Source organism: Neoarius graeffei, chromosome 10, assembly GCF_027579695.1.
Source record: "Neoarius graeffei isolate fNeoGra1 chromosome 10, fNeoGra1.pri, whole genome shotgun sequence".
Lineage (NCBI taxonomy): Eukaryota > Metazoa > Chordata > Actinopteri > Siluriformes > Ariidae > Neoarius > Neoarius graeffei.
Genome location: NC_083578.1, coordinates 8597114 through 8663959, shown reverse-complemented (window position 1 = coordinate 8663959; position 66846 = coordinate 8597114). Strand labels below are relative to the sequence as shown.

The 66846-nt window shown below is 42.1% G+C and overlaps 1 protein-coding gene across 1 annotated transcript; it reads left to right on the top strand.

The window, feature by feature from the left end:
* Nucleotides 1-6452: 6452 nt before the first annotated feature.
* On the top strand, nt 6453-56571 carry nr6a1a (nuclear receptor subfamily 6, group A, member 1a). The gene is made up of 9 exons (XM_060930670.1): nt 6453-6545; nt 21335-21565; nt 35216-35271; nt 38145-38311; nt 38864-39073; nt 48459-48713; nt 53110-53231; nt 54168-54320; nt 56271-56571. Exons 1-9 carry the CDS (start codon nt 6503-6505, stop codon nt 56405-56407), a joined length of 1374 nt encoding a protein of 457 aa, XP_060786653.1. The 5' UTR covers nt 6453-6502; the 3' UTR covers nt 56408-56571.
* Nucleotides 56572-66846: the final 10275 nt, after the last annotated feature.

Below are 66846 nucleotides of genomic sequence, written 5' to 3'. Positions count from 1 at the left end.
TTACAAGATAAAATGCTTACTGACTGAGTGGTCGGGTTGGACGGGAAAATATTTGGCTCTTGGTCATTTGTACGGACCTCGCTGCACAAGTAGCATGATATTTCAAAACAAGAAGATAAAGTAGACATTTACTTAAAAAATAAATATACATCGAATCAGCTACTTAATAAACGGAGTGTGACAATGGAGTTGGTGAGTGTTTTATGGCCCTTTTCCACTACCCTTTTCCAGCTCACTTCAGCTCGCTTCAGCTCACTTCAGCCCGACACGGCTCGCGTTTCGACTACCAAAAAACAGCACGACTCAGCTCGCTTCAGCCCTGCTTAGCCCCTAAAACTCGCACTGTTTTGGAGTGGGGCTGAAGCGAGCCAAACCGAGCTGAGTGAGGCTGGGGGCGTGAGGAGACACTCCCCTGTGCACTGATTGATGAGGAGGAGTGTCCTCACATGCCCACACACGCGAGCACGCTGGGATATGTAAACACCTCAAACCCGGAAGAAGGAGAATTACGAGAATTATGAAGCCTTATGCGCCTCGCCTCATCTATACGCTCTTGCCAGTATCTGTTGGCGTTGTCGGTGACAACAAGCCACAGAACCAAGACCAGCAACACTAACGACTCCATGTCCTCCATGTTTATTGTTTACTATCCGGGTCGTGAGACTACCGCTTAAAAGATCACTGATGTCACTGTTTGCGCTGCTTAACGACATCACGTGACGTCCACCCACTTTCGCTAACTCCACCCAATGTGTCCACCCACTTCCAGCCAGCACGGTTCAGCGCGGTTGTAGTCGAAATGCAACTTCAATAGCCCCGCTCAGCTCGACTCAGCACGGCACGGCTCAGCCCGACTCAGCCGCGTTGGTAGTGGAAAAGCGGCAATAGTACTCTCAGTACTTTCAGAGAAGTGTATTATGAGGTCACATTTCAGTATTGATGCATCACCATATCTAAGTGTGTTACGGAGTCATGCTTAGTCACGCGGCAACTCCTGAAACATTTCCAAACTCTTTTCCGCACAGTACAACAACTTCTGCTTCTGTCTCGCTAACTGAAACACTCCGATCCTACATTCGTTTTGTTCGGCGTGTTCACAAACAAAGTGAATCCTTTTCAGACGATTTCCAGGTTTTAGGATTGACAGTTTTGTTTTTTATACCCACGCTCCGAAGGAGGGGGTTGTACTGATTTACTTCTGTCCGTCTGTATCGCCATCTGTCCGAAACACCCTTTTTCTCAGCAACCACAAATCATAGCCACTTGATATTTGGTCATACATGTCAACCTTTGGTCAATCAAACCTGCATAACCACCCTCCAAAATCCGTATTTCCCTTATAAAATCCGTATAAGATGCAAATTAAAATAATTTACCTAAAATTTGAATGATAATTACACAATGATGTATCCAAGTTACTTTTTATTCAATATTAATAACAATAAACCTTCAGAATGAATACAAAGCTCCAATGTTCGACAAAAACACAAAGTGTCACTCTAATGTTCTGAATTGTACTCCATGACAGCTTTTTTAGCGCTCTGCACCAATACCTCACGAGGCTGCATGTCACAGCAAGTGTCTGTGTTGATCTTGCCGGAGTGCCCATTCAGAATCTTTTCAGTCGCTAGTGAAAGTCGCTCAGGTGGAAATACGCGTTTCAAACAAAATGTTACTTCCCGGTTGGCGGGATTCTTGCAATGCGGTGTGCGCATGATCAAAAGTGGAACGAAGTCTCGCTACCACAAGATAACACGCGATTTCATAAGACTCTTTACTGGCTGTCTGTGCTTTCTGTGGTGTACAGTCTCATCCCATCTCATTATCTCTAGCCGCTTTATCCTGTTCTACAGGGTCGCAGGCAAGCTGGAGCCTATCCCAGCTGACTACGGGCGAAAGGCGGGGTACACCCTGGACAAGTCGCCAGGTCATCACAGGGCTGACACATAGACACAGACAACCATTCACACTCACATTCACACCTACGGTCAATTTAGAGTCACCAGTTAACCTAACCTGCATGTCTTTGGACTGTGGGGGAAACCGGAGCACCCAGAGGAAACCCACAGGGAGAACATGCAAACTCCACACAGAAAGGCCCTCGCCGGCCACGGGGCTCGAACCCGGACCTTCTTGCTGTGAGGCGACAGCGCTAACCACTACACCACCGTGCCGCCATGGTGTACAGTATGTTTGTAAATGTTATGTGCTCTTTTATCATCGTGGGAATTGATTATAGTTCTAAATAAATATTGAAGTTTTTTTTAAAGAATCCGTATAACTTTATTTATACTCCCGTATACTACTTTTATTGAATCAAATCCGTATAAAATACGGACATTCTGTATAGGTTGACATGTATATTTGGTACAGAGCTTCAGCTTGGGGTTCCATACCGTGTATACTGTTTTCAGGTCTGTCACACATCAACATCCTGTTTACCGACTGAATGTATTTACGAAGCATACAGGGTGGATTTTGACGCAATTTCAAGAAGCAAAATGCTATTTCAGAATGACAGTTTCCCAGGATGCTGTTTGAAATCCCTGGGGAGAGACGCTGCGCTTTACTTACTTGTTTCAGGGTTCATTATTTGTTGAAGTCAACATTCATAATAAGTGTCCTGTTCCTTCGATCGCTTGCGTTTTGATATAAGCACGAGCGGGGGGGGGGATACGTACGTGAGCAGTCGCTCACAGTTGATCTTGTTTTTTCTTTTAATGCATTAAACATCTTTTTGTGATCGACTTTAATATCAGGACAGAGATGTGCTGACTTGACACGCAATATATATTGTTTATGCTTGTTTCTGTTTATCGATCGGTTGTTGTAGAAACCACCGACTTTTTTGTCTGAAGTCGCATGAGATAAAAACATTTATTCGATCCACATTCACTGGATATGAGCAATCATGCGCTCTGATTGGCTACTCTAATCAGATACTAGGATATCAGCTCGTGCACCATGAGTAGGGCAAAACAAAATGGCGGAGCGTGTTGCTGAACCAACCGAGGATGAAGTAAAAACTCTACTCGAAAACTAAACCCCAAAAAAGTGTGATCAAGTGTTTAAAAGAAACAGAAATGGCTAAAAGAATATAGTTTTTTGTTTTTGTTTTCCCCCCCAATATCTCCTGTTCCACACTCCAACCCAGTCGGTGGCAGTAATGCACCTTTAAAGTGCCATTCCACCATTGGATGTATTCTTTGGCATAAAATACAATATATTTTATGACAACATGACTAGACAGAGAAATCTTTTAGCTTCAAAATGATATATCAAACATAATTTTTTGACAACGACAAGTATATTAATTTTGCTACCAAAGTCACCTACCCTTTTAATTTCCGCGCGGTAGTGAAACGTGATGTCATCGGCAGGTTCCCCTTCTTGTGTACCACGTGTCGGTCTATTTTTAGACCAGGAAACCCCCAAAGTGAGGGAGTCATTTCTCCTCGTATATGGGGGCCAAAAAAATTGCGAAGAATTTTGAGTTAATCTTTCAGTTAGCTAGATTTATTGGTATTAGCTAGATTTATTGGTATTATTTTTATCGCGTTCTATCCGCCATTGCTGATAATATGTGCCACGTCACACGTCACGTGGTACACAAGAAGGGGAACCTGCCGATGACATCATGCGCGGAAATTAAAAGGGTAGGTGACTTTGGTCGCAAAATTAATATACTTGTCGTCAAAAAATTATGTTTGATATATCATTTTGAAGCTAAAAGATTTCTCTATCTAGTGATACCATTTATATATGTTGTCAAAATATATTGTATTTTATGCCAAAGAATACATCCAGTGGTGGAATGGCACTTTAAGTTGGTCTGCCAACTGCCAAAAAAAAATCCTAAAAAGAAAAGGGGAAAAAAACAAAACAAAAAAAATGCAAAAAAAAACAGCAACAAAATATGAAATAAAAGTATTTGATGGTAAGTACATATCTATTTTTTTTTCAAGAATTATTATTATCGCATTTTTCACAAGTTGCTCCTGTCATTTTGCTTACATTCTAAGTGGAAATGTTTTTTTCTTTTAAGATATTTTTTGGGGCTTTTTCCACCTTTATTGGATAGGACAGTGTAGAGATAGGAAATGAGCGGGAGAGAGACTGGGAGGGATCGGGAAACGACCTCAGGTTGGAATCGAACCCGGGTCGCCGGATTTATGGTATGGCGCTTTATCCACCTGAGCCATGACACCCCTGGAAATGGTTTTGTCGGACCTTTTGTATAAAGTTTTTATTGACCGAATTTGCAAAAAAAAAAGCTCAGTTTCTCAAAATCCAGTGCATGTGGATAGAATAAAACAATTATTCCACTCAATCTCGTCGTACACGGATTACAGGTAGTCGTCGACTTGCGACCGATCGACTTTTCGACCGTCTGGGTATGACTGGCAAGTGTTTCCCAGCTGAGCTAGCTGAGCGTACGACAGTTTCCGCCCCAGCTCCAGGTACATTCGCAGTCTCTCTCGCGCTCCCTCGCGCACTCCATCATACACTTTCCGCCCCAGCTCCTGGTTTATGAAACGAGCAAATCTTCCCGCCAGCCCGAGCGCTGCAACAGCTGATGATGACGTAGACGACCCACAGCCAAGCACCAGTGATGCCAGCGGTCACTAAATTTTGTATTTTGCTATGTTTAACATTTGTATTTTGGTATGTTTCAAACTAAAATGTCTTCTATTTTTCACACCTGTATTTTGTATTTTTTGTTTTGCGCATATTAAACTAATTGTACTGTACGCAGTGTAGTATGCAGTGTTTGACTTAAAACAAATAATGAGCCAAGGTAATGAAATAAGAAAATGTCGATAAAATAAGACTTTAAGATGATTACAATATCATTACACATCACAATATACTTGCGTTCATTTAACACAGGCCGACTTACGACCAGATCGGTTTACGACCGGTCAGTCGTAACCAAACGCAGTTGTAAGTCAACGACTACCTGTATAGTGCTATCAGCTCATGTGCGACTCGATTTCGTGGAATAACTGTTAAATAGATCTTTTCCTGGTGTTTTTTTATTATATATGCATGCAAGGATGTGCAAAGAGATTTTCATACAAAGATTTTGTAATAAATTTTCACTACTGGCTGTGTGATTGATTAATATTGTCTCATCTCATTATCTGTAGCTGCTTTATCCTGTTCTACAGGGTCGCAGGCAAGCTGGAGCCTATCCCAGCTGACTACGGGCGAAAGGCGGGGTACACCCTGGACGAGTCGCCAGGTCATCACAGGGCTGACACATAGACACAGACAACCATTCACACTCACATTCACACCTACGGTCAATTTAGAGTCACCAGTTAACCTAACCTGCATGTCTTTGGACTGTGGGGGAAACCGGAGCACCCGGAGGAAACCCACGCGGACAACATGCAAACTCTGCACAGAAAGGCCCTCGCCGGCCACGGGGCTCGAACCCGGACCTTCTTGCTGTGAGGCGACGGCGCTAACCACTACACCACCGTGCCGGCACGCCCTGATTAATATTGTGACAGCGTGATATTTTTTTGACCCGGTCATTAACGTTTTTGAACATTTCAGTTCAGTGTGAGCTTATCTGTATTCGTCGTGTGTATGTGACTGTTTGTTTTTGCGTCAGGGGAAACTCGGGCACAGCTTGCTCAAACGTCCCGAGCTCTTGGCGGTAATTAAAGGCGCTCAGCTTGGGTGTCAGGAGGAGCTGGAGGGCCAAGCTCAGGCACGAGTGGACAGCTGCAGCAGAAACTTGAACCTCTGCTGCCTTCGTTCATACTCGACTCTTACTACACCCCCCCTCCTCTCTTCCCACCCCTCGCTCCCTTCTTCTCCACCTCTACATGACAAAGTCCAGCTCAGCTCCTCTCCTCCTCCTCCTCCTCTCTCTGACTCTCCTGTTGCATTTGAATGTGAAAAGCTTCTTATGTGTGGCTGCCTAGCAGTGGGAAAGAGGAGGAGGAGGAGGAGGACGGGGGGGGGGTCATAAGCAAGATGTGGCCCTTCTAGCATGGGGCTAACGCTAAGACATGAGTCTGGTGTTGTTATAATTCTGATGACGCAGGCAGTGAAGTGGTTGAGGGTTTAGCAGAGGGGTCCTTGGTCATTTTGCATGAAGGATTCACCTCTGCCTGGGTGCGCACTTTGAGAGAGAAGAGGGAGGAGGCCTGTATTGTTCCGCAAAAGGGAAGGGAAGGGTGGATGGGGGAGAGAGAGAGAGAGAAAAAAATAGGGCTATCAGTTCCACTCAGATAACCCCCCACAACGTCATTGGCCCTCTGGCCATGCCGTGACCCCTGGGGCCTGAACTCAGCAGTCATGTGATCAGGCTGTAAGTGACCAGCAGGCTCGAACAGGAGGAGGAGGATCAGAGCCAGAAGGAGCTGAAAGGAAAGGAGAGGACAGCAGGACAGAGAGAGAGAAAGACCAGAAGGACCGAGAAGGAGAGAGAGATAGAGAGAGAGAGCGTCATGAGGCCTAAGTCCTTCCCGATGAGGATACACTTATGACTGAATGGCAGGAGAGACATGAGATGGATTCATGGGAAGGTGAGTGAAATGGAAAGAATGAGAGAGAGAGAGAGAGAGAGAGAGAGAGAGTGAGCTGGGCTGTTGCTCTTGTTTTTCTTGTTAAGGCTGGATGTGGTGCTGGGGACGTGGACATGTGTCCTAGGTTTAAAGAAAGTATTAGAACGGCAAATACTGTGTGTAGAAATAATCTTTGAATTCTGTCCATCTTAAGAAGTGCAAGTGTGTGACGGTTCATTAAAGGTGCGATAAGAAGATTTCTGTTCTCTTAATATCGCACTGAATACATGATGTAGTAACACTAAGTATTAATGCTTGGATAATTAATTGGTGTTGGAGTCATGGTGAGCTAGTGCAGGCCCGTGAGTGTGTGTGTGTGTGTGTGTGTGGAGGGGGGGGGGGGGGGGGGGGGTATTACATAACAGAGGAAGTGTAAACAGCTGGCTCTGCAGTGACGATTTCGAGAACTGAGAAAACCTCCACTGTGGATGAGCTTTAATGTTAATAATGTGAAGGTTCGAGTGTTTTTGGTTGGGCATGTTTCATCATGCATGATGTTGGGTGTTTATTTATGTGTGTGCGCGTGCGTGCGTGTTAGCTGTGTGGTATGCAGGCTGCATCCCATCTGGAAAAGGTTTTCAGTGCAGCTTTGTTCACGCAATGAGGAATGAGGAGCGGGGGTCAGCAGGACCTGGTGCTCATCTGGCTTAAAAAAAAACCCAACACGCACGCGCACGCACGCACGCACGCGCACAGACCCCCCCCCCCTCCTACTGTAGCCCAAACTTCACCCCTCATTCCTCATGGGTTTTATCGCTTTGACTTCAGTTCCTCCTCAGCTGATCATAAAACCAAACCAGCGTCGTAACATTTGCTCAGCTCAAGAACACCACCGCACAAAAAAAAAAAAACCTCCACGGATATCGTGTGTGTGTGTGTGGGGGGGGAAGAAATCTCAACAAGGAGCTGATTGTTAGTCAATAAAAACGCACGCTTGATGAAATTATTGATCTATCGAAACGTTTTCTCATCCCATCGTCGCCAGCCTTATCGTGAGATCTTTGAAGATTCCAGCCGTCCATGTTTTTTTTTTCCCGTATCTTTTCCTCAACGTTTCAAACGAACGATTCGTTAACGATTCATTAACCTCCTCCGAGTCGTTCGCTCTGTCTGATATGATATTAGCTTCCCGAAGCGTGAATGTTAGTTATTTTTATGCTAATCCACCCGCGTGCTTCTCGGCAGCTTCTTTACAGGGATTCGATGTGATGTCGTCACGTCGCGATGCGAGGTGTGAAGTGTGCTCCCTCGATCGTTTTGTTTTGTTTTTCTTTCATCCATTTGGTGGAATTGTAATGCAGCCCCACACACACACACACACACTGTGAGGTTTAGCCGTATCCAGGTGCCGTTAGTTAGCACGTAAGGGAATGTCGCAGAATTGTGGATTGTATCTTTAATTTTTTTTTTTTTTTGCGGATGGATCTAAATAAAGCTGGCTCAGTTTAAAGGTTTAAATGTGAAAGGCTTCAGTTAAAATGGCGTCAGTCACAGTTGAATATGGCTGAGGGTGGTATGTGAAAACACCATTGTGTGTGTGTGTGTGTGTGTGTGTGTGTGTGTTTCAAAAGCTTCTACTGTACAAAGCCCCACCTCCGCTGCTAATCCTATTGAGCGCGCGGTCCCTGCCCTGCTCCTCTGTTATTGTTACCAACAGGAGGGAGGGGTTGAAGATCTCTCAGGGTCACCCCCTCATCCTTTACCTCCTCTCTGACTCTCTCTTTTTTCCCCCGATGTCACCACCATTTCTCTCTCTCTGCGCTTCCTTTTTTCTATCTTTCCATTTCTCTCTCATCAGTCACTCCTCCGGGCAGGAAGTCACCTCTCAGCGGCATCTGTGGGTGGACTGGGTGGTGAGGGGGTGCTGTGTAGGCTGGTGTGTGTGTGTGTGTGTGTGTGTGTGTGCATACTTATGGGGGAAGGGACTCAAACTTGTGTGTGGATCAATAGCTGTAGAGGAGGTCTGTAAAACAAGATTGAAGTGAGATAGCAAACCCATGCACACTGATGGCTCTTTATACATTTATTCTCTCTCACACACACACACACACACACACACACACACACACACACACACACACACACGTCATCTATCCCTGTTGAACTGAAAAGTCACTGTTTTGACATCATCAGGATCGATTGATCGCGTCTCAGGGCTTCGAACCTCTGGAGCTCAGATTGCCTTTGAAGACGTTTCTAACATGTAACATCTCACGCACACAATTTAGAACGAAAGGTTTGCAGACGTCCTTCAGTTTATAGCGATGATCCTGCACCAGGAAACGCTGCCTCCGTTTTAGGGAAATGATAGATACGATTTTAATTATTGGCACCCTTGGGGATTTTTCTATTCTTCTGTTTTATAATCGCAAAAAAACAAAGTACTTTTAGTTCATGGACATGGATTATTATTCTATCCACATTCACTGGACATGAGCAATCACGCGCTCTGATTGGCTGCTCTCATCAGATACTAGGATATCGGCTCATATACCGTGAGGAGAGAAAAACAAAATGGCGGTGCGTGTTGCTGAACCAGCCGAGGATGAAATAAAAAACTCGACTTGAAAGCAAAACCCCCAAAAATGCCCAAAAATATGGAATAAAAGTATTTGGTGGTAAGAATGTATCCTTTTTTTTCAATAATAATAATTATTATTATTGAAAATTTTACAAATTGCTCCTGTCATTTCGCCGGTTTGTTTACATTCTAAGTGGAAATTTTGTCGAACGTTTTGCATAAAGTTTTTTTTTATTTACTGAATTTGCAAAAAAAAAAAAATGCTCGGTTTCTCAAAATCCAGTGAATGTGGAGAGAATGAAACAGTTATTCCACTCAATCTCGTCGTACATGGATTATAGCCAATGACTCGATTTTGTTTAATAATTATTAATTATTCACTCTGTACTTGAGCTGCTGTAACATCTGAATTTCCCCCCCATAGTGATGAATAAAGGAATATCTGAATATTTTGATATCTACTTATTCTGGGTTTAAAATTATTCTGATCTTGACCTCCTCGGCTCCATTTGGAGCGCTGTGGTCACATGGTTTGAAACGGATAAACAGACACCGACACGCCTCATGTGTTTGTACAAACTCCGAGCTCGAACTCAAAATGGTACGTTATTACACAGCTTATGGCTGCAATAACAATTTAACTGGTAGTCGTCCATCATTTCATTCTTTTCCAAGTGATAAAAGACTTCAGGAGGTAAGAAATTATTAAATTTACAAACGAATTTGCCTTGTTTGGTCGTTGTGTGCACTGTAGCATTGAAACCTGCGTTGACCACACTCTGAGAGAGGATTTGTGATGGTAATCGTGGACGTTTGTCATTTTATCAAGGTTTTTTTTTTTGGTCCAAGTTGTATCACTTTTCGGCCATACTAGAAGAGCTATTAGCGACCGCCATTTGGGATTTGTGTTTACTCATTTCAGATCACGTGATCTCGAGTTTGAGGAGCTCTATAGGCATTGATGCAATAAGAATAATAAATTGGTGATTAAGGGCGAGATGATGATGATGATATGGCAAAAATATCACGATACTCAGGCATTTTTAAAATATCTGATATGTCTCTCAATAAATACAGTAATACAGCTGTGTTTATTTAAAAAAAAAGTTTTTTTTTTTTTTTGTTTATTCCCTTCAAAAATAACACTGAAACAGAGGGGAAGGATCTATTTAAAAAAATAAATAAATAAATAATAATAATAATAACATAATTTTAATACCAGATCGGCTGCTTCTAGTCAGTTTGTAATTCAATTTATTATTAAAAAAACCCCAAACAAACCTTTTTTACAATGTCCACAATATCTCAGAAAAGCATATTGCGACGTAATTTATCACAATATCAATATTGTATCATCGTATCGCCCAGCCCTGTTAGTTTAGTTTTCTATTTAACAGTTATTCCATGAAATCGAGTCGTACATGAGCTGATCACTATAATCCGTATATGACTAGATTGAGTGGAATAACGGTTTTATTCTCTCCACATTCACTGGATTTCGAGAAACAGAGCATTTTTATTTTCATTTTTAGCAAATTCGATAAATAAAAACTTTATACAAAAAAAAGTCCGACAAAGTCATTTCCGTTCAGAATTTAAACAATCCGGCAAAATGACAGGAGCAATTTGTGAAAAATGCAATAATAATAAATTCTTGGGAAAAAAAAAAGATACGTTCTTACCATGGAATACTTTCATTCCGTTTTTTGTTGTTGTGTTTTTATGGTTTTGTTTTCGAGTCGAGTTTTTATTTCGTCCTCAGTTGGTTCAGCAACACGCTCCACCATTTTGTTTTTCTCTACTCACAGTATATGAGCTGATAGCCTAGTATCTGATTAGAGTAGCCAATCAGAGCGCCCGATTGCTCATATCCAGTGAATGTGGATAGAATAATAACATATATTTATTTTTCTAGCTCAAACAGTGTGTGTTTTTTATGCTTATTTTTTGTGAGAAATGAGCGCAGGATGCATCGAAAAGCATCAGATTTGAGTTGGTTAGTTGTACAGCATGACTAAAGTAAGCCAGTGATGGCTATAAGAAGTAAGACAGTAAACAGTAGCTATAGTGATCTCCAATATTATGTTAATAATAATAACAATAATAATGGGAGTAAAATTGCCAATTTTCCCAGACCATTTTAACTCAAAAAAATCTTTCCAGGGATTTAATTTTCCTCCTTATTACATCCCAAAGTGCCGTAATTGTGTATTAAAATCACACACACACAAGGCATTTCACACCAACCTTCCAAAAACTTGGAATTGTGCTTGTTTGTGGAAAACATCCTGACTTTGGCCTTCATATACACTGTAAACCCGAATAAGTTGAGTTTACTTAAAAAAAATTGAGGAAAGTGGTTGCCTTAAAAAAAATAAGTAATTATTAATGATTGAATTGAGTACCTTAAACTTACCAGAAGATTGTAAGTTTAAGGTACTCAATTCAATCATTAATAATTACTTATTTTTTTTAGGCAACCACTTTCCTCAATTTTTTTAAGTAAACTCAACTTATTCGGGTTTACAGTGTAACTCTCTCTCTCTCTCTCTCTCTCTCTCTCTCTCTCTCCTCTTTAGTAAAAAAAATAAAATACATCTGAGATTCCAAGGCCTTAGATCAAAGTACGTGGTAGTATGGCGTAGCTCGTGTTAGAGATAAGAAAGAGAGGACGGTCTGGAGGATTAAAGCCGAGGTTATCTCGCTGACAGCTGATCAATAGAGTCGAGGGCGATCTTGTGATGTTTGCACATAACTCACATATTGATCGTCATTATAATAGCTACAGAAAGTCCAAACGGGCAGAAATCACCCTCAATAGGAACTGGGAACGACTTCTTAGTCGAAAGACCCCTTGTGGTTTCCCTCTCGGCCTTGACGCTTTTCATGCTGCCTTGTTAAGCTAAACTGCTACATTAAGCTAACGTTAAGTGTGGAGTTTTACAGCTGTTCACTTTTACCAAAACCCACGCAATACGCATTTTTGTGTAAATAAGAGAGCAGGCTTTTCAAACAATCAGGTCAGGTGATGACCCAGACCCACTTACAGTGCTGTGAAAAAGTATTCCCCCCCTTTCCCCCTATTAGCACGTTAATGTCTCTAATACAAAGCAGAGAATGACAACTAACCTGAAAAAAGGAAAAAAAAAAATCCTGAACAGGAAACTTGATGTAAAGCTGGAAGTTTCCAGAACTCGGACTGCATTTAAAGATTTATCGTTAATCCTATTTAGGATGTGTAACATCCATCTAATAAATTAATAAACACACGCAATGGGACAAAAGCTTAACCCGTGAACACTTGTTCATTTCAAAAAAATATACATATATCGATATAATCCAACTATTCAACTTTAAACTATTTCTCCATGGCCTATTCCAAAGATTTAAAAGCGTTCACTCTGGAAAGCATGCGGCAAATGAAGGAATCTTGGGGGGGCGCAAATACTTTTATTACAGCACTGTATTCAAACACAGAGGTTGCTGAATGACCAAAAAAAAGCAGCTTACTTCTTCATTAACAAATGCTAATGAGAGAAGCTGAGACGGCTTCAGGACTCGGAGGGGGAGGAAGCGGACGGCTTTCTTATGCAATCCTCCGATTCATTCACGCTTCAGCTTGGGGTCAGTGTGGGAAAAACATAAAGACTGTACCTTCAAGGGTACGCTTAAAGCTTTTAAAGGGAATTACGCTCCAATGATGAACCTTAAATCATTTTCTGAAAGGCGTTTCCACATTTCCAGGTGAAAGAAGTTCTATCGATTTATATTATCACCCTTTTTTTCCTGGAGAACGAGTGGAAAAGTACAGCAGCGTTGGAATGATCCATCCTCATCCTCAAATCTAAACTAGTTTAATTCTAACGGAATAAAAAAGCAGCTCTTCTTACTCCTTCTATCTCTCTGAACCCATCCTCCATTTTCTATCCACACTCCTTCATCCAGTCTTCCCATCCTCCGAAACGAACGCGCATTAGCATAAACCTCCCCCCTTCAGTAATAACAATGGTATCTTCCTCCTCCTCGGAGCTCTTAGTATTAGTATTATTAGTATGATATATTTAAATTTTAATTTCTACACTTTCTGAATTGCTAGCATCACGGATACACTTTTAAACTTTTTTTTAATATTACACCTAGAGCGTACCTTTAACATGATTTAAAGTACAGAGTCGTGATGTTGGTAGTAAATTTAGTAAATATTTAACGACGCATGTTTTAATAAGAGCACTCCAGTAACAGTTCTGATTATTGCCTTCATTTATTTATACCCAAAAAATTGTCCAGAAATGATGTGTTTTGATATTCGTACAATTAAGCAGCTCAAGTGAAAGCTTGAAGTAGTTTTATTCCACTTTATGATTATAAATAAACCCAAAACAGGTATTTTCTTCCACTGCGAATGCACCTTTAAGCCTGTATTATTTATATAATTAAAATAAAAGAGCAAAGAAAAATGTAGTGACTTGAATCGAATCGACTGCAACTTCATGGTCAGCGTGTAAATATAATAATACAGTAAATATAATCACGTGCATCTGTTAAACAGCTCCTGATTTATTTACTGCAATAAATCGAGGTGTACGGTAATGAAGACTGTAGTCAGATAAGGAGCGACGGCTGAGCTCGTGACGTTAATTAACACGCATTTGCTTTTTAGTTGAAGGCAAAATTTAATTCTTCCTGTAATCAAAAATGCACAAATAAATGTCGTTTTATTGGTCAAAAGTGTGTTATAAACTGTAGTGTGTGTGTGTGTCGGAAACATGAACATCTGTCGTGAAGCAGCGGTGTGTAAAAAGAGCTGATCTGGCAACTCGTGCTCCTGCTGAAGTTTGGAATGAAACCAGGCCTGACCTCCAGCTAACAATGCACAATTTAATAGAGCCAATAGGGGGTCTGAGCAATCTGTGTGTGTGTGTGTGTGTGTGTGTGTGTGTGGGGAGGGAGGGATATACAGCCCAAGGCAAAGGGTTCAAGATGAGGCTGAATGCTGCTTTTTGCTTTCCCCCTCCCTTCCTGGTGTAAAACCTGCTGTTTGTGTGTGTGTGTGTGTGTGTGTGTGTGTGTGTGTGTGTGTGGTGGGGGTTTCTGTTTGCAAAATAAATAAAATAACAACAACAACAACAACTAGTGCTAACTTTTCAGCAAGGACTAAACTTCAGAATCAAACAATCCCCGGCTCCAATCACTTTTTCCTCGTGTGTGTGTGTGTGAGAGAGAGAGAGAGAGAGAGAGAGAGAGAGCGTGTGAGTGAGTGAGAGAGCAGCCTGAGACGGAGGCGGGCTTCATGAGGTGACGCTGTGGGATCAAGTGGGTGAAGGTGTGAGGGAACTCCAGGTTTATATGGTGGCCATGCACTTGAAAGAGAGGGGCGACAAATTTGGCCAATCAAAGAGGGTCGACGTGTGAATAAAGGAAGCCGGCGCTGGGAGCGGCGCTCTCTCACTCTAGGAAGTCGGCCATTTCACGTAGGCTGGCTGATAATTTACGATCACGAATGCATCCTGCATAACACTACTCGCGCTGTAAGAACCAGGCAAATGGTCTGCAGAGGAGGGACGTCAGTGTTACTGTAAAGCATTTGGACTCCTTTTAATGACAAAGAAACCAACACGGGGCCTTCAAACAGGCTCACAGCGTTTATAACGCGTCTATTACACGACAGGTTTTACAAGGGGGTGAATACTTATGCAATCATAACCTTTGCATAAACCTTTGCAGACTGTACTGGATCTTTGTCCCGTTTCAGTGTTACGGGATATTTTGTGTAGATCCACGACACAATCCAGTGATTTGTTTAGCGCTGTTTCCGGCAGAAATTCTTGCAAAGTACAAACCTTAATTCTCCTCAAGAACACTTTCGGATTCGTCGCTGAAAGGAGAACTGAAGGCAATTTTTTTTTTTATCATCAAACTTCTATTTATCTCATTTTATTAAATATCGGAATGCATTTTGATCGCTATTTTGTCACTGCTATAGCAAGTTATGAGTGTTTGAAATATGCTCTGTAATATATCAGTCCATATGTCAAAGCAACGGGCGTAAACGAGATTCGTTGAGACCTGTTCGAGACATCGTAGGACGGAAGTAAAACGTACAGCGGAAATCAAAGTGACCGACATCTGCCAACGTTGTCAAAAGACGTGCGCGCCCTCTTTCGAATGCTGACGTAATCAAGCCGGAAGTTTTGTTTGTTTTGATAGAGATCAGGAAAGTTTGAAAAAAGTAGGCAGTAATCATCATTTAAACGCGTTTTTGTGCAATACTTCGTTTGGAAAACAGTTTTCAAAATGGCAGCACTGACACCTGGCTGACACTTCACGTTTCGAAGTCTCGCACAAGTCTCGTGAAGATCGCGCGGATAAGCGACGCCTGGCGTGGACCAAACGAACTAAATTCAACACGGCTAAAAACCGAACAGGCCGATAAGTATAATATTTAATTGCAGTTAGTTGCCAATACGAGTCACGATATAAGGTTACTAAAACCGAAAACGTAATTGAATAACACGTTAATTAAGAAATAAAGCAAGTTTAAAAATGACTTCAGATCTGCATTAACCAAAATGCTGCGTAAAAATATTCATTCATGTTTGTTGGTTTTGTTACTTTCCTGTTTTCATGTGTCTCAACGGCAACACTTAATAGCATCGAATAAATTTTGTACAGATCTGTGTGTGTGTTAGATTTCTTGGTTTTGTTTTTCATTTCTCCGCTCTCTAGCACCACCGACGGAGACTAGCGTAGCTAGCATTTCTGTTCTTATCTCACCAGTGTTGTGACGTGTGTCGGTGGTTTCCTTCTTCTGGAGGAAATTAAATGTTTTGGGCGAGTCATGATTATTTAATCCATGTTTTGGATTCATTTGAGTAATTCTAATAACGAGACCGTGAATGACAGGCTCACTCCGGCCCCGTCTAGTCCAGAAGGAACGATCTAAAGTGGGCCACCTTATGGGCGAAATAAATACTGCAAGCTATATACACTATATACAAGCTATATATAGAAGCGATATCCACTCTAGGAATACTGACCTATTTGCCAGAAAGAATCCAAAACAGCAAGGAATTGGCCAAGAAGAATCAATTTTTGTTGAACTGCAAGACATTAAGGCTTAATTAGTCCATAACTTCATTAATAATTGTAATGAAGCAAATCTGGGTAGAAGTTCTATGCACCCTAGGTTCCCCTACCTTCACGCCAGAAAGAATCAAAATCGGTGAAGAATTGAGGGAGAAGAAGCGATTTGTGTGGAAACTGCTCGTTAGGGATTGATTAATTACTCCATATCTTCATTATTAATTGCAGTTATGCATATTTGGGTTGAAGCTACTATATGCACCCCAGGCAGTCCGACCTTCCTGCCAAAAATAATAACAATCTATGAAGAATTGAGAGAGAAGAAGCGATTTTCGTGAAATGTGGACAACACCGGATGGATGACAGACGACGGACAACACAACACATGATGGCATAAACTCGTCACCTGTCGGCTGGATGAACGAATAAACTGGCTTTTTTTTCTTGGAATGTGCATGAAAAGATGGAGAAGAAGAATAACGTGATGTTGTACCGATTTTTGGTTTTACAATCGGATCTGGCTGATCCTGAAATTACACCACAAAATGCTTTTTCCCCCCAAAATCGTAGCCGTCATAGATAAAATTAAGTTATTCCACAAAATTGAGTCGTACACGAGCTGATAGTTGTCTACAATCCATGTACGACGAGATTGACTATGGAATAACTGTGGAATAACTATTTTATTCTATCCATGTTCACTGGATTCTAAGAAACGGTAGTCTCGCTAACGCGACAAAGCTCTATGAGCTATTGGTCTGGCCAAGATATTAAGCCCAACCGTTTCCCAGAGCCCGTGGTTGACCCGCCTCCCTGAAATGCCTCAGTTTGCTACTGGTCGAAGCCAGAAAAGGCTGTGACGAAGCTTAAACCAATCACATCACTCTTTCCTCTGACGTATGCGACGCGACGGGGCTAACTGGTAGATTAAACTCTTACCGAAGCCGGTCGGGAGCAAGGCGAAAACGTCCTTCCTTTCAATAAATACCTCCAGGGCTGCTCTTTGCTCCGTTTTCAATGAGAACTTCCCGTTGAATGCTTTCAATACAGCATCTATGCGTAATAGATGTGGAAGCGTGAATGAAGCGCTTCCGGCATAGATTCTGTAAACAATCTATGGCTTCCGGTCGCAGTTCTACTACGTCAGTGCCTTGAACACGCCTCTACCCAGGGCCGTTGGAGATGCTCAAAGTTGATTGGTTCCTGATTTTTCGGGAGCTTGGAAGAGCTGTAGATAGCTTGCCTTGCCAGACTAAGCTCGCAACAGGCCCTCGTGTTGCGTCACGCTTAGGATGGGCGGGCCCAGGCTAAAGAAACGGAGCATTTTTATTTTTATTTTTTGCAAATCCAATAAATAAAAACTTTATACAAAAAAAAAACCCTCCGACAAATTATTTCTGCTTAGAATGTAAAGAAACTGGTGAAATGATGGTTGCAATTTGGGAAAAATGTGATAATAATTCTTGAAAAAATTAAAAAAGGCACGTTCTTACAATGAAATACTTTCATTCCATATATATATATATATATATATATATATATATATATATATATTTATATATTTTTTTGTGTGTATTTTTTATGGTTTTGTTTTCGAGTCGAGTTTTTATTTCGTCCTCGGTTGGTTCAGGAACACACTCCACCATTTTGTTTTTCTCTACTCATGGTATATGAGCTGATATCTTAGTACCTGATTACAGTAGCCAGTCAGAGCATGCGATTGCTCATATCCCGTGAATGTGGATAGAATAATTTTTTAACGTGGCTCTGTCTACGTTCTTGCTGGAACAAATGTAATTTCGACATTAATGCAGTCGTAATACAGCAACAAAACTGCAACACGGATTTATTTCTAACACCAGCGTCAGCGTTTCTTTTTTTTTTTTTCCGTAGAGGAGTTGATGTGTTGTAAATGGGGAAAAAAGGAAAGCCCACTGAGCAGCATAAGCCTAATCCATCATTCTTTGTGTGTCTGGATCGCGGCGGCGGCTCCTGCAGGGCCGGTACAGTACACTAAAGCTTTCGCTCAGCGCCTCAGGCAGCTCAAAGCCCCGCACATTCACATGGTAATCCACTGCTAAGGCTTTTTTTCCAGCTCTTCATTTAACAGATTAATTCCTAGCCTCTCGCGGGTAGAGAAAGTCCTTGCTCATCGTCGGTGGAACGGTTGTAAGAGAAGCAGTCTTGTTTGAATCCCAGAACTCTTTCCAGCAGTCAGACTCCTTCTGTGACCCCGAGAAGGCCACCGTCGTTGCCGCCGCTGCCGCAGCGGGGCCTTACAAAAGGAAAGCCACGCAGCAGCAGGGCTTTTCAGAGCCACTGTAATCGTACTGTCTCTCATACAAGAGTAAATGGCATGTCAGAGGGTTTGAATGGCCTGTTCTTGACTCCGCTGTAACGACAGGCGCGAGGAACTCCCTCTCATACGGAAGGAGAAAAGGCTCTGGGCCATGACCCTGCTTTTATGACTTGAACTCTTCGTTAATAGCCCCCCAGCCCCGGCAGTTGACCCCACTGCATTCTCCAGCAACTGCAGCTTTTTCCTTCTCTCGCTCTTCTCTCTCTTTTTCTCTCTCCCTCTCTCTCTATCTTTTTCTCTCTCTTTCTCTTTCATTCTTTGTGTTTCGTGTCTGAATTTCTTTAAGTCTCTGGAGCACCACTACAGTGATTTCATTGGCTGTTTTCTCTAGTAATACGTCTCTGTCATTTCTTCAAAATAACTTCAGAGTGACTCGGCATTGAAGCTGTCCCGAGTCTATCTCTGCGAAGAGGGAGGACGGGGCGAGGAGGGGAGGGGAGGGGGTCGAGACTCCAGAAGGCCACTGAAATCACTAACGGATCTCGTTGAAGGATGAAGATGAACAGAGCGAGGCAATGCTCGCGTTTCCACCACTCGGAGTCTCAACCCTCTTCCTGCTCAGTCAGCTGTGACGCAGTGGTCATGAGCTGGCATGATCCCCCTCAGCACCACACCACACCACATGGCGCTACCACACCACACCACATGGCGCTACCACACCACACAGTGCTACCACACCACACCACATGGCGCTACCACACCACACAGTGCTACCACACCACACCACATGGCGCTACCACACCACACAGTGCTACCACGCCACACCACATGGCGCTACCACACCACACCACACCACATGGCGCTACCACACCACACAGTGCTACCACACCACATGGCGCTACCACACCACACAGTGCTACCACACCACACCACATGGCGTTACCACACCACACAGTGCTACCACACCACACAGTGCGACCACACAGCGCTACCACACCACATGGCGCGATCACACCACACGGTGCTACCACACCACATGGTGCCACCACACCACACCGTGCTACCACACCACATGGTGCCACCACACCACACCGTGCTACCACACCGCGCCACCACACCACACGGCACTACCACACCACATGGCGCCACCACACCACACGGTGCTACCGTACCAGACCGCACCACACAGCGCTGCCACACCACATGGTGCTACCACACCACACGGCGCCACCACACCACACGGCGCTGCCACACCACACCACACGGCACCACCACACCACACGGCGCCACCACAAGGTGCTACCACACTACACTACGGGGTGCCACCACACCACACGGTGCCACCACACCACACGGTGCTACCACACCACACAGCGCCACCACACCACACTACATGGTGCTATCACACCACACGGTGCCACCACACTACACGGTGCTACCACACAACACGGCGCCACCACACTACATGATGCTACCACACCACACCACACGGTGCCACCACATGGTGCCACCACACCACACGGTGCCACCACACCACACGGCGCCACCACACCACACGGTGCTACCACACCACACCACATGGCGCCACCACACCACATGGTGCTACCACATCACGCCACATGGCGCTACCACGCCACACAGCACTACCACACCACATGGCGCTACCACACCACACGGCGCTACCACACCACATGGGGCTACCACACCACACAGCGCTACCACACCACATGGCGCTACCACACTACACCACACGGCGCTACCACACTACACCACATGGCGCTACCACACTACACCACACAGCGCTACCACACTACACCACATGGCGCCACCACACCACACAGCACTACCACACCACACCACACAGCGCCACCACACCACATGGCGCTACCACACCACACCGTGTTACCACACCACATGGCACTACCACACCACACGGCACTACCACACCACACCACACAGCGCCACCACACCACATGGCGCTACCACACCACACCGTGTTACCACACCACATGGCACTACCACACCACACAGCACTACCACACCACACCACACAGCGCCACCACACCACATGGCGCTACCACACCACACCGTGTTACCACACCACATGGCACTACCACACCACACGGCACTACCACACCACACGGTGCTACCACATGGGGCTGTCACACCACACAACCATCTGCTCAAGGTCTCGCTGAAAGAAGAGTGCACTCTGTCTGCCTGCTTTATTTTAGGGATTTCGTGACTTTTTTTAAAAAATTAGAATTATGATTTTAAACGTTTTTAAATTCTTGAAGTGTTTTTCTGTGTCCTGTATTTTTCTAATATTTTATTTGGGGGGGAAAAAGAGAGTCTGTCCATATTTGTCTATTTTAAATAAAGGTATTAATAAAATACTTTAAAAAAGCAATTCTTTTTAGGGTTATGGATTCACAATATTTTTAAGTGCAGATTTTTTCTTTTTAAGTGCATTTTTTTTCTTGTATTAAAAAAATCCCTTGTATTTTTACATTCTGTAAACAAACAAACAAACCCCCAGATTTTCCTCTGTAGAAAAAAAAAATCCCCCCCCCCCTTCCATCGAGTGTGTTGAGTGATTTGATTGTGTGGCGCTGGCGAGGGCCGAGGGAGTAAACGTAACCTTCAGTGTGACACTGGGTGTTCGGCGAAACTCGGACGGGAGTGAAAGCTGACACTGCAGTGAGTCATCCAGAGAGAAGTGACTCCTGCTTCAGCGTCATTTAGTCATGCGTGTGTGTGTGAGACCCACTGTGTCTTCATTTGCTGTGCTCGGCTGTCAATAGAGTGCTAACCCTATTTCTCCCTCTGTGTGTGTGTGTGTGTTAGATGACCAGGCTGAGCAGCGCTCCTGTCTCATCTGCGGAGACCGCGCCACCGGACTGCACTATGGCATTATTTCCTGTGAGGGCTGCAAGGGCTTCTTCAAGCGCAGCATCTGTAACAAGCGCGTGTACCGCTGCAGCCGTGACAAGAACTGCGAGATGTCACGCAAGCAGCGCAACCGCTGCCAGTACTGCCGCCTGCTCAAGTGTCTACAGATGGGCATGAACAGGAAAGGTGAGACATGAACCAGGGAGAGAGAGAGAGAGAGAGAGAGAGCATCTTCAATCTGTTCACCAACACTGACACTTCACTTACTCTGAACTGTAGCTCTACAATAATAACTTTAAAAAACCCACTCTAATTATTACTGCGTTTTCTTTTATACTGTATAATAAACAGCCGTATTTTGATTGAAATATTAGTCATGGATGCCGATATACACACCATATTATTCTATCCACATTCACTGGATATGAGCAATCGCACACTCTGAGTGGCTACTGTAATCAGATACTAGGCTATCAGCTCATATACTGTGAGTAGAGAAAAACAAAATGGCGGAGCGTGTTGCTGAACCAACCAAGGATGAAATAAAAACTCGACTCGAAAACAAAATCCCCAAAAATACAAAAAAAAGCAACAAAATATGGAATGAAAGTATTTGATGGTAATAATTTTTTTTTTATTGAATTTGCAAAGAATAAAAATAAAAATGCCCCGTTTCTCAAAATCCAGTGAATGTGGAGAGAATAAAACAGTTATTCCACTCAATCTTTTCATACATGAGTTATAGCCATCAGCTCATGTACGACTCGATTTCATGGAATAGCTGTTATTTATTCTATCCACATTCACTGGATATGAGCAATTGCACGCTCTGATTGGCTACTCTACTACTAGGATATCAGCTCATATACCATGAGTAGAGAAAAACAAAATGGCGGCGCGTGTTGCTGAACCAACCAAGGATGAAATAAAAACTCGACTCGAAAACAAAACTCCCAAAAAATACAAAAAAAAAGCAAGAAAATATGGAATGAAAGTATTTCATGGTAAGAATGTATCTTTTTTATTTTCAAGAATTATTATTATTATTATTATTATTATTATTATTGCATTTTTCACAAATTGCTCCTGTCATTTCGCCGGTTTATTTACATTCTAAGCGGAAATTATTTTGTTGGACTTTTTTTTTTTTTTTGTTTAAAGTTTTTATTGATCAAATTTGCAAAAAATAAAAATGCTCCATTTTTCAAAATCCAGTGAAATGTGGAGAGAATAAAACAGTTATTCCACTCAGTCTCGTTGTACATGGATTATAGACAACTCTGTCAGCTAATGTACGACTCGATTTCATGGAATAACTGTTAAATGTATTAAAATCGTGACAATTGACGTTTTAAGTGCGTCGTGGATCATCAGTGCCTCCAGCGTGCAGCTGAACGAGGGCGATATGACAAAAAGATCACATCACGATACTGAAACACCTCACGTATCCTGATATTAAGGTTTGTTAACAAAGTTGTTACATTTCAAAAATTGTACACGTAGAGTCTTTCATTAAAAACTAATTATTTGAAAGTTCCTTCATAACGATTTTAAAAATTCTAAACAGTTAGACTGTCTAAAACAAAATCTTTAAAGGATAAGGCAACTTTTGTACAGTGTGTGTAATAGGAGAAAAACATATACGTAATCAATTCCGTTAATTATTTCCATTATATATCGAACATGAAAAAATATTTTTAACTTTTGAAATCATGAATTGACACAGAGGAGCCGAAGTTGGAGGAGGCAGCCATTTTGAGATTGTGGGCAACTATAAACCAATCAGAATCTTTCGTTAATGTGCCTCGCTCTGATCTGTGACGTCACTGGGCCCATGAAAACAGTGTTTACAGACAGATCACTGTGATTAGGAGTCCCGGCGGGTGGCTTGTATTCGATTCGTTTATATCCCGACCTTGTCAGCTGTCAGATTTATGTTCATGGACCCGGTAAGCTGGTAAATAATATTTATTTATTTTTTTCTTTACCAAATTCTAACAGAAAACGAGAGCGCCCGAAAGGGAAAACCGAGCCGAGCCGCTTCGCGCATGCGCAGTAGGCTTGGTAGGACAAATCCAAATAGGAGTCATTCAGGATTCAGCCATGTTTTTGCTCCGTGTTTTTACTCGACCAAAGTTCTACAGTATTATGAGCTTTAAGTTGCATAAATAAAACCATTTGGTGAAACTTTGAAGAAGCGATTGTACTGGTTTTTTACCTTATTACCATGAAGCACTGAAGAGTTCTTTTCAGTGGTGGGCCGCATGACGTCACGCAGTAGATCAATATGGCGGAACGCATCTTCGCTGAGCTCAGCGCAAGCCCATATTATTAAAAGTTAAAAGATACTGTTATGCGGTCTGTTCTTTCTCTATAAATTCCATGATCGATTACTTTATATATTTATCTATCTATTTGTGGTGATTTTGTACAAAAGTTGCCTTATCCTTTAAAAGAGTCGCTGAGTTTTGGATTTAGTTGCATTGTGTTGTCATTTTCCCCACAGCATACATCATGAAAATGTCTTCAGGTATCGTGATGTGATTTTTCTCGCACGTCATTATCCAGCCCAGTATACACTACACTCACTGGCCACTTTATTAGGAACCCCTACATCCACCTGCTGTTCGGTTTGATGCAGTTCTCTAATCAGCCGAGCGCTTGACAGCATAAAATCACGATGCATCAAATCACGCAGATCCAAATCAAGAGCTTCAGTTAATGTTCACAATGTTCAAACATCAGAACGGGAAAAATTGTGATCTCACAGTGAAGTGTGACTGTGCCATGGGTGTTGGTTTGAGCCAGATGAGTATGAGGTTTGAGTATTTCAGAAACTGCTGATCTCCTCCTGGGGTTTTTATACACAACAGTCTCTAGAGTTTACACAGACAGAATGGTGCGAAAACCAAAAAACATCAAGTGAGTGAATGAGTGAGTGAACGGCAGTTCTGTGTGTGGAAACCAACCAAACGCCTTGTTAATAAGAGAGGTCAGAGGAAAATTGACAGATTTGAGGTGGTTCGAGCTTTTTTTTTTTTCCCCAGGAAGGATATAGTAACTCGTATATAATCACTCTTTACAACCGTGGTGAGCAGAAAAGCAGCTCAACAACAGAAAAGCAACAGCAGACAGAAGAGCACATTGGGTTCCAGTCCTGCAGCCAAGAACAAGTTTCTATTAAAGTGGCCAGTGGCAAGCTTCTGATTTAATCTAGCAGTTTGATCATTATCCGCTCGGTCTAACATAGCTCATCTTTACAACATCTCATCTCATTATCTCTAGCCGCTTTATCCTGTTCTACAGGGTCGCAGGCAAGCTGGAGCCTATCCCAGCTGACTATGGGTGAAAGGCGGGGTACACCCTGGACAAGTCGCCAGGTCATCACAGGGCTGACACATAGACACAGACAACCATTCACACTCACATTCACACCTACGCTCAATTTAGAGTCACCAGTTAACCTAACCTGCATGTCTTTGGACTGTGGGGGAAACCGGAGCACCCGGAGGAAACCCACGCGGACACGGGGAGAACATGCAAACTCCGCACAGAAAGGCCCTCGCCGGCCACGGGGCTCGAACCCGGACCTTCTTGCTGTGAGGCGACAGCGCTAACTACTACACCACCGTGCCGCCCCCTTTACAACATTATTATTATTATTATTATTTCGACCTTTTAAATATTACTTGTATTAAAAGGTAAATGTTTGGTTCATGTGTACGAGCATCACAAGTTAAAAAAAAAAAAAGAAACAAAAATAATTCCAATGTGGTTATAATAAAATTTCAGTTCAGAATTTTTTTTTTTCTGAACTGAATTGATCAATATTCTTGAGAAATTTCACACAGTTTCGGACTGTTGTAGTTGCAATGAAATTGAGAAAAATCAGCACTGAGAGAAATCAGGATAAAAATACAGAAACTGATTTGGAGATTAAAAATTTTTTTTTTTTTTAAAGATCTTATATCTTCCTTAAAACAGCAGTAAAAGAGGCCGGGTGTGGCTCGGTATTTGCTTCGAGCACTTTTCCCAGTCTGATCTTCAAACAGCCCCCACACTCACATTTTTGCTCAACACACCTGAACACGTCGTCGTGAACCCTGAGTACCTGAGCGAGTCGGGTTCGGAGGTGGAAAAGCCCAAATGTGGCCCGTGTTTGTTTGGGATATAAACACAGTTCTCTTTGCTAGAACACGATGGAATGATTTGTGTTACAGAGCAGAAACTCTTGAATTTGGTTCCTTTATTATAAAAGAGATCCAACATGAGGGGTGAAAAAGGTCTGTGGTCTTTTTGTTGACCCTGTCTCGCCCCCTAGTGGACACACAGTGCAAACACACGCTTTGTTTAATCCTGAGTGAAGCTGTGACTGAGGGAAAATATTCCTAAATGGGTCTGTCTCAGAAACTGGGTACTGTGGGGGAACCACGCTAAATATACTCAGTCAATAAACTATACGGTTTTGAATGGTGATGATCTCATCTCATCTCATCTCATTATCTGTAGCCGCTTTATCCTTCTACAGGGTCGCAGGCAAGCTGGAGCCTATCCCAGCTGACTATGGGCGAAAGGCGGGATACACCCTGGACAAGTCGCCAGGTCATCACAGGGCTGACACATAGACACAGACAACCATTCACACTCACATTCACACCTACGGTCAATTTAGAGTCACCAGTTAACCTAACCTGCATGTCTTTGGACTGTGGGGGAAACCGGAGCACCCGGAGGAAACCCACGCGGACACGGGGAGAACATGCAAACTCCACACAGAAAGGCCCTCGCCGGCCCCGGGGCTCGAACCCAGGACCACCTTGCTGTGAGGCGACAGCGCTAACCACTACACCACCGTGCCGCCGGTGATGATTTTAATTTGAAATAAAATGATGAAAGAAATAATACAGATAAAACTAAATCTTTGATGTGAACACTCTATTCAGAATTTGGCAAAAATTCTGCAAATTTGTGGAAAAATGGCGGCTTGATCTGGGACATGATAAATGGTTGACTACATCGCATTCCTTTAAAAAGGTTGTAGTCCACTGAAAAGTCTACAGGTATCACTAATCGTATTTTAAGTTGTAACTTTATACACCTAAGGATTGGTGCGCTCACAGAATAATCATAACCGTAATAAAACATCATGCAAAATATTTGATCACCGTCGTAACTCCGTTTTCCGCAAACCCAAAACCAATACGATCATGTGTTTTGATCTAAATGGAAAGCCTCAGGCTCAAGGTCACTACCTCACCAAAAGTAGGAACTTAAAATCACTACGCCAGGGCTTTTCAAAGTGTAGGGCGCGCCTCCCCTGGGGGGGCGCAACGTGAGGAAACATAAACCAGAATAAGTTACTATTGCGGACATTTAGTGAACTTCAGCTAGCCTTTGCCAGAGACAAAATGGATCGATTTTTAGTACCTAAAGCTACAGTGAGTGAGGAGACAGAATCTGGGCCAAGCAAAAAACCAGACCCTTCAGGATTTCGCGATGTTGCGATTTGCAAATTCAACCAATCCCCGCGAATTCAAGGCGGTGTTGCAATTATATCCAATCACCGCAACCTTCCCGCAAATTTGACCAATCATTGGCGTCGTCTTGGTGACATCGACAAACTACCTTCCGCCTTACTTCCGTGTATATGTTCAAGAGAAGCAGCATGCGCGCAGTGTTGCCAGATTGGGCGGTTTTAAGTGCATTTTGGCGGGTTTTGAACATATTTTGGACTGGAAAACATCAGCAGTATCTGGCAACACTGCATGTGCGAGACAATGTTTATGTAGGCTTAAATTCTGTTACTGAAAGTGTGTTATGTTTACAGTGAAGGACTGTGTGCACTTTACATTATTTTTTTACTTAATACAAGAAATTAATGGATGCCAACATTTTTGCCAAAATGGTATTTTATTTTCCATTGTTTAGGCAGCTTCAGCATCATACTGTGAGATTCTGTTCAAATTTTTGTTTTTCTTCTATGAAGCCTGAGCCATTTATTTTATTAGTTTATAATTATTGTTTAATTTAGTCTTCAGGAGAGACTGCCTGCACACAGTACTAGTATTAATAGTTTTTTTTTTCTTACATGAAAGCTGAGGCATTTATATTATATTTTAAGGGAACTTCATGTTGTGCTGTGAGGTTCTCTGCACTTTAACTTTGGAACCAACAGGTGCATTTGGATAAGTAAAGCCTATTTTTCTGCATTTTTGTAGTCCTGGTAATCTTTTATATTGGTAAAGTTGTTTATAGGACCATTTCTCAGTGTCTTTTTTTTTTTTTTTAATCAATAGTTTTTCAGTAATAACTTAATATTTAACATATCACTCAATTTTAATCACAAACAGAGAAAATCGCAACAATTTCTCGCAACTTTCACTTCCTCCCGCAATGTAATCGCAACAAAAACCTAAAAAACACCGCAACTTTCATCGAAATTTTTTTGAAACCCCCCGCAACATCAGACATTTTAGCCCGCAACGATCACAGAAAAGGCCCGCGGAATCCTGGGGGACTGAAAAAAGAAGGAAGTATGACCACGATTATTTAAAGTTTGGATTTTCATGGACTGGATCTGAAGATGCTCCACTGCCACAGTGTGCTGTCTGCCAAGAGGTGCTAGCTAACGATGCTATGAGATGTTTAAAATGTGTAAAACAAGATGTTTTAAAAAGAAAAGCACAGATGTTTAAAATGTGTAAAAAAGATGTTTTAAAAAGCACAGATGTTTAAAATGTGTAAAAGAAAAAAATAATGTGTACAACAACCATTTTTTAAAAAATACGAATGGAACATTAAGTATAGCAACAACAAAAATTGTGAGGGGAGGCGCTGTTGTTTATTTGCTCTCTGAGGGGGGGCGGACTCTCCCACACTTTGAAAACCCCTGTACTACGCCATATAAACATTCAGTTATAAATCTGCGATTTTGTTTTTTAAAATGAAAGCTAAAAGTTAGGTATAGAATGTTTTTTGCAGAATATGTTACGATGGTAGCTGGTCTTGTATGAATTTCTGAGCTATAAAATGAGTTGTGGTCTATTTTTTTACCGTAGCGTGTTATTTGTGTGTGGGGAAGGACACACATTAACAATCTGCATGTGTAGAATGGAATTTTCCACTCCAACAGTTAGAAGTTGATCGTGCTTCCATTTGCGGTCTTTCTGTTACGCGGGTGATCTGTTCGGACGTTATAAAGCAAAGCACAGCTTTATTCATCACACACTTATGAAATTTCCTCTCTGCATTTAACCCATCTGAAGCAGTGAACACACACGCGCACACACGTGAGCAATGAGCACACACACATACCCAGAGCAGTGGGCAGCCATGCTAACAGCGCCCGGGGAGCAGCTGGGAGTTCGGTGCCTCGCTCAAGGGCACCTCAGCCCAAGGCCATCCCATATTAACCTAACCACATGTCTTTGAACTGTGGGGGAAACCGGAGCACCCGGAGGAAACCCACGCAGACACGGGGAGAACATGCAAACTCCGCACAGAAAGGCCCTCGCCGGCCGCTGGGTTCGAACCCAGAACCTTCTTGCTGTGAGGCGAGAGTGCTAACCACTACACCACCGTGCTGCCCAAACGGTGAAAAGGTGAGTTTTTTTCATCTTACTTTCATATTTCGTAGCGTTTGCGTATTTTTGGCCAATATTTTGCAACCACGGTCAATTTAGATCGAACTTTTGATAGAATCCACGGCCAGTCATTTTGCCACGATGATGGATTTGAACATTGGGTCATAATGGGCCACATTATCAGCTTAGTTCTAGGCATTTCATATTGAATAACTTTATTTGACATTAAAGGAACAGTCCACCGTATTTCCATAATGAAATATGCTCTTACCTGAATTGAGACGAGCTGCTCCGTACCTATCCGAGCTTTGCGCGACCACCCAGTTAGTCAGACGCAGTCAGACGCGCTGTCACTCCTGTTAGCAATGTAGCTAGGCTCAGTATGGCCAATGGTATTTTTTGGGGCTGTAGTTAGATGCGACCAAACTCTTCCGCGTTTTTCCTGTTTACATAGGTTTATATGACCAGTAACATGAAACAAGTTCAGTTACACAAATTGAAACGTAGCGATTTTCTACGCTATGGAAAGTCTGCACTATAATGACAGGCGCACTAACACCTTCTGCGCGCTTCGGCAGCGCATTGATACGGAGCTCAGATATCAATGCGCTGCCGAAGCGCGCAGAAGGTGTTAGTACGCCTGTCATTATAGTGCGGACTTTCCATAGCATAAAAAATCGCTACGTTTCAATTTGTGTAACTGAACTTGTTTCATATCACTGGTCATATAAACCTATGTAAACAGGAAAAACGTGGAAGAGTTTGGTCGCATCTAACTACAGCCCCAAAAAATACCATTGGCCATGCTGAGCCTAGCTACATTGCTAACAGGAGTGACAGCGCGTCTGACTGCGTCTGACTGACTGGGAGGTCGCGCAAAGCTCGGATAGGTACGGAGCAGCTCGTCTCAATTCAGATAAGAGCATATTTCATTATGGAAATATGGTGGACTGTTCCTTTAATGTTTGATGACCATCGGGCCTAGCTGTGAAAAATTGATGTTATTTATGAGGAATTGGAGAATTTAAAATTTTTTACACTTTCGTAATACGGAAACGGCCACATGTAATCATTTATTACGATAGTGAGCTTTTAAACCATAAAAGGGGAACAAGAATTATTTTATTACAAAAAGGTGGCTGACCGTTTCATTTCCTTTCAGAAGCGATAATAACGGACAGAGCTGAGAAAAGTTGATGTGATTTGTGAGAAATAACGAAATTAATGATTTTATCTCACGTTCGTAACGAAGTGGTCAGCTGTCTGAGATCGTGCTTCCTTATTACGAGAGTGAACTTGTAACCATAAAGAGTGAATGAGAAGAATTTTTTTGAAATATGTCGCTAACTCTTTCAGTTCCTCACAGAAATGATAATAATAATCACACAGTTAGCTGAGAAGAACTGATATTAATTGTGAGCAACTGTGGAATTAACGCTTTTATCTTGCGTTCGTAACACGGAAGTGGTCGGCTGTCTGTGCCTCCTTGTATTTAAAGCCCCTCTTTCACAGATTACAGGCGAAATTGATTGAAATTTCATATCAAGGAAAAATCACATATATTTATTCTATATCTCAGTAGTTCTTTGTATGTGGATTGTTTTGACGGTATGCATTATTGAAAGGGTCATTTTTAACAGTATCACTGATACTGCTTATATTTCACTGCCATTTTGCAAACGGTCCTATTTCGCCATATCAGATACCCAAAATGTATCATATTATTCATATTTAAGTGAATAATCAATTCAGTCATCATAACTTGGCATTTTTAACCCGAGCAATCAAAAAGAGGAAATTTATCCAATATTTTCACTGATCTGTGAAGGAGGGGCTTTAATTCTTCGTGATGTAGTACAAAAGCATTTGAATTGTAATCAAAATATAATTTTAACTTTAAGTTGTGAGAATGATTACATTTTAATGCAGTGTGTGAATCTGCAACTTGTTCAGATGTGATAGAAGTAATGATAGATCTTCACTGTCAAAGGAAACTAGTAAATAAAAAAAACGTGTTTCCATGTTAGTGATGAAAAAAGCAAATAATTGAATAAATCAATGGGATATTGTGTGACAGTTTCAAACTTTTGTCTGTGTATTACTATTATGCTAATTGATAATTTAGTAGGCGGCACGGTGGTGTAGTGGTTAGCGCTGTCGCCTCACAGCAAGAAGGTCCGGGTTCGAGCCCCGTGGCCGGCGAGGGCCTTTCTGTGCGGAGTTTGCATGTTCTCCCCGTGTCCGCGTGGGTTTCCTCCGGGTGCTCCGGTTTCCCCCACAGTCCAAAGACATGCAGGTTAGGTTAACTGGTGACTCTAAATTGAGCGTAGGTGTGAATGTGAGTGTGAATGGTTGTCTGTGTCTATGTCTCAGCCCTGTGATGACCTGGCGACTTGTCCAGGGTGTACCCCGCCTTTCGCCCGTAGTCAGCTGGGATAGGCTCCAGCTTGCCTGCGACCCTGTAGAACAGGATAAAGCGGCTACAGATAATGAGATGAGATGAGATAATTTAGTATAAAATAAGGGGTGTATCTGCATGACATCCTGCAGGCACAACAAAGTTTAATAAAATGTATGATAACTGATGAACATTCGAAACTAAGGAGTAAAATTTAAAAAAAATAGTGATAACAAATACAGGGCGGCACGGTGGTGTAGTGGTTAGCACTGTCGCCTCACAGCAAGAAGGTCCGGGTTCGAGCCCCGTGGCCGGCGAGGGCCTTTCTGTGCAGAGTTTGCATGTTCTCCCCGTGTCCGCGTGGGTTTCCTCCGGGTGCTCCGGTTTCCCCCACAGTCCAAAGACATGCAGGTTAGGTTAACTGGTGACTCTAAATTGAGCGTAGGTGTGAATGTGAGTGTGAATGGTTGTCTATGTCTATGTGTCAGCCCTGTGATGACCTGGCGACTTGTCCAGGGTGTACCCCGCCTTTCGCCCGTAGTCAGCTGGGATAGGCTCCAGCTTGCCTGCGACCCTGTAGAAGGATAAAGCGGCTAGAGATAATGAGATGAGATGATAACAAATATGTTTTTGTTTTTCTGTCCAATAATTGCATTTAAAGAAACAAATGTATGTACAGAAAAAGATATTCCTTGGTTATTAAAGAGGGTTTTTAAATGTTTCCATGTTACGCGAGTGAACTTCAGAACATTGTTAAAATGGTCCACAGTGGAGGCCAGATAAAGCAAGATGCTATCTTTATTCTTATTAAACATCTCATCTCATTATCTGTAGCCGCTTTATCCTGTTCTACAGGGTCGCAGGCAAGCTGGAGCCTATCCCAGCTGACTACGGGCGAAAGGTGGGGTACACCCTGGACAAGTCGCCAGGTCATCACAGGGCTGACACATAGACACAGACAACCATTCACACTCACATTCACACCCAGGGGCGTGTTTAGCCTATTTTGGGAGGTGCTCAAGCACCCCCAAAAACAAGCTCAGCACCCCCTAGCTCAGCACCCTCAAAAACACTGCTTTTGGACGTAATTTTCAGAAATAAGTGTCCTTGCGCACTGCGCAATGAATGTGTGCGCGGGCGTGTGTGTGTTCTTGAATTCACCTGTTACGTGATAGTTCTATGAGCAGTAAAATCCCTCTCCTCCTTGCGTCCCCTCTGATTGGGTTGCCTGTCCGCGCGAGTGCTTGCTACGACATGGTGTTTTTTTTAAACTGGATTCCACGCCGATGAGGAACTCGAAGTAGCACCTGAGTATTACTGGCATAGCGAGATGTGAAGGTACGGACTGGAGTTACAATTGTTAAACACAACACAATAATATGCATAATGCAATATTGATGTTCCTTGGTCTATGAACAGAATGATAAAAACGACATTTATCATCCATATCGAGATACTTTGTGGTTGTAAATGTGTAGATGTCATAGTTTATTGGGTCAGTTTCTGTTAAAACATTGCATAAGTCTAGTCTTGTCTTCTTAAGTCTAGTCTAAATGCGGAATAAACGTGGAAACACTGTCGTTCAAGCCAGGTGCCTCGGTCAGCTCTGGGGGCTAAGCACCCCCAAAGATCAGATGCTAGAGTCGCCCCTGTTCACACCTACGGTCAATTTAGAGTCACCAGTTAACCTAACCTGCATGTCTTTGGACTGTGGGGGAAACCGGAGCACCCAGAGGAAACCCACGTGGACACGGGGAGAACATGCAAACTCTGCACAGAAAGGCCCTCGCCGGCCACGGGGCTCGAACCCGGACCTTCTTGCTGTGAGGCGACAGCGCTAACCACTACACCACCGTGCCGCCCCTTGAGTGTTAAGTAAATGCAAAAAAATAGTAAAATTAGAAAATTTATATTTTGACCATAATGTCCCAAATGAGAGCGCGGTTTCTGAGACGGACCCAAATAAATGATTAATAACACTGGTATCCATGACAAAGACGTGCTGACTTGAGCTCGAGTCGACTTAGTGACACTGACTTACTTCCCCACTTTTCTCTTCACATTCTTGTCATTCACCTTTTACCACTCGATTCACTGAGCATCCTTCAAAGTGCATCTGTTTTCATTTTTCGCTCCTTAGTTCATCGTCCTTCGATAAAAGACACAATTTGATGTATTTATAAAGAACATGTTTTTGTGCTTTTAATTTTTTTTAGAAACTTTAACATAACATTTTTACCTCATCTTCTCTTCCCTGCAGTGTGTAAGAATGAATATTGGAGAAGTTATAGAAACATTGTGCTATATTTAATTTGAATGATTTGCAGAATATTTTATGCCACGTGTCCTAATGTATCTCTCTTAACTCTCGCAGTGCAGGGAGAAGATCGAGGTGTTGAGATATTTAACAGTTATTCAACGAAATCGAGTCATACATGAGCTGATGGTTGTCTATAATCCATGTACGACCAGATTGAGTGGAATAACTGTTTTATTCTCTCCACATTCACCGGATTTTGAGAAACGGAGCATTTTTATTTATTTTTTTTGCAAATTCGATAAATAAAAACTTTATACAAAACGTCCGACAAAATAATTTCCGCTTAGAATGTAAACAAACCAGCGAAGTGACAGGAGCAATTTGTGAAAAATACGACAATAATAAAAATAATTCTTGAAAAATAAAATAAAAAAAAGATATGTTCTTACCATCAAATACTTTTATTCCATATTTTGTTGCTTTTTTTTGCTGTATTTTTTGGGGGTTTTGTTTTCGAGTAGAGTTTTTATTTCATCCTCGGTTGGTTCAGTAACACACTTCGCCATTTTGTTTTTCTCTACTCACGGTATATGAGCTGATATCCTAGTATCTGATCAAAGTAGCCAATCAGAGCACACAATTGCTCATATCCAGTGAATGTGGATAGAATAAATAAGTTATTTGACGAAATTGAGTCGTACATGAGCTGATCACTATAATCCATGTACGACCAGATTGAGTGGAATAACTGTTTTGTTCTCTCCACATTCACTAGGTTTTGAGAAACGGAGCATTTTTATTTTTGTTCTTTGCAAATTCAATAAATACAAACTTTATACAAAACATCCGACAAAATAATTTCCGCTCAGACGGACTTCTTAAAACTACCACTGGCTGCACGAATTGACTTTAGTGTTTTTTTGTCGAAAGTACCGTCTTGCTGTCGAGGTATAGAATAGCTTTGAACATTTATTTAATTCTTCCTAGGACATTTCAGTTCTGTAATTTTCAAGCTTCTTTGAGCTTTTGAACCAGTCTAAAAAAACTCAACAAATTTTAATGCTTAAAGATAAAGAATCTAAACAGACCAGCAGCGAAATGACAGTCGCAATTTGTGAAAAATGCGATAATAATGCGATAATTCTTGAAAAATAATTTTAATTTAAAAAACACACGTTCTTACCATGAAATACTTTCATTCCATATTTTGTTGCTTTTCTTTTTTTTGTATTTTTATGGTTTTGTTTTCGAGTCGATTTTTTTAAATTTCATCCTCGGTTGGTCCAGCAACACGTGCCGCCATTTTGTTTTTCTCTACTAATGGTATATGAGCTGATATCCTAGTATCTGATTAGAGCAGCCAATCAGAGCGCGTAATTGGTCATATCCAGTGAATGTGGATAGAATAAAACGATTAAGCCTCAAGCATCTACGGTATTAAATCCTTGACCAAGCCTGAGATATTCAATATTTTCATGCTAGAGATGAACAAACGCAGCGATTTCAGCATTCAACAGTCTGAATTTAATTACCAGCTGCTTGGTTTGCTTCATGTGGAGTTCTAAAGATGTGAATTATTGCTTTGTGTGTTTTAGCGATCAGAGAGGACGGCATGCCAGGCGGAAGGAACAAAAGCATCGGGCCTGTTCAGGTAAAGTCTTTCACCACTTTATCCCCCCCAATCCGTTCATCCTCTGCCCTGCTCTCATTGCCTTTTCTCTTTTTCGTGCCTCTTTGAGACAGTTCGAGACGTTCCTGTAGAGCAGATGAAGACACGGAGGTTGATATCGACATTTCGAGTTGTGTTGGAGTGAATTAGGATGCCACGCCCTCGCTGCAGTCTAAATACGTTAATTTCATTAGCAGAATGTCTTTCCTTCAAGGCCGCCGCTCGGCTGAATGCACCTTCTTGTCATTCTTGTCATTCACTCTCTATTAGCCTCATCATATCGCTGTGTTTGGGTATCTTTATTTTCTCGTGGGCGCACGCGTGCGTGCGAGCACCTTTGGAGAGAGAGAGTGGTTAATTCTCATATCGAGCAAAATGTTCTTTTATGATTGTTGAAATGCCTAATTATCAGGACCGCGGCGTGTGCGAGCGTGGGTCACGCGCTATAATGAAGCTGCGCGTGTGGGCTGACAAACAGCCAGCTCTGAATGGGTAAATGTGCGAGCGCACGTCTGCATGCGAGTGTGTTTGTATGGCCTCTCTATTTTTTTTCCCCCCTTCCTCCTGTGTATATGCTCGGGCTACATTATTTGTGCAGAGTGCAGTCATTAAGCTTTAGACTCCATTCAGAGTGATGTGCCATATGTGCCGTGTGGACTGGAAGGGGCGCAGCGTTATGAAAGCTCAGCTTTGTTGTAGCTGTGTAAAGCTCACGGTGAGCCACGGATGCAGCCTACGCTGGGTGCAGTTTGACCCTGCACATTCATGTCATCAACACACACACACACACACACACACACACACACCTGAACCCCTCCATGCAGCTGAGGAGTAGAGCGCATGTTAGACTGACACACTCGCGCTTTTTAAATGCTAATTTCTCCTCTGTGCACATTCAACAATAGAAAAGTTTCTTTAGAAAGCATACAACTATTTCTCCGTCTCGCTTCTCATTCTCTCTCTCTCTTTCGTTCTTTCTTTATATTCCTGTTCCTGCTCCCCCTGCACTTTTTCTCTCTCTCTCACTTGTACTATCGATTTCTTATAACTCTTGCTTGCTGTGTATCTCTCTTTCATTGATGCCTGTTTCTCTCTCTCTCTCTCTCTCATATTGTCCATCTTTCTTCTTTCTTTTGCTTTCTCTCTGTGTGTTTCTTCTGTCTGTCTTACTATCTGTCTCTTTCTCCGCTTCTCTCATCCTCTGTCTATCTTTCTCTGTTCCCATCTCTCTCTCTCGTATTGTCCATCTTTCTTCTTTCTTTTGCTTTTTCTCTGCATGTTTCTTCTGTCTGTCTTATCTGCCTCTTTCTCTGTCTTTCTGTTCCTGTCTCTCTCTCTCTCTCTTTCTCTCTCTCGTATTGTCCATCTTTCTTTTGCTTTTTCTCTGCGTGTTTCTTCTGTCTGTCTTATCTGCCTCTTTTTCTGCTTCTCTCATCCTGTCTATCTTTCTCTCTTTCTGTTCCTCTCTCTCACTTGTATTGTCCATCTTTCTTTCTTTCATGTGTTTCTTCTGTCTGTCTTACTATCTGTCTCTTTCTCCACTTCTCTCATTCTCTGTCTATCTTTCTCTGTTCCTGTCTCTCTCTCTCTCTCTCGCTCTCTCTCTCATTGTTCATCTTTCTTCTTTCTTTTGCTTTTTCTCTGCGTGTTTCTTCTGTCTGTCTTATTATCTGCCTCTTTCTCTGCTTCTCTCATCCTGTCTATCTTTCTCTGTCTTTCTGTTCCTCTCTCTCTCTTTCTCTCTCTCGTATTGTCCATCTTTCTTCTTTCTTTTGCTTTTTCTCTGCATGTTTCTTCTGTCTGTCTTATCTGCCTCTTTCTCTGCTTCTCTCATCCTGTCTATCTTTCTCTGTCTTTCTGTTCCTGTCTCTCTCTCTTTCTCTCTCTCGTATTGTCCATCTTTCTTTTGCTTTTTCTCTGCGTGTTTCTTCTGTCTGTCTTATCTGCCTCTTTTTCTGCTTCTCTCATCCTGTCTATCTTTCTCTCTTTCTGTTCCTCTCTCTCACTTGTATTGTCCATCTTTCTTTCTTTCATGTGTTTCTTCTGTCTGTCTTACTGTCTCTTTCTCCACTTCTCTCATTCTCTGTCTATCTTTCTCTGTTCCTGTCTCTCTCTCTCTCTCTCTCTCTCTCTCTCTCTCTCTCTCATATTGTCCATCTTTCTTCTTTCTTTTGCTTTTTCTCTGCGTGTTTCTTCTGTCTGTCTTATTATCTGCCTCTTTCTCTGCTTCTCTCATCCTGTCTATCTTTCTCTGTCTTTCTGTTCCTCTCTCTCTCTCTCTCTCTCTCTCTCTCTCTCTCTCATTGTCCATCTTTCTTTTGCTTTTTCTCTGTGTTTCTTCTGTCTGTCTTATCTGCCTTTCTCTGCTTCTCTCATCCTGTCCATCTTTCTCTGTCTTTCTGTTCCTCTCTCTCTCTCACTTGTATTGTCCATCGTTCTTTCTTTTGTGTGTTTCTTCTGTTTGTCTTACTATGTCTCTTTCTCCACTTCTCTCATTCTCTGTCTGTCTTTCTCTGTTCCTGTCTCTCTCTCTCTCTCTCTCTCTCTCTCTCTCTCGTATTGTTCATCTTTCTTCTTTCTTTTGCTTTCTCTGTGTTTCTTCTGTCTGTCTTACTATCTGTCTTACTATCTGTCTCTTTGTCCGCTTCTGTCTTTCTCTGTTCCCGTGTGTGTGTCTCTCTCTCTCACTTGTATGGTCCATCTTTCTTTCTTTTGTGTGTGTTTTTTCTGTCTGTCTTACTATCTGTCTGTTTCTCTGCTTCTGTCATCCTCTGTCTATCTTTCTCTGTGTCTCTCTGTTCCTGTGTGTGTCTCTCTCTCTCTCTCTCTCTCTCTCTCTCTCTCTCTCTCTCTAGATCTCGGACGAGGAGATAGAGCGGATCATGTCTGGTCAGGAATTTAAGGATGAGGCAAACATGGCAGAGCACACCTGGGGCAACAATGGTGACAGCGATCACAGTTCCCCTGGCAACGGCGTCTCCGATGGCAACCAACCTTCTCCCGCATCCACACTCTCCTCCAAGTAAGCGGTTAATGTCTGTCAAAGCCACCGCTCCGTACCTACAGATCAGACACACCTCTGACACTCGCCTTTTGTCTCCTGTCCTTCATGTGCTGCAGTTGTGACAATGAAATGCACAATAAAGCTAGCACAGTCCTCACACGTGCCTCCGATACGCACCATCACTATTCACAGGGTTTGGGGAGGGATTTTTTTTTATTATTATTTTTTGTTTACACGTTTTCACATTACCTCAAATAGAGCTGATCAGTCAGGACCTGATCGTGATCGCTGTCTGACCTTTTGGTTCTTTATTTTTCCTTGCGAGGATTGCGATAAATTAAATGACTGCTATAAAAGCCAGTTTATTATTATCCAGGACTCCACCTTCATTCGGCTCGGAGCTACACTTTTCTGCAGTAACACGATTTGTATTTTACACACCATTTAAACACCTCAAACTCTTCAGTCGTCATCTTCTGGGTTTTTTTTTTTCACTCAAGACACGATGTCTGCATTGCACCTCTTTGTTCTCTCTTTCTCTCTCTCTTTCTTTCCTTGCCCTCCCTGCAGTCGCTCAGTGGAGCTGAACGGCTACACGGCCGCTCTCAGGGAGCAGTACATCGGCAGCGCCGTGGCCCAGCACTACCAGTTCCTGCCTCACCTGTTCGGCTATACGGCGCAGCCCCGCAGTCTGTATCCGCAGAGTCATACCCTCATCAGCCAGCTGGTGGCAGCAGAGGAACTGGCACCACTGGGCACTCCCATGCTCATTGAGGACGGGTGAGCTCGAGCTCTCACTGCCGCTCATTTTCCAACAATCTGAAGTGACGTCCAGAGTTCTACATAACATCAGATTCAATATTAAATATGTATGTGTGTGTATACAGTGGTGCTTGAAAGTTTGTGAACCCTTTAGAATTTTCTATATTTCTGCATAAATATGACCTAAAACATCATCAGATTTTCACACAAGTCCTACAAGTAGATAAAGAGAACCCAGTTAAACAAATGAGACAAAAATATTATACTTGGTAATTTATTTATTGAGGAAAATGATCCAATATTACATATCTGTGAGTAGCAAAAGTATGCGAACCTTTGCTTTCAGTATCTGGTGTGACCCCCTTGTGCAGCAATAACTGCAACTAAACGTTTCCGGTAACTGTTGATCAGTCCTGCACACCGGCTTGGAGGAATTTTAGCCCATTCCTCCGTACAGAACAGCTTCAACTCTGGGATGTTGGTGGGTTTCCTCACATGAACTGCTCGCTTCAGGTCCTTCCACAACATTTCCATTGGATTAAGGTCAGGACTTTGACTTGGCCATTCCAAAACATTAACTTTATTCTTCTTTAACCATTCTTTGGTAGAACGACTTGTGTGCTTAGGGTCGTTGTCTTGCTGCATGAGCCACCTTCTCTTGAGATTCAGTTCATGGACAGATGTCCTGACATTTTCCTTTAGAATTCGCTGGTATAATTCAGAATTCATTGTTCCATCGATGATGGCAAGCCGTCCTGGCCCAGATGCAGCAAAACGGGCCCAAACCATGATACTACCACCACCATGTTTCACAGATGGGATCAGGTTCTTATGCTGGAATGCAGTGTTTTCCTTTCTCCAAACATAACGCTTCTCATTTAAACCAAAAAGTTCTATTTTGGTCTCATCCATCCACAAAACATTTTTCCAATAGCCTTCTGGCTTGTCCACGTGATCTTTAGCAAACTGCAGACGAGCAGCAATGTTCTTTTTGGAGAGCAGTGGCTTTCTCCTTGCAACCCTGCCATGCACACCATTGTTGTTCAGTGTTCTCCTGGTGGTGGACTCATGAAAATTAACATTAGCCAATGTGAGAGAGGCCTTCAGTTGCTTAGAAGTTACCCTGGGGTCCTTTGCGACCTCGCCGACTATTACACGCCTTGCTCTTGGAGTGATCTTTGTTGGTTGACCACTCCTGGAGAGGGTAACAATGGTCTTGAATTTCCTCCATTTGTACACAATCTGTCTGACTGTGGATTGGTGGAACCCAAACTCTTTAGAGATGGTTTTGTAACCTTTTCCAGCCTGATGAGCATCAACAACGCTTTTTCTGAGGTCCTCAGAAATCTCCTTTGTTCGTGCCATGATACACTTCCACAAACATGTGCTGTGAAGATCAGACTTTGATAGATCCCTGTTCTTTAAATAAAACAGGGTGCCCACTCACACCTGATTATCATCCCATTGATTGAAAACACCTGACTCTAATTTCACCTTCAAATTAACTGCTAATCCTAGAGGTTCACATACTTTTGCCACTCACAGATATGTAATATTGGATCATTTTCCTCAATAAATAAATGACCAAGTATAATATTTTTGTCTCATTTGTTTAACTGGGTTCTCTTTATCTACTTTTAGGACTTGTGTGAAAATCTGATGATGTTTTAGGTCATATTTTTTTATGCAGAAATATATAGAAAATTCTAAAGGGTTCACAAACTTTCAAGCACCACTGTATACACTGAGATGCACAAGACTTTGTTGTCTGGGTAACCAGTGTTCACGGTCCTGTGTATTTATTGTAGATTTTTTTTTGCACCCGTCTCACTCAGTCCTGTATTTGCACTTTATACAGTCATGTGTTTAGAAGTCATTGATGCCACATAGTACAATAAAAAGGAACACGAACCGAACCAAACCAAAAACAGCCAGGAATATTGATTTTATCGTGATTTTCTTGTTTTCACAGTTATACTTTGATTACTGTATATAGGACACAGTTATAGAAGCGAGTTATTTGTGATCACGTTGTGTTATCAGCTAGATGAGGACGGGTTCCCTTCTGAGTCTGGTTCCTCTCGAGGTTTCTTCCTCGCGTCGTCTGAGGGAGTTTTTCCTCAACACCGTCGCCACAGGCTTGATCATCAGGGATACATTAGGGATAAAATTAGCTCATGTTTAAAGTTTTTCATTTCCTGTAAAGCTGCTTTGCTTTTTGAGTTTAAAGGAACAGTCCACCGTACTTCCATAATGAAATATGCTCTTATCTGAATTGAGACGAGCTGCTCCGTACCTCTCCGAGCTTTGCGCGACCTCCCAGTCAGTCAGACGCAGTCAGGCGCGCTGTCACTCCTGTTAGCAATGTAGCTAGGCTCAGTATGGCCAATGGTATTTTTTGGGGCTGTAGTTAGATGCGACCAAACTCTTCCGCGTTTTTCCTGTTTACATATGTTTATATGACCAGCGATATGAAACAAGTTCAGTTACACAAATTGAAACGTAGCGATTTTCTATGCTATGGAAAGTCCGCATTATAATGACAGGCGTACTAACACCTTCTGCGCGCTTCGGCAGCGCATTGATACGGAGCTCAGATATCAATGCGCTGCCGAAGCTTGTTGCCGAACTTGTTTCATATCACTGGTCATATAAACCTATGTAAACAGGAAAAACGTGGAAGAGTTTGGTCGCATCTAATTACAGCCCCAAAAAATACCATTGGCCATACTGAGCCTAGCTACATTGCTAACAGGAGTGACGGCGCGTCTGACTGCGTCTGACTGACTGGGAGGTCGCGCAAAGCTCGGATAGGTACGGAGCAGCTCGTCTCAATTCAGATAAGAGCATATTTCATTATGGAAGTACGGTGGACTGTTCCTTTAACAATGTCTGTCTATTGTTAAAAGTGTGATAAAAATAAACTTGACTTGAATATTTATATTTAACACTTATTCCATGAAATCGAGTCGTACATGAGCTGATAGCGGCTATCATCCATGTCCAACCAGATTGAGTGGAATAACTTTTATTCTCTCCACATTCACTGGATTTTGAGGAAAAAACAGAGCATTTTTACTTTTATTCTTTGCAAATTCAATAAATAAAAACTTTACACAAAACGTCTGACAAAATCATTTCCGCTCAGACGGACTTCTTAAAACTCTTTCACTTGCTGCACGAATTGACTTTGGTGTTTTTTTTTCTTTTTTTTTTGTAGAAAGTACCATCTTGCTGTCGTGCCGAGGAATAGAATAACTTTAGACATTCATTTAATTCTTCCTTGGACATTTCAGTTCTGTAATTTTCAAACTACTTTGAGCTTTTGAACCAGTCTAAAAAAATTCAACAAATTTTAATGCTTAAAGATGAAGAATGTAAGCAAACCAGCGGTGAAAAATGTGATAATTCTTGAAAAATAATTTAAATAAAAAACATACGTCCTTACCATGAAATACTTTCATTCCATATATATTTGTATATTTTTTCTGCATTTTTTATGGTTTTGTTTTCAGGTTGAGTTTTTATTCCATCCTTAGTTGGTTCAGCAACACGCTCCGCCATTTTGTTTTTCTCTACTCACGGTGTATGAGCTGATATCCTTGTACCTGGTTAGAGCAGCCAATCAGAGCGTACGATTGGTCATATCCAGTGAATGTGGATAGAATAAAACCTTTAAGCCTCAAGCATGTATTAAATCCTTGACCAAGCCTGAGATATTCAATATTTTCATGCTAAAGATGAACAAATGCGGGGATTTCAGCATTCAACAGTCTGAATTTAATTACCAGCTGCTTAAATTTTAATGCTTAAAGATGAAGAATCTAAACAAACCAGCGGCAAAATGGCAGGAGCAATTTGTGAAAAATGCGATAATTCTTGAAAAAAAAAAGATACGTTCTTAAGATCAGATAAACTTTATTCATCCCTCGGTGGGGAAATTTACACTACTGTTCAAAAGTTTAGGGTCACCCAGACAATTTTGTGTTTCCCATGAAAAGTCACACTTTTATTTCCCACCATAAGTTGTAAAATGAATAGAAAATATAGTCAAGCCAGTTTTCTGGCCATTTTGAGCATTTAATCGACCCCACAAATGTGATGCTCCAGAAACTCAATCTGCTCAAAGGAAGGTCAGTTTTATAGCTTCTCTAAAGAGCTAAACTGTTTTCAGCTGTGCTAACATGATTGTACAAGGGTTTTCTAATCATCCATTAGCCTTCTGAGGCAATGAGCAAACATATTGTACCATTAGAACACTGGAGTGAGAGTTGCTGGAAATGGGCCTCTATACACCTATGGAGATATTGCACCAAAAACCAGACATTTGCAGCTAGAATAGTCATTTACCACATTAGCAATGTATAGAGTGGATTTCTGATTAGTTTAAAGTGATCTTCATTGAAAAGAGCAGCGCTTTTCTTTCAAAAATAAGGACATTTCAAAGTGACCCCAAACTTTTGAACGGTAGTGTACATGATCCAGCAGCTCACAGATAGAAAGAGTCAGGAATAGACAGTAACAAAAAGAAATAGTGTGCAATAAAAATATGGCTCCTGTCCTCTTTTCGAGGCCGGGATGTGTGCCACATCAGAGTTTTAATCTTGTCCGAGCAATTTGTTGGCGGTTCGCAAATAGTCACCGGGAGCCCTCACCTTGCCATGTCTTTAGTGGCACCGGCTGCCGAGTTGTACACGCACGTCTCCTCCTTGTGAAGTACCCTCAGCCTGGCCGGGAACGGAGTTTGAAAACGAAGTTTACTTTCTCTCAGTACTCTCTTTGCCTCTGCATACTCCTGATGCTTCCTGAAGACCTCGGGAGCGTAGTCGTGGTCTATTACTTTTCTCTCATGGTGTGTAAATAATTTTTTTCTGCCACACCAAGTTTAAAACTTCCTCTTTGGTTTTGAAACTTGAGAATTTGACCACTGTGGACCTTGGGGGGACTTGGGATTTGGGAGGCGGCTTCGGGCCCAGGGATCGGTGCGCTCTTTCAAACCGGAGCTCGGTGGATGTGGGAATGTCTAGCTTCTCTGTCAGCAAATTTTCCACAAATGCTGCCATCGTCGGGGAATCATTCTCATCTCCTTCTGTTATACCGTGGAGTCTTATGTTTTCCTGTCTCAACCGCCCTTCTTGGTCCGTGAGCCTAGCCTCAAGTTTCTCCTGTACTTTCTTCCACTTCCGCAATACGATTTTCCGCCTTGTCAACCCTTCTGTTTGTAGCCTTAATATCTTCTTTAATTTCCCACAGAGTGTCTGCATTTTCCTGCCGAAAGTCCCTTATTTCCTGTAGTATCGTCTGTTCATATTCATATGTCTTTATTCACAAGATAAAATACAGATCTGGTGTTACAAGATATAAAAATATCTATAAAAAACTGTACAGTAGGTTTTATGGCTATAGCTTCACTTTTCTGCAGCATGAGTTTATCAGACTCAAAATGGCTGCTGTTGTCGCCTCATCTGCAGACTTTTCTTTCGCTGAAGTCTTAACGAGTTTTTTAACATGCGCTGTTATTCCGTCTCCCCCTTTCCATATCTTCAACACCTTAATCTCTCATAACTTTGACCAGATTAAACCTCAGAAAGTCAGAGTTTTGGAGCCAGGGTCGCGGAGCTCCAAAGTTAGACTGCTACCGTCATGGCCGCTTGACCGGAAGTGGCAATAAAAGTGGGAAAAAAAAAGTAAACACACGGGCCATGCATATAATGTACACAACAAAATAAGAATGGAACTTAAGTAAGAGTTGTACTTCACCTGAAAATAGCAATACTGCACTAATTAAATACAGAAATAGAAATATTGCAGCAGGTGGTGAATGTTCTTGCACAGCGTAACATGACTAACGAGGATGGAATATGTGAGTAAAGTAACCAGTAAATGACCAAAAAAGCACAGCGTATGAACATAATTATACAGAATAATTATGAAAGTACAATCAAACTTTCTTTCCATATTTTGTCGCTTTTGTATTTTTTGGGGTTTTGTTTTCGAGTAGAGTTTTTACTTTGTCCTTGGTTGGTTCAGCAACACGCTCCGCCATTTTGTATTTCTCTACTCATGGGATATGAGCTGATATCCTAGTATCTGATTAGATTAGAGTAGCCAATCAGAGCGCTCAATTGCTCATATCCAGCGAATGTGGATAGATTAGATTAGATAGAACTTTATTGATCCCTTTGGGAGGGTTCCCTCAGGGAAATTAAAATTCCAGCAGCATCATTACAGGATAAACAGAGAATAGAAAATAGAGAAAACTTCTAGATAAATTAAATTAAGTATTTACATATACAAATATAAAAAAGAATAAGATATGGTGGGGGGAAAGTCCAGCAGGAGAGATATTGCACATTATATTGCACATTTATTATGCACATTGTCCGGTATTGTTTATTGTCAGGCTAGGCTGCTGCTCCTTCCCGTCCTCTGTCCTCCTGTTACCCCTCTTGTCCCCCAGAGAGGAGTTGTACAGTCTGATGGCGTGAGGGACAAAGGAGTTTGTAAGTCTGTTTGTCTTGCACTTGGGAAGGAGCATTCTGTCACTGAACAGGCTCCTCTGGTTTCTGATGATGGTGTGCAGAGGGTGACTGGCATCGTCCATGATGTTCAGTAGTTTGTCCATAGTCCTCTTCTCTGCCACCGTCACCAGAGAGTCCAGCTTCATGCCGACCACAGAGCCGGCCCGCCTGATCAGTTTGTCCAGCCTGGAGATATATATATATATATATATATATATATATATATATATATATATATATATATATATATATATATATATACATACAAATCCGAGCGAGAGGTACAGTACATCAGGGCAATTCTTCAGCAGAGAGGCCAAAATGATGAAATGATTAAGATTGCTTTAACTTGTCAGCTAAGTGATCTTGCTAAAGTATGGAATCTGAAGCAAAATGTACTGAAACCCAGATTTAAAAATCATCACAACCCCAATTATTAGTGGTTAGCGCTGTCGCCTCACAGCAAGAAGGTCCGGGTTCGAGCCCCATGGCCGGCGAGGGCCTTTCTGTGCGGAGTTTGCATGTTCTCCCCGTGTCCGCGTGGGTTTCCTCCGGGTGCTCCGGTTTCCCCCACAGTCCAAAGACATGCAGGTTAGGTTAACTGGTGACTCTAAATTGACCGTAGGTGTGAATGTGAGTGTGAATGGTTGTCTGTGTCTATGTGTCAGCCCTGTGATGACCTGGCGACTTGTCCAGGGTGTACCCCGCCTTTCGCCCGTAGTCAGCTGGGATAGGCTCCAGCTCGCCTGCGACTCTGTAGAACAGGATAAAGCGGCTACAGATGATGAGATGAGACAACCCCAATTATAACAACATCGCTGCAGAGAAATCTTGGTTTGAATTTTAAGAAATGAAAGTTCAGGTTTGTTTTTTTTCAGATGTAATTCCATTACACAGCCAATTTTTCTGTGCTTTTTAAGGTCAAAAGATACACCATACAGTGTGACATTTTTATTTAAAGCTAGACGGCCTTTCGATTTCATAAAATCGGTGAAATTTAGTTCGCTCTGAAATGTGGTGATTGTGATATGTTTATTTCTGTAATATCTCTCAAAATATCTGGCCATTCTGTGGCTGGGAAGTTATTTAATTTGAGGGGATTAAAGCAAATAATGTGCATGAAATCACTCGCTTTGCGCAGTCAAGCAGACAGAGGAAGTCCGTGTGTGTGCGCATGTGCTGGTTTACTTTTGAGCGTGCGCTGACAGTTCCATCATTCTGTCGCTAAACGAACAGCTGATCACACCGAGGTGCTCACTGAGCGCCGATATTTATTAGTTTGGTCCTGCGTTTCCTTTCCTTCGTATATAACATAACGTCTTTTCTTCTCGCTTTCTTTCCGTTACTGTAGTCGCTCTTTCACGTCTCCTGTTTCAAATTTGTATCCCACCAATGCCTTGCGTGAACGGGGAAAGCCCACCATGTGATGGTGGCATGATGTAGTATCTTGTATTGGGTCATGGTGAAGCAGGAAAAAATAGTGGAGAATTTAGGACCACAGGGAGATAAATTCATTAATTGTTCTATTTAAAAAAAAAAAAACTAATAAAATTGGAAGTCTGTGATTCGAATTCAGTAGCTTTCGGTCCACTAAAGAAAAATAATTGGGTGTCGGGGAAAGTTCTTTTTATGACCCAGAGTTGAAAAATCTGAAATGCAGTCTACTGTTAAGCCTAGGTCACAACCGGATGTACGATTTTTTGGCCGTGCAATTTTTGGCGTTTCCCAAATCGCTGCGTTTTTTTTTGTTCATGAAGAAAGACGTGTGTTGGCCGTAAGTTTGTCTTGCAACCTGAAAAAAAACGTAAGCGCCCGTAGAGTTTGTTTGACATGACAAAGAACCTCTGCGGCCGGTCTACGGCTCGAAAATCAGCACGTCACACGCGCGCTCTCGTGCGTTTCACGCGCGCCCTCCATGCGTTTCTTGCGTTTTTTGCACGTAGACCGGCCGTACGTGCTCCTACCGAGGCTTTAATACCATTGTCTTGAGTACTGCAACTAAAAAAGTGACCACGTTTTGCTGTGAATGCAATTCCGTTACCGAAGAACGACCCATTATCGTTTTTTTTTCTCCTGCTCATACATGGGAACGAATATAACAGAGAAACTGTATTGTTTGTAATTTAGTGTCAGTCGTTTTTCATGACGAGGATCTTTATACAAAGCAGGATTAAAAATGTCGGTGAAGTCTTTCGTTATTGTGCCCAATAAGCGGTCAGAGCTTGTCTAATTAATGGCCTGTAGAGTATTATTACCCACACAGGACACTTTATCGCCCTGTGATGACCTGGCGACTTGTCCAGGGTGTACCCCGCCTTTCGCCCGTAGTCAGCTGGGATAGGCTCCAGCTTGCCTGCGGCCCTGTAGAACAGGATAAAGCGGCTACAGATAATGAGATGAGATGAGGACACTTTATCGATGGAATAAAAACGTGTTCTATTCCCTTCTAACGGGTTTCATTCATTTGGTTTGATAGCATGCAATATTGTTAGCGTATTGCTTATCCTATGTGTATTACGTCACTCTACTCAAGGGAGAATGAGCGTTGAATATGGTTTACGATGTAGAACTTATGTGCTAGCAAGTGAGCGACTGTGACAATTAAACAAACATGGTTTGCTTTGTTAAATAAGGAAGATTTTGAGAGAATTATGAAAGAGAAAGACACCTGAAAGGAGTGTGTATGTATAATAATAATAATAATAATAATAATATTGGGTGGCTTTTTTTCATGGTCTATCAGATACATTCCATTCAGCTACTCGTCTTCGACACGTTCAGTATCATGCTAGCTGAATAGAATATATCTGATATACCACTCAACGCCAGCCAATATTATTATTTAAATATCACTAACACACACAGCACACGTGTGTCTGAAGGTACCGGGTGACCCAGGTGGAGCTCTTCGCCCTGCTGTGCCGTCTGGCCGATGAGCTGCTCTTCCGTCAGATCTCTTGGATTAAGAAGCTGCCGTTCTTCTGTGAGCTCTCCATCGAGGACTACACACGCCTACTGAGTGCCACATGGCAGGAGCTCATCCTGCTCGCCTGCCTGACCGTCTACAGCGCCCAGATCCTGGGAGACCTCGCCAACGTCACCGACAAGTACACCCCGTCCGATCACGAGCTGCAGGGGTGAGTCACTCGGATCAGGATCGGACAGAATTTACACTATTTATTCAGTATGATCGCACATACTCGGCCTCGCTTTGTGTGAAGCGTGTGTGTTCTTGCTTAGCCTTGTAGCACCAGTGCTAGACTAAGAAACACGTTTTTATTACATTATTACATTTAACATGGAAAAGTTAAGATCTAAATACCGGCATATCAGATGGAAATTCAAATTCGATCCAAATTGCTCTCGGTGAATTCAAAATTGACTGCAGAACAGCATACTTTTTTACAGAATTAAAATATGTTTATCCGTTTTTGAGATGTTACAAATCAAAGATTGAAGAAACGGCTTAATTTTTCGAAACCTGCCGTAATATTCTGTCTGAGGATCACATGGTCCCAGAATGGGCCTCATTAACCAATGAGATCAAATGTTTTTTTCTTCATAACTTTTCTATTTTTCAAGATATTTACATGGAAGTTGGCAGAAACATAGATGGTTGGATATTGAATACAAAGTTTTTGAAAAATTAGTGAAAACCAGTTATGCAAATGAGTAATTAGTATTAATTATGCTAGTTAGGTTTAAAAAAAAACATTAAATTGGTACACTCGATAAAAAAAAGTAATAGATTATTTCTAAGGCCAAAAAAAAGTGTTTCTCCGGTAACATGAAATACTAAAATAAGGTCGGTAGGTAGGAAAAAGGGTTTTTTTTTCTTAATTTTTTTTTATTTTGTTCGAAAAAATTAACACAAGTAAACATCTTACAAAATAGTATTTTGGCACAGAATCCTTTATACCACACATCATAATAAAATAAATGTGTTTTAAATCTTTAAACGAATAAAAAAAAAATTGCGAGAGTTCGAGTTATGATCTACGGAAGCGTATTGCTGCCACACTCAAAAAAATTGGCTTAGAATCAAGTAATTACATGAAAAGATATTGTTCACAAAGTTATCACGTTTTTACAATATATTTATCATGTAAACAACATATCACGTAATTTCATGATACAAAATTATCACGTTATTTCATGATATTTTCATGTAATAACGTGAAAACACCTTATCAAGAAATAACGTGAAAATAACGTCCTAGGCTAGGCTACTTCCATTAAAAGCAGACGGCCTAGCCTAGCCTACTGTATAACTTTGGTCGAGCAAAAACATGGCTGAATCCTGAATGACTCCTATTTGTATAAATAGGGGACTACATAGGCGGCAAAATGTAGTGTTTTTCCCTGCCATGGAAGTGCACTTGTATACTGAAGAGGAAGCAATTTGCATTACAGCCTTGAATGAGGATTCAAAATGGCGGCTTGGCTCAGTTTTCCCTTCCTCCTTCAGTATACAAGTGCGCTTCCATGTTTATGCAGGAGGGCTGATAGAAGTGGTGAAACATTTTACTTTTTATCGTTTCTTTCACAACTTGAATGTGTTGAAACAAAAAATTATGACAAACTAACGCCGCTTACACTAAAATATCGAGGGAAATTTGTAATAAAAACTTTACGGTCGGCAATTTCGACGCGGAAATTCTCGATCGGTCAGGTTACCGGAAACACACTTTTTTTTTTTGGCCTAATCCCCTCTTTGTGCTCTGTAAGGCTTTGTATTTCTCAAAAGTGTTTATATGAAAGAATATAAATTATTATGGGCAGCACAGTGGTGTAGTGGTTAGCACTGTCGCCTCACAGCAAGAAGGTCCGGGTTCGAGCCCCGTGGCCGGCGAGGGCCTTTCTGTGCGGAGTTTGCATGTTCTCCCCGTGTCCGCGTGGGTTTCCTCCGGGTGCTCCGGTTTCCCCCACAGTCCAAAGACATGCAGGTTAGGTTAACTGGTGACTCTAAATTGAGCGTAGGTGTGAATGTGAGTGTGAATGGTTGTCTGTGTCTATGTGTCAGCCCTGTGATGACCTGGCGACTTGTCCAGGGTGTACCCCGCCTTTCGCTGGGATAGGCTCCAGGTTGCCTGCGACCCTGTAGAACAGGATAAAGCGGCTAGAGATGAGAAATTATTATTTCGATTAATATTCACAGCTTTCAAGGAGAACCTTCAAAAAACTGTCGGATCCACATCCAATAAACAATTCACATTAACTGAACTGAAATCGACACTCGCGTTTCTGACTTTAGGTTTTTTTTAAACATTATTCCGACCACTAAGATGTCAACATTTTTCATCGAAACAACTCCAGTTATATTCTAAAATAGTTATTTATTTACACGAATCAGTTTGATTTGAAAAAACAAGTAGGTAAAGCTATGAAAACTCACTTCAAAATCTCCCGTGAATCAGAACATCAAAACTAGCAGAGGGAAAATTTTGCTGAATCCTTCATCAGAAACAGTAAGAGCGAGAGAACATCCCTATAAACGTTATCTGATTGATATTGATGAGTAATCCAGTGGAAAACCGATCAGAAGAGAGAGAGGGAGAGAGAGAGCCTGACCACTTTCCCGTGACTCAAAAAGAAAAGCACCGGCAGTTTCCCGACGTCCCTCGAGCAGAGTTTTTATTCTGTTGTACCGACTTCAACCTGCCGTTACTCCCAAAGTACTGAACAGATCTTAACCAGATACATTTCTTTGGAAAGCAGAAATTATAAGCTTTTTAATGATAGAAAATATTCAAGAGTGAAGCAATGACAGGTTTGGAAACTTAGATGAGCGTCTGATGTGCCTAATATGAACGTTTACAGTTAAAGTATAGATCGTAGATAACACCCTGTCAAATCTGATTAGTCAGAAAGAGTTGATTAATTTTCTATAAAAGCAGCTTTTGTTTTTAAGGCACTTGTCGTTGTACGTTATTGTTTCTATAGCAACAGCTTCCACGTTCATGGAAGGAGTCTCTAGTGTCTCATGTTTCCTTGTCGGTTTGGATTTACGGTATGAGATTTTAAGAGACGCAGGAGTAAAAGTGTCCACTAGGTTTGATCTCAGTAGAGCCGGGGTAAAGGGCAGAAACGTCTGCGCCGAGATGCACTTTAAGCGGCTATGAATCATTAAAGCCGGGCCTATTCTCCACGCTCCAGGTATCCGCAGGCATCCGCGATCCGGGCTAATAAAGAGAAATAGGTTTGCGTGTGTGAGAAAGTGTGTGTAGGAGGCAGTGTGAGGACGCACTGAGAGGAGAATAGAATAGCGCTGTTGTGTCTTTCTCTCGTTTCAGACATAAAACAGACAGGATTGTGTCTCACGCCTTGCATTTGAGATATTAATGAGTGTGCGAACCCTGGCGATGACCAAACTCATTTTGGAAGACTTCAGAATATTAACAAGAACTCGTAGCGTGTTGGTGTGAAGCTTGGCTTTACGCCAGGGTTCGACTCGTACATCAGTGAGTGACTAGCACAGTGTGTGCTCCAGTGAAATACAAGCAGCATCTGGTGTGTGTGTGTGTGTGAATGAGTCTGGAATCAGCCGACCCTTGTCCCGCTTCCTCTTGATCTCGAGTGTAGATTTACAGTGGCGTTGCGCGAGCAGAGGGCAACATCCGCTCCACCCGAGCAGCCACTCAATTAAAATGATGGGCCGCTATCAGGGAGGAGAGCTCAGAGAGACCGGGGTAATTAAAGCCAGCGTGCAATCAGATCCCGATAAGCGACCCTTACTACAGAAACAAATAAATTAAAAAGCATAAAAAAGACGAGAGGAGTGCTGTGATGCGTGAGTGAATAATTACATGATGGAAGAAAGGGAGGTGAGGGCTTTATTCTGGTTTTTAACTAATTCTCAGTGAAATAATAATAATAATCATCATCATCATAATAACAACAACGAGCTTGGCGAGGCTCAGCTGTTGCTCCGTCAATGCAGGAGTGAGTTAAGTGGACGAAGGGTGTTTGTTTGTTTGTTTGTTTGTTTGTTTGTTTGTTTGTTTGTTTGTTTTGTGATCATCACAAAGCTAATAACCTTTAAACAAACCGTTGTCACCTCAAACAACTCGGATTTAAAGCAACATGTTATAGAATGAGTGATTAAAGCTGCCGTTTGTAATTTCAGTGCCCTCTGCTGCCCACAATTCAAACTGCAACAACATCATTAAGACGACAGTTCGGGGAAAAATAAGTGACTTGAAGCATCAGGCATCTTTTCACAATACACTTGAGGTCATGCGGTTACAGAAAACCAATCAACAGTGAAGTGGCGTGACGGTGATGATGATGTAATCGTCGTCACTTATATTATTATTTATTCCCCTTATACCACAGCTACAACTTTTTATTAATTAAAGAACAATGTCCTTGATGACTTTTTGTTCATTTAGAGTTGCGTTTAATGTTGAACTGTTCAGCTCCTGTTACGTTCTAGAGGAACCTGCACAACATACTGTATGTTCTTAAAAATGTACTGAAGTCTGATAGTGAGCTATGATGAGTGTGTGTGTGTGCGTGCATGCATGCATGCAGGTTTAGCGAGGATGGCATGGAGGTGATGGAGAAGCTGATCTATCTGTTCCGCAAGTTCCACCAGCTGAAGGTCAGCAATGAGGAGTACGCATGCATGAAGGCCATCAACTTCCTGAACCAAGGTAACCAGCAGCGGCTCGTTAGCATTAGCCATTAGCTCATTAGCCATCAGGGGAATAGTGGTGTAGTACAGTTAGACAGAGAACACAAGACCTTTTGGAAGCAGTGTTGGGGTGTGTGTGTGTGTGTGTGTGTGTGTGTGTGTGTGTGTGTGTCTCAGCTCTGTCAGCTTTTTTAAATCGTAGTGTTATTAAGTGAAGGGAAGCAGGTTGTTCTGTAGCTCCCGAAGACTCTGAAGAGAAAATGCAGAAAATACAACTGCTAATAAAATAAGGACTGAACCCCGGACTGAACCCCGGACTTTGTGTATTTATAGATTTAATTACATCAATTCACTCTGTAGAGTGAGATATTCAAATATTCTTTCTTTCTCTTTGTTCTGTTTGTCCTGTTCTGTCTTTCTTTGTCTGTCTTTCTCTCTCTTTCTGTCTGTGTGGTGTCCCTCACTTTCTCTGTTCTGTCTTTCTCTATTTTCATGTTCTCTCTCTATGTTCTGTCTCTATCTCTTCCTGTCTATGTTCTGTCTTTTTTTCTTTTGATATTCTCTGTTCTGTCTCTTTGCTGTCTCTCTCTTTCTCTCTGTTGTCTCTCTCTTTCTTGCACTCTGTTCTGTCTTTCTCTCTTTCTCTGTCTGTCCCTTACTTTCTCTGTTCTGTCTTTCTCTATTTTTATATTCTCTCTGCTCTCTCTCTCTCTTGCTTGCACTCTCTGTTCTGTTTTTCTTTGTCTGTCTTTCTCTTTTTGTCTGTGTTGTGTCCCTCACTTTCTCTGTTCTGTCTTTCTCCATTTTTATGTTCTCTCTCTATCTCTCTCTTCCTGTCTCTCTGTGTTCTGTCTTTTTTCTTTTGATATTTTCTCTGTTCTGTCTCTTTTTCTCTCTGTGTGTGTGTGTGTGTGTGTGTGTGTGTGTGTGTGTGTGTGTGTGTGTGTGTGTGTAGATATCCGTGGTTTGGCGAACGTGGCACAGTTGGAGCAGTTGAATAAGCGTTACTGGTACGTGTGTCAGGATTACACCGAGTACAAGTACCCTCACCAACCCAAACGCTTCCCAGAGATCATGATGTGTCTTCCTGAAATACGCTGCATCGCAGGCAAGGCTACACACACACACACACACACACACACACACACACTTCTATCTTTGTGGGGACTCATTGACATAATGTTTTCCCTCGCCCCTTACTCCAACCTTAACCTTCACAACTGAATGTCTAACTCCACCCCTTACCCTAACTCCACCCCTTACCCTAACTCCACCCCTTACCCTAACCTCTAACCTGAACGTGAAAACGAAGTTTAAACCCTCAAACAGCCCTTTGACCAGCCAAAATGTCCTCACTTTCCAAAAATGTCCTGACTCTGGTTAAAAAAACAAAAAATGTCTTCCGGTCTTTAATATGTCACAAGAACAAGTGCGCACGCACACACACACACACACACACACACACACACACACACACACACACACACACACACACAAAGTTGTAAGCAAGAAATTTCCAGCCGTTATAATCTATTCACTACTTGGCAACATTTCCCAAGGTCATCTCTCGATGTTTTAGCAATACAACTGTTTGTTAAAGAGCAGTTAGGTCTATAATAAGAACAGCGTCTAACCACCAAATAATTACAAAAAAAAAGACATGCAGCTAATTTCACATTGAAGTGTGTGTGTGTGTGTGTGTTGCTGTCTCAGGGTGAACGCAGGATGAGTGAGTGTATTGGCCAGTTACAAGGGTGCCAATACTTTAATTCTCAATACGCTAGGTTCTCGATGTTGTTACGTTGTTTTCTGTTTACTTCGTTCACACAGATACTCGCTTATGGTTTGGCTGCGCCACAATGAATTTACTGTTTTGCGCGATAATTTGTTGATAATTGAACTTGTTCATGTTATCTCTCCTCTCTCTCTCTCTCTCTCTCTCTCTCTCTCTCTCTCTCTCTCTCCTCTCTCTTTGTCTTTCTTTCTCTCTTACTTTCTCCTCTCTTTCTGTCTCTCTCCTCTCTCTCTCTCTCCTCTCTCTCTGTTGCTCTCCTCTCTCACTTTGTCTTTCTTTCTCTCTTGCTTTCTCCTCTCTTTCTGTCTCTCTCTCTCCTCTCTCTCTCTCCTCTCTCTCTCTGTCGCTCTCCTCTCTCACTTTGTCTTTCTTTCTCTCTTGCTTTCTCCTCTCTTTCTGTCTCTCTCCTCTCTCACTGTCTTTCTTTCTCTCTTGCTTTCTCCTCTCTTTCTGTCTCTCTCCTCTCTCACTTTGTCTTTCTTTCTCTCTTGCTTTCTCCTCTCTTTCTGTCTCTCTCTCTCCTCTCTCACTGTCTTTCTTTCTCTCTTGCTTTCTCCTCTCTCTCTCTCTCTCTCTCTCTCTCTCTCTCTCTCTGTCTCTCCTCTCTCACTTTGTCTTTCTTTCTCTCTTGCTTTCTCCTCTCTTTCTCTCTTGCTTTCTCCTCTCTTTCTGTCTCTCTCTCTCCTCTCTCTCTGTCTCTCTCCTCTCTCTCTGTCTCCCTCCTCTCTCGCTTTGTCTTTCTCTCTTGCTTTCTCCTCTCTTTCTGTCTCTCTCTCCTCTCTTGCTTTCTCCTCTTTCTGTCTCTCTCTCCTCTCTCACTTTGTCTTTCTTTCTCTCTTGCTTTCTCCTCTCTTTCTGTCTCTCTCTCCTCTCTCACTTTGTCTTTCTTTCTCTCTTGCTTTCTCCTCTTTCTGTCTCTCTCTCCTCTCTCACTTTGTCTTTCTTTCTCTCTTGCTTTCTCCTCTCTTTCTGTCTCTCTCCTCTCTCTCTCTCTCTCTCTCTGTCTCTCTCCTCTCACTTTGTCTTTCTTTCTCTCCTGCTTTCTCCTCTCTTTCTGTCTCTCTCCTCTCTCTCTCTCTCTGTCTCTCTCCTCTCACTTTGTCTTTCTTTCTCTCTTGCTTTCTCCTCTCTTTCTGTCTCTCTCCTCTCTCTCTGTCTCTCTCTCACTTTGTCTTTCTTTCTCTCTTGCTTTCTCTTCCCTTTCTGTCTCTCTCTCTCTCTCTCTCTCTCTCTCTCTCTCTTTTTTTTTCTTTCTTTTTGCAGGGAAGTTGGTAAACGTGCCGTTGGAGCAGCTCCCCCTGCTGTTCAAGGCGGTCCTGCACTCCTGTAAGTCCAGCCTAAACACCTACAGGTCAAACTCCTCCCCCTGCGTGACGAAGGGCTCCGCCCCTACCAACTAAAAGACCCGCCTGACGTCTCCTCTAATGATGCACACTGATGGAGACGGGGATTATCGGGGTCATGGAGGTGTCACTCAGATTGTTTGTTTCACGTCCATTTCTTAAGAAAGAAAGAAAGAAAGAAAGAAAGAAAGAAAGAAAGAAAGAAAGAAAGAAAAGATGAATGTGACTAGCAGCTATTTTATACGTTTAATTTTTTCCCCCTCTCTCTATTTATTACCAGACAGAGATGAATGTATCCTGATGTACACTGCACACAATCGCGGCTGCTCGTACGCGATATGCACAAACTCCGCAGCAGAGTTTACACTCGCTCGTCCGACTGCAGAATGTGTTCCCACTGCGAGGGTTAGGAGTTTTGAAATCGTTCACTTTTTGTTGCTCGTAGAGACAGATTTACAAACATCTACCTCAGATAGAAAGCTCCCTCTCATTTTTCATTTTTGCTTCCACAAGTAAGGAAACCTTATCGCCTCCAAGCCGAAATCGTTCATACGTTAGCAGGTACACCAACCCGCGCAACTGTATGACGACATCCGAAACCAAACTCATCTCCTCTTCCGAGTCTGATGAGGAAGAATGCGGTTCGGCTACGACCGCGATGTACGTTTGTTTTGACAGCGGTGTTTTTCATAGTGTCAGAAATCCCAACGGTGGATCTGATGCTAGCACGGCGACTAAAGCCTACCGTTACTTGCTAGCTACATTAGCTTTGTACATTGTAGCTCCAGGGAATTTGGGAAACATTAGTGTAAAGTGGTGACGAGAGGAGATCAATGTTCAATCACAGCCTGGGGGAAAGATTTTTATTTTTTTTTTTTACCTCACAGCGATAGTCCCAGTCAAAAGTTTGTACACCCCTACTGAAGGCATCAACGCTATAAAGTAAAATATGTTATATTATTATTCTATCCACATTCACTGGATATGAGCAATCACGCACTCTGATTGGCTACTCTGATCAGATACTAGGATATCAGCTCATATACCGTGAGTAGAGAAAAACAGAATGGCGGAGCGTGTTGCTGAATGAACCGAGGATGAAATAAAAACTTGACTCGAAAATAAAACCACAAAAAAAGCAGCAACATATGGAATGAAAGTATTTGATGGTAAGAACATAGCTTTTTTATTTTTCAAAAATTATTATTATTATTATTGATTTTTTCACAAATTGCTCCTGTCATTTCGCCGGTTTGTTTACATTCTAAGCAGAAATGATTTTGCCAGATGTTTTGTATCAAGTTTTTATTCATCAAATTTGCTAAAAATAAAAATGCTCCGTTTCTCAAACTCCAGTGAATGTAGAGAGAATAAAACAGTTATTCCACTCAATCTGGTCGTACACGGATTATAGCCATCAGCTCATGTACGACTCGATTTCGTGGAATAACTGTTAATTTTGTAGTAAACAAAAAAGTGCTTGATATTTTCGATTCTTCAGCGTATCCAATGTTTACCTTGATGACACTATCGGCGTTATCTTACCCAGCTTCCTGAGGTCGTCACCTGGAATGCTTTTCAGTTATCAGGTGTCTCATCAAAAGGTAATTAGTGGATGAGTTTCTGACCTTCTTAATGCGTTTGAAATCATCAAACAGTAAATAATAAAAATACAAATAATAGAATAGCCACAACTATTCAACACCACAACTGTAGTAATCCTTAATATTATATAGACACGAGTGTTTTACTGGGAAATGCGCCACTTGTATTTCTTATCTGGGACCTGGAGAACCAAAACCGTGATATAAATCTCTGTACGTCACTTGTGAGGAAATCGATTATAAATTTAGGTATTTTTGTTTGTGAATGTGTCGATATAATAAAAAGAAACTCGCACGTTGGCTTGAAGATATGAAGTTTATCTTCTCGTGTTGAAAAACATCACAGATCTGAGTGACATATTTAAATAATATTGGCTGGCTTTTTTTCATGGTATATCAGGTATATTCCATTCAGCTAGCATGATATTGAACAAGTCAAGACGAGTAGCTGAATGGAATATATCTGACATACCACGAAAAAAAGCCAGCCAATATTATTATTATTATACATACACATTCCTTTCGGGTGTTCAACACATCTTTCTCTTTCAAAATTCTCTCAAAATCGTCCGTATTTAAGAAAGCAAACCTGGCGGCCATGTTTGTTTACAAATTGTCACAGTCGCTCACTTGCTAGCGCGGAAGTTTTACATCGCTGTTGTCTTGACAACCATGCGATATCGTAAGCCGTATTCAACACTCTCCATTGAGTAGAGTGACGTAATACACATAGGATAAGCGATAGGCTAACAATATTGCATGCTATCAAACCAAATGAACTTGTTCCATGGAAAAAGTGTTTTGTATGGATGATAATCACCGATATTTCACTCCGATGACATCACTCCTAGTGTTTTCTCGCTGACTAGACTCGCATTGTGAATTAAAATTCTTTTGATTAACTTGCGTTTTTGGGTTTTTTTTGTGGGTGTGTCCGTATAATATATTATAATATCTATTTCACTACTCAAAGATATCCTTCATATCTACGCACCACAGTGTAATCGTGTAATATCCTCTCTCTCTCTCTCTCTCTCTCTCTCTCTCTCTCTATTTTATTTATATATATATATCTCAATAACCGCTCAACTAAGTAAACAGAAATGACCTCCATCATCACTTTAAAGTGCCATTCCACCATTGGACGTATTCTTTGGCATAAAATACAATATATTTTATGACAACATGACTAGACAGAGAAATCTTTTAGCTTCAAAATGATATATCAAACATAATTTTTTGACAACGACAAGTATATTAATTTTGCGACCAAAGTCACCTACCCTTTTAATTTCCGCGCGGTAGTGAAACGTGATGTCATCGGCAGGTTCCCCTTCTTGTGTACCACGTCACGTGTGACGTGGCACAGATTATCAGCAATGGCGGATAGAACGCGATTTCCACTTGTCGATTGCTGTGCCGATATTCACCATCGACCGTCTCCTTTGGGCATCACTTGCTATTTTCCTTCGCTTCTTTTCCAAAGCTGACAATCGCGTTCTATCCGCCATTGCTGATAATCGGTGCCACGTCACACGTGACGTGGTACACAAGAAGGGGAACCCGCCGATGACATCACGTTTCACTACCGCGCGGAAATTAAAAGGGTAGGTGACTTTGGTCGCAAAATTAATATACTTGTCGTTGTCAAAAAATTATGTTTGATATATCATTTTGAAGCTAAAAGATTTCTCTGTCTAGTCATGTTGTCATAAAATATATTGTATTTTATGCCAAAAAAATACATCCAATGGTGGAATGGCACTTTAAGACATGAAGTGACTTTTTTTTAAAAAAATGAATAAGAATAAAGAATTGAATTAGAAGGGCGTGTCCAAACTTTTGACTGGTACTGTATATAGTGTTTACAGCTATGGAAAAAAAAATTTGAGACCTCTTTTAATGGTGGGAATTTTCCCACAGCTGGATATACACATCTGTTGTTTTGGAGTTAGTTGAATATTCTTCTCTCTGGAAGGTTGGCAGGGAGTGAGGAGCAAACTATTGTTTGTTGCGAGTCGAAATAAAGAGGACCGCTTCATTTAGAGAAAGTGCACCAGCTCATACCAGCAGCGTTTTACGTGTCCTTACCTGGCCCTGCGCTCCTTTTGTTACGCTGGACAGATGATTTAAAAACAGGGTAAAAACAGGCTTTTTAAAAAAAAAAAATAATGATTATTATTAATTTTTTTTTTTAATCGAGATGTTGCTCAAGCTCATATCGCAATGATGTAGGTTTCTAGTTGTAGTAAGGTTGTAGGTTGTAGTCTGTAGTTTGTGGTGGTTGTTGCTATTGTTGTTTTTTTTTAAACACGTTTTAGTTTATCCAGGGTTGTTGTTTTTCAAAGGCCGTTTGTTCGATGATGTTAAATACCAAAAGAAAAAAAAAAACTCCGAAGACCTGATGGTTAGCGGCAGTGGCATCGGCGTCCTTGGGAACGTCGAGATGTTTTGTTGCTAAGCCAAACAGTTGAAACATTCCATAAATCGTCGAGAGGAAAAAAAAAAAAAGAAAAGTCGAGTAATGTTTACATATTTTTGCAGCAGACAATGACGAGCGGAGGGTCACAGCGAAGACGGGTGGCTCGGTGATGGGTGGCTCAGTGACGTCCGGCTCCCCGTCCTCCACCTCAAGGCCTCTCGAATGCAGCTAAACCTCAGTGGTAACGGAACAAAAATAATAATCAGGGATGAACACGGATTAAAAGAGGAAAAAGGACGTGCTTGGAGTAATATGCCGTTTAGTATTTAGACCAAATGTTACCACTTTATTCACCTGCTTATAAAGAGCAGTTTCATTCATCCCTTCGGTCGTTTTATTTTTATCTTTTTCTTGTTGTGTTTACTTTCGTAGCTACTATTGTGGATGGGTGGTTGTTGTTGTTGGTTTTTTCCGCTTTTGGTGTTTGTTTTAGGGTGAAGGCCTGTCGCTTATTCCAGTGCTCAGTGCTGACGTCTCGTTATCAGAGGTCATTCTGAACTTCTTTCTCTGTGTGTGTGGATATAAATCATCACTCCGATGAGATTGTACTCTCAAGGAACGGTACACTCGTTCAGCCCGGAAACATTTTTGACATCTTTGACTACAAACCCGTGCACACACACACACACACACACACACACACACACACTCTAGCCTTTTGCTTTTAAGTGCTGTCGAACTCTCGAACACGTGTCTCCGAGGTCTATTCGATAAATTCCGCCTGGCAGTTGAGGTTGAGATGTAGGTTCATGAACCTCGTGAGGATTCTCTGAAGCTCAGGGATTTTTTTCTTTTTAATTCCTTTCATACAGGCCCCTGTACTCAGGCCCTTTATAAGACCCTTTGTAACCTCTGCGTCTTTGTCGATTGATGATGTCGTATCTTGTGCAGAACTCAATAAGAGAGACCATTCATTTAGTGCTTCGAAGTTCTCTATAAACGACACTGTTTAGCAGCATTGAATTTCCTGTCGCAATAGACCCTTCTAACAAAGCGCTCTGCTGAATGACGGCGATGATTTTTACTGCTGACGCGCATCAAAGCGTTAAAGCGTTAAACCGTTATCTGACCTCTGAAACATTTTCTTTCTCAAGTTCTTCTTTTATATATATTTTGAATTTGAATTGTCCTCACAAATTGTTTCTTGTTTGTACCTCCCCCTTTTTTCTTGCAATTTCTACATTGAAACTACCTCTTTTTTTTTGTGTGTGTGTGTGCGTGTGTCATCATGTTGCGTACTTTCATTAAAGAAAAAAAACCTCTATTTATTGGTTTCACAGCACCATCGGCCCGTTTCTGTGTCTCTCATGCCGTTGTAACAGCATGCGCGTTTCTTCAGTAATGTACGCTGGATATGTACGAGATATTTCACCGATATTTCCTCAGTGCAATGATGACATCGTCCTTTAAAATAACCAGTATTATATTTGTTGTTGTAAACACTGTTTTTTTTTTTTTTGTGAATTCTTTTCATTAAGAATGTAATTCTTGTCATAGCTGACGTTATTTCGAAGACTGCTGTTTACAGACTTTGTAATTTTTTTTTTTGTTGTTGTTTACCCACTGTAATCATTGATACGCTGTGACACTTTTCGGCCAATCAGCTTTTTCTTTTCTTTGATGGTTACGGGTATGCTGATTGGCCCGTAGACGACTATCAAAAGTGCTATCAGTTTTACATACTTGAAACTTTAATGGAAGACACAACGGTGAATGTTGGGGCTTATACAAAAAAAAAAAACAAAAAAACACAAAAAAAACAAATGGAGGCGGATGAGGAGGTTCTGTGTGTAGCTGCTGTCTCAGGGAAATGGACACGCTCCTTAAAACCACAAGCTACATACATACGCATACGGTCATCTTCGTCTTCATCTTCAGGACACGTCATCGTGCATTCAGACGGAACTTTCAACAAGTGACCAAATTACACGCTCGGTGTTTAAGTTCATGAAAACACTGTTGCTAGGCAACTAATTTAAAAAAATGGACAAGCTAGCAAGCTAAGCTAGCAATTTAACAATCGGTGTAACAGTGAAAAGTAGACACAGCTGTCAGGAACATCAGCATTTCCCATGTTTACAGTCTTTATGAGAGAACTGGATTTTGTGAGGTTTTTTTAGTTTTTCGTTTTTAAACGCCTTCTTTAGACAACAACAATTACTGAGTTGTTTTTTTTTTTAAATGATTTAAGCCACTTCTAAGAAAGGGAGAGAAGACGGAAAATAATTAAATATAAAAAATGGAAAAAGGACACGAGGAAAAAAATGCGTAGACAAGCAGAAGAAAATTTTCTATTTTAAATTCAACAGCGCCGTGTATCGATGATTGATTGATTAAATAGTAAATCTGCGATGCTCCTGTGAAGTCCGTATGAAAATTTCTCTCATAAACGTTTCTCGTAACGCTTGAACACAGCGACGCTGTGCTAAGTTTGTCCTTCACACGAATGGATCATTCGCTCAAATCGGATCTCGGACGCGTTTTGATACGTAATCACGACAGCACGGATCACCCGCCTGTGTTTTAGGAGTGCTGTCTGAGGTGCTTTTCCTAAGCTATGTCTCAGACCTCTTTCATCTGCAACTCTTACCTTAACTACCTGTGAAAAGAAAATGTGACCCATACGTGTTATGAAAGCATGTGTAGAACGTTTTAGGACTTGAAACCAAATAAATGTGAATCTTATGCAACTGTGAAACATTGTGTTTGTGTGATCAATCCTGTGTCATGTGTCAATCAAATATTTTACACAAAAACTCTTATTCAGTGGGCGGCACGGTGGTGTAGTGGTTAGCGCTGTCTCCTCACAGCAAGAAGGTCCGGGTTCGAGCCCCGTGGCCGGCGAAGGCCTTTCTGTGTGGAGTTTGCATGTTCTCCCCGTGTCCGTGTGGGTTTCCTCCGGGTGCTCCGGTTTCCCCCACAGTCCAAAGACATGCAGGTTAGGTTAACTGGTGACTCTAAATTGACCGTAGGTGTGAATGGTTGTCTGTGTCTATGTGTCAGCCCTGTGATGACCTGGCGACTTGTCCAGGGTGTACCCCGCCTTTTGCCCGTAGTCAGCTGGGATAGGCTCCAGCTTGCCTGCGACCCTGTAGAACAGGATAAAGCGGCTACAGATAATGAGATGAGACTCTTATTCAGCTGAAGAGACTGTGAATAGTGAGAAGTCTAAAGTCCTTCCCGCACCATATGGCGCATTAGGTGGTGCCGATCTCTGTTCCTGTAGCCCTCGGCCTCTCGCCTATTACATAGCTAGGGTTACAGTGGGGGGGCTGGTCCTCTGGTAACCATGAGAGTTTGAGAATAGTGAGAAATGTTCTTCTAAAAAATGTTGTGACAGGTGAAAAAAATTGTGAAGAAAAATGCATCTGGTGGCAGACTATAAAGAAGAGGAGGGTGTTGAAATTTTTGTCTGGTGTGGCTCATCTCTATTGAAGAAACACAGGACGAGTTGGAATTATCCTTTATGTGCCAGCGTGTACTAAGACTTGCCAACGGAAATGACACAGAGGAGTTATCAAGTGGGCACCCCCTTCATCAGCGTTTCGTTGATTTAAGCCCACGACGCCTCCGGAAGGCTCAACGGTAACCCCAGGGGTCCCTGAAGTACCCCCCTCTGTGTCATCCCTGGCTGCCACTTGATGCCCAACAGGTGTCCTTGCGCTTCAGCCAAAGCCAGTGGCTACTAACTTCAGCTGCTCCTGACAGCGCTTTGATGGCATGACGTAGAGCGTGGCCTCTTACTCCCATGTCCTTGAGCAGCCTGGTGGTGGATGATGCCACAAAGCCTCTGCATCCCACCTCCACAGGGCACACCTCCGTCCTCCAGCCACGCTGCTGTGCCTCCGCAGCAAGGTCAGCATATCGTAGGTGTTTCCTTTCATATGCCTCTTCTACGGACTCCTCCCAGGACACAGTGAGTTCAATGATAAAGACCTTCTTAGCAGATGGTGACCAAAATACCAAGTCAGGCCTAAGAGTAGTGGCAGCGATCTCAGGAGGAAAGGCAAGGCGTTGACCAACATCTGCCAGCATTTTCCAGTCACAGGCTATGCGTAACTGGCAATGCTCTGCAGTTGCAGGTGCACTGTAATTTTCCTTTGCCCCCTCCCGCACAAATGCAACGGCTGGCAGGGAGTTGGATCCTACAGATGTTGCTGAGTTGGCTGTTGTTCATCTGTACTCCAAAGTGGCAGCAAGGTTCTTCAACACCTGTTTGTGACGCCAGGTATAACGCCCCTGGGCAAGACTCACTTTACAACCAGTGAGAATATAATCTCTACAGACCTGCTTGATTCATCCTTGGAACTTTCTTGTGAACTACTTGTGATCCATCAAACAATTGCTTCAGTGCATAATGTCACCGGAGGATCCTGTAGATTTGTCCCCAAGAGCTGCTGCTGTAATCCTAATCACTGTCCTGTTGCTCAGCCCTGGACCATTAAGGTTGATTTCTACTTAATGCAAGGAATCGAGGTGGTCAAAGCAAAGGAGTTCAAATATCGGGGGTCAACTGTACAAAGTAATGGTGAGAAGTGAAGAAGAGCATGGAAGCAAGTTGGAATGGATGGAGGAGAGGGTCAGAAGTGATTTGGAACATAAGGGTACCAGTAAGACCAGCGATGTTGTATGGTTTGGAGACAGAGGCACTGACAAAAAGACAGGAGGCTGAACTGAAGATGATGATGATGTTCGTCCTTCAGGGTCAAAGATGACCATGACTTCAATTTGTCTGGTGGCGGTTGTGGGTCTGGAAGTGGCTGATGAGGCCAATCCGGGCTTTGAAGGTACATCCACATGTCGGGCATGCATGGGTAGGTGCTATAGTGGGGGGTGGTGATAGTTTGAGCCTTCAGCACAGCTCGGTGATGCGGTTCATCTCTGCTGTATGTGCACCACTGGTGAGCTTTGCTCGCCATACTGGACGATCCTGAGTAAGCGACTCCCAGGAGTTGAGATCGATTTCTAGGGTTTTGAGGGACACTTTTTGAGATTGAGATTGTCCTTTGCGAGTAACAAAGTTGGACAGGACAAAGTGAGAGGGGTGAGATTGAGACGGTATGGATTTGTACCAGAGAGGAGAGATCCAGGGTATATTAGGTAAAAGGATGCTGGAGGTGGAGTTGCTGGGTAGAAGGAAAAGAGGAAGAGCAAAGATGAGATTTATGGATGAGGTGAAGGAGGACATGAGGATGGTTGGTGCGACAGAATAAGATACAGAGGACAGGAGGAGATGGAGGGAAGCCATGGCCTAATGGTTAGAGAAGCAGCTTTAGGACCAAAAGGTCACTGGTGTGATTCCCTGGACCAGCAGGAATGGCTGAAGTACCCTTGAGTAAGGTACCTAACCCTGAACTGCTCCCCAGGCTGCTCTGGGTATGTTGTATGTCACTCTGGATAAAGAGCATCTAGTAAACGCCATTAATTATCCTCTGTGGCGACCCCTAATGGGAACAGCTGAAAGAAGAAGATACTTAATGTGTACGCAAGATGGATGCTGTGGATATCTTGCTGTCATTTGGTGTGTGGCTTGTGCAATACCAACATACCCATTAGAGGCAGTATAGGACCATGTGACACTTCGCAACTGAATAAACAAACTAATGTTGTCTCAAACCACATACATGTATCCTATTCTAGGCCGTTATTACATTACGTTAATGACATTTAGCAGACGCTCTTATCCAGAGCAATGTATACCACACCCAGAGCAGCCTGGCAGGCTGTTGGAGGTTAGGTGCCTTGCTCAAGGACACTTCAACTATTCCTGCTGGTCCAAGGAATCAAACCTGTGACCTTTTGGTCCCAAAGCTGCTTCTCTAACCTTTAGACCATTGATACTAATTGGTTTTCTTGTTTAAGTTAGTGTTAGAATTTTGAACTGAAAAGTCTATTTCATGTACTACTCTTCAGTATTTTCTAGATTGCTCAATACTTTTAAATGTAGCCTCGGGCTTTTCACTCAGTGATAACAATCACAGCGATGTCAACGTTTTAAATCGAAGTGGAGCTCATCAGTCTGCTTGAAGTCCTGCCGTGCATGAAATCGCTCAACATACAGTTCGACCTGGAAGCCAGATGCACGGAGGTATCTCGGCTTAGACGTGACAAAGATTGGATGTGTCATCAAAGTATTGGCACGTTTGACCGTGTTTTGACTTGTGGATGGCATTAAATGGGATTTTTTCCCATTTGTCCTCAGTGAGGATTAAAGTATTGGCACCCTTGCCTGTTGCTTTGGATGGTCTTAAGGTGATGATACATGGAGCAACTTTTTGGGCAATGTTGCTGGCAATGAGCAACCAGGTGAGACAAGGCAGCAGACAATTGGCAGCAACCAATCATATAAGAGCGAATCTATTGCCATTGAGACCGACACTGCAAAGATGGACACTGAAACATTTGCAGCT

Coding starts and splice junctions, on each gene's coding strand:
- nr6a1a (XM_060930670.1), top strand. CDS start 6,503: ATGACTGAATGGCAGGAGAGACATGAGATGGATTCATGGGAAG. Junction 39,074..48,458: donor CCCATGCTCATTGAGGACGG/GTGAGCTCGAGC, acceptor GTGTGTCTGAAG/GTACCGGGTGACCCAGGTGG. Junction 54,321..56,270: donor TGAAATACGCTGCATCGCAG/GCAAGGCTACAC, acceptor TTCTTTTTGCAG/GGAAGTTGGTAAACGTGCCG.